General features: G+C 37.7%; 2 protein-coding genes across 2 annotated transcripts; both read left to right on the top strand.

Annotated features, from left to right (window-relative positions):
* The first annotated feature begins 18109 nt into the window (after nt 1-18109).
* On the top strand, nt 18110-19048 carry LOC143384944 (olfactory receptor 2AE1-like). Its single transcript, XM_076840111.1, has one exon. It carries the CDS (start codon nt 18110-18112, stop codon nt 19046-19048), a length of 939 nt encoding a protein of 312 aa, XP_076696226.1.
* Nucleotides 19049-43175: 24127 nt separating this feature from the next.
* Nucleotides 43176-69485, top strand: LOC143384681 (cytochrome P450 3A9-like). The gene is made up of 13 exons (XM_076839750.1): nt 43176-43246; nt 45164-45257; nt 46304-46356; nt 47894-47993; nt 50257-50370; nt 50617-50705; nt 51397-51545; nt 59960-60087; nt 61672-61738; nt 64980-65140; nt 66507-66733; nt 67815-67977; nt 69390-69485. The coding sequence occupies exons 1-13, from the start codon at nt 43176-43178 to the stop codon at nt 69483-69485; spliced, it is 1512 nt and encodes a 503-aa protein (XP_076695865.1).
* Nucleotides 69486-72089: the final 2604 nt, after the last annotated feature.

The raw sequence follows: 72089 nt of genomic DNA, 5'->3' as shown, positions 1-72089 counted from the left end.
TTCCTTTCTCTTCCATTTGTTTAATTATTTATACCAAAATGAGCTCATGGAGATTTATTTTATCATTTGGGTTGTAATCCAGCATCACATTACGTATTTTTTATCAAATTATCTCAGCTTTGTTCATTAGGAATCCTTCATACTAGCTCCCATGTCCTTCCAATTGTATTTCCATTGTGTTAGGTCCATTTGGTGTATTGTGTTCAAGTATTCTGTTTCCATATGGATTTTCTGTCTACATGATTAATCTGTTATGAATTAATGGCTCCTACTGTTATTGTGTTGCTGATGATATCTTCCTTCAGATCTGTCAGTGTTTGCCTTAAATTAGGTAGAGTGATGTTGGTTGCATAGCTTTTTTTTCCTTTGGGTACTGGGGATTGAACTCAGGTACACTTGACCACTGAGCCACATCCCCATCCATATTTTGTATTTTATTTAGAGACAGGGTCTCACTGAAGGATGGGTCCTTTCCATTGCTGAGGCTGGCTTTAAACTGGAGATCCTCCTGTCTCAACCTCCCAAGTGGCTGGGATTACAGGCATGTCCCACTGCAACCAATATGCATACCTATTTTTAATCATTACATTTTCCTATTGAATTTACCCTTTAATCATTATACAATGACTTTTGTCTCTAATGCCAGTTTTGACTTGTCTATTTGTCTTATATAAGTATAACTTCATCATGTTCTCTTTCAGTTACTGTTTGCATGGAATATCTTTTTCTTCCTTTACTTTCAGCCTATGTGTGACCTGAAACCTGAAGAGAATCTCTTGAAGACAGCATATAGTTGGATTTTGCTCTCTTAAATCAATTCAGCCACTCTAGGTCTTTTGATTATTAATTCCATTACATGTAAAGTGATTGTTGATAAGTAAAGAATTACTATTACCATTTTAAAATTGTCCTATGTCATTTTTTAGTTCTTTTTACTCCTCTCTTTGTAGATGTTTTCTAATGTTTTGATGACTTGTCTTTTGTAGTGACATATTTTGATTGTTTTCTCTTCATTTTGGGGTATTTATTTGTTATAGTTTATATCTTCAATGACCCCAAAGGCTCATGTGTTGAAGGCTTGGTCGCCAGCTGATAATGCTATTAGGAGGTGATGGGTACTTAGGAGGTGGAGCCTAGCTGGAGGGAGTAGATCATTGAAGGTAAAGAGGTACATGGGGACACAGGCCACTTCTCTCTCTTTCTGCTTCCTGTCTTCCATGAGGTGAGCAGATTTCCTGTGTCATATACGCACCACCATGATGTTCTTTCTTTGTACAGACCCAAAGCAGTGGATAGTGACCTCTTAAACTGTGAGCCAAAATAAATCTATTCATTTTAAGTTGTTTATCTTGGGTATTTTGTCACAGCAATGAAGCTGACTAACACAGGAAATTAATTTCAATAGTGGGGTCATAGTTGTGATTATACCTGATACTGAGGTTCAGAAGCCTCTGGAATTGGTTTTGGGAGACTTTTCAAAAGATTTGGAATTTTAGATTAGTGTAGCTCTAGAATGCTGGAAGTGAAGCTTAATGGGCAATTCTGGTGAGGTCTCAGAAGATCAGACTTCTATAGAAATGCAGAGAGTAAAGAATTTGCTAATGAGGTTGCAGATGGAAATGAGGACTTGACTGGGAACTGGACTTTAGGCCATTTATGCTATATCCTAGAAAAAGAACTTGTCTACGTTTTTTCCATACCCTGAGACTTTGTATGAGTCTGAGTTTAAAGTTTAAAGGATTAGTTAATCTGGTGGAGGAAATTTCAAGGCAACACAGCATTCAGTCTTTTGCATGGGTATTACTGAATCCTTTTAACCATATTTATATTGAGCACAAAATGCAGAGTGGAAAGATTTGAAGATTTTTCATTTGGCCAGAAAATGGTATGAAAAATTGGGTCAAGGAGGGTGTGGTTGATGAAGAGATTAATACCATTTGAAAGAAGCCAAGTACATTGTACCAGGACAATAATAAGAAAGATAGCTTGAGGGATCTCAGAAGTCAGAAAGAACCCGGCCCCCATAGAAGACTGAAAGGGTATACAAGTGTAAACTCAGATCAAAGACTTTCCTTTGAGAAGAAAGCCTTGGGGCACCCTACTCTCACAGGGCCCCCTAAGAATTTTTTCTCAAAAGATTTCCTTTCCTGTGTTCAGCTATACAGGCATGCAGAGGCCTTTTCAGTCAAGGTTAGAGTGGGCCACAGTAATAAAGTCCAAGCTGGCAGCAGACTTTGGCATTGTTCATGAGGTGCCATTTTTTTTTTTGGCAGCCATGAAGAATGAAAGTGTTCTGGGATTGAGGAGTCTTCCACCATGATCTCAAAGGAAAACCTGGAAGGACAACCAACGTGTGTGACAGAATTGGAGTTCCTTTAAGCAGCCTGTGAGTGAGCAATGTGTGAAGTTGTGAGGATGAATCCAGAGTGGCAGTGGAGACTCCAGGAAATCAGGGATGCAAGAAATATGGAACATCTGCCAAGGAAAGTCACAGGTAATGAGCAGAGAGTGGCAGTGTGGGCTGCAGCAAGCAAGGCTGCAGGGGCAGGCCTGTCAAGTCTGTTGGAGCTCACATCACACCAATGTGTGTCCCAGCTATTAGAAATGGAGCTATAGGTTTTATTACTTGTCCTATTGGGTTTTGGTCCAACCCTTCCTTTGTGTATCCCTATTCCTTACTTTAGAAACTGGAATATTTCTCCTGGGCCATTAAGCTTTGGAATTATGCAACATTTAAAAAATATTTTTTAGATATAGATGGACCTTTATTTCATTCACTTATTTATATATGGTGCTGAGAATTGAACCCAGTGCCTTACACATGCTAGGCAAGCACTCCACCACTGAACAACAACCGCAGCCCACATATAACATTTTTTAAAAAGTTATAGATATATGTATATGTATATATATATATATATATATATATTAATATATATATATATATATATATATATTTATTTATATATACATACATACACACACACACACACACACACACACACACACACATATATATATATATATACCTTTATTTTATTTATTTATACAAGGTATTAAAAATCGAATCCAGTGCAGGCAAGTGGGCTGTGGCCAGGTAAAAGTTTGTCTTGAGTCTCAGAGGAGAATTTGCATGGATATTTCAGCAATGTTGGAACTATTGAATCTTTGGGACTCTTGGAAATGGACTAAATTTATTTTGCATCATAAGATGCATGTGAGCCTTTGGGCCCCAGGAGTAGAATGTTGTAGTTTAGATATGGAATGTCTCACAAAGGCATATATGTTGAAAGTTTAGTCACTAGCTGGTGGTGCTCTTGGGATATGGTGGAAATTTTAGGAGGTATGGCCTAGTTGGAGTTAATAGGTCATTGAGGATGTGACCTTGAAGGATACATTTGGACCCTGGCTGTGTCTACTCTCCTCTCTCTTTCTGTTTCCTGACTGCAATGAGGTGAGCAGTTTGCCTCTGTCAAGTGCTCCCTGCCATTGTGTTCTGCCTTGATACAAGCACACAGCAATGGGATTAAGCATCTCCAAACTGAAACCTCTGAAACTGTGATCCCCCCAAAATCTTTTTTCCTTAAAGTTTATCTCAGGAAGTTTGTCACAGGAACAGAAAGCTGACACACTGATAAGACTAATGCCTTGTGGGTGGAGTGATTGGATTAATGTCATCATCACAGGATTGAGTTGATTACAAAAAGATTTAGTTTGGCTTTCCTTTTTTCCACTTTTCTCTCTTACTCTCACTCTCTTTATCTCTCTTCTTCATTCCACCATGGGGTGTTTGCAGCCAGAAACCATCACCAGATTCTGGTTCCTCGTCTTAGACTTCTCAACATCCAGCACTATGAGTACAATAGATTCCCATATTATTATTAATTTATCCAGTCAGTGGCATTCTCTTATATCAACACAAAATGGACTAAGACAACAGTCGACTTATCTTCAAGAAAATCCCTTAGAAATAAACAGAGAAAAATGTCCTGATATTTGTCTTTGCAGTGAGTTCTTTTTTAAAATATTTTTTTACCTGTTGATGGATCTTTATTTTATTTATTTATATGTGATGCTGAGAATTGAATCTAGTGCCTCACACATGCTAGGCAAGTGCTCCACCACCCCAGTCCCAGCAGTGAGTCCTTGAATATGACATCAACAGCACTGGCAACAAAAGCAAAAGTATCTATAAAACACTAATTAAAAACACTTAAATAGAGGAAAGAAAGGGAAATGGGGGAGAAGGAGAGGAAAGGGGTATGTACTCTCACTCTCAGGCCACTACAGGGAACTAAGGTGGAACAAATTATATTTTATGCTTGATGATTAGGTAAAAATGAACTCCACTATTATGTTTAACTGTAATCCACTAAAAAAGCAAAAACAGATAATTGAGGAGATCTTAAACTAAAGCTCTTCTGCCCAGGAAAAGAAATAATCAACAAAATGGGCAACCTACAGAATGAGAGAAAATATTTGCAAACCTTATCCAAGGTTGATATCTAAAACATATAAGGAACTCCTGTAACTGAACAGAAAAGCAATAATCCTATTAGAAATGGGCAAAGGATCTGTATAGAAATTTCTCCAGAGAAGACGTACAAAGGACCAATAGGTATATTGGTTCTAATTATCACAGAAATGACTATCAAAATCACAGCAAGATATCACCTCACACTTGTTAGGATGATTATATAAAAAAGTAAACCCTGTGTGCTATTGATGGAAATACAAAATGGTGTGCCACTGTAAAAAACATTATGGGAGTTCTCTGAAAAATTAAAAAATACCACTATTCCATGATTCAGTAATGCCAATATTGGGTACACTCTAAGGAAATGCAATCAGGATGTTTAGGAAGTTATCTGCACTCTAATGTTCATTGCAGAGATATTCACAGTGGCTAAAACATGAAAGTAACCTAAATGTACACTGATGGATAAAAGATGAAGGAATTGTGGTATGCATTAACAGTGGAATATTATTCTGCCCTAAAGAAAGAAAGAAATTCTGCCATTTTCAAAAATGTAGAAGAACATGGAAAACAGTATGCAAAATGAAATAAGCCAAAAAAGGACAAATACTACATAACATGTATATGAGGAAGCTAAAATGACAAGCCTTGTAGGAACAGTAGAATGGTGGTTGCCAGGGAGCTGGGGAGGCTTTTGTATAAAGCCGAAGTGTATAGATTTACAGTTATACAAGGTGAATATGTCATAGTGATCTCTACTATACAGTGTATAGATCTGTGGGAGGCTGCCTGCCCATAAGCTGAGCATCCTCTCTCAGCTTTGAGTAAGGGGGTGCTGGTCTAGTATCACACACTTTACTCTATGCAATGGAGTGGCCCCCACCTTCACTCTGCAAAGAAGTTTGCTCTAGCCCTGGACTTGGGCATTACCCAGTGGGATTAGACAACTCCCTTTGAAACTGTATCTCCTGCCTTATTTGGTGAAGAACATTCTATTGAAACTCCTGTGTGTGTCCCTTATAAACATAAAGAGATTCTGGATGCATGCTCTCTTTTCTAGTGCTCTTTCCAGCATGGAAGCTGACCTTTAAGGTCACAGAGCAGTCCACCCTCCATGTGAAAATTTCTTTTGTGTCCTGGGCTTTTTCACCATTTTCTTAGTTTAATGTTGCAGCCAGCTCTTGTGAACCCAGTTCATCTCATCAGTGCAGGTGGCTGGCGAGATATAGCCTATAGTTTTCTATTATACTTTGTATACTTAAAAATTTGTAAGACGGTAGACCTTATATTGTGTTTTTTTACATGCAGAAATTATAATGATAAATAAAGAGAATGGGAGTAAAGTTTGGAGGTGATGAATATGTTTATAGTGTAGTTTATGGTGACTTCATGAGTATATTTATCTCTGAACTCATCAACTTTTATATATTAAATATGTCCAATGTTTTGTATGTTACTCCTTCCTCAGTAAAGTGGTTTTATTTATTTATTATTATCTTCAATATTTTTAATTGTAGATGGTCACAATACCTTTATTTTGTTTATTTATTTTAATGTAGTGCTAGGGATCAAATACCAGTAACGTGCTTTTTTTTTTTTTTTTTTTTTTAAGATAATTATTTGACCACCATTTGACCCAACTATTCCCCTTCTCGGTCTATTCCCTAAAGACCTAAATAGAGCATGCTACAGGGACACTGCTACATCGATGTTCATAGCAGCACAGTTCACAATAGCACGACTGTGGAACCAACCTAGATGCCCTTCAATAGACGAATGGATAAAAAAAATGTGGCATTTATACACAATGGAATATTACTCTGCATTAAGAAATGACAAAATCATAGAATTTGGAGGGAAATGGATGGCATTAGAGCAGATTATGCTGAGTGAAGCCAGCCAATCCCTAAAAAACAAATGCCAAATGTCTTCTTTGATATAAGGAGAGTAACTAAGAACAGAGTAGGGACGAAGAGCATGAGAAGAAGATTAACATTAAACAGGGACGAGAGGTGGGAGGGAAAGGGAGGGAGAAGGGAAATTGCATGGAAATGGAAGGAGACCCTCAGGGTTATACAAAATTACATACAAGAGGTAACGAGGGGAAAGGGAAAAATAATACAAGGGGGAGATATGAACTGCAGTAGAGTGGGTAGAGAGAGAAGAGGGGAGGGGAGGGGAGGGGAGGGGGGTAGTAACGGATAGGAAAGGCAGCAGAATACAACAGACCCTAGTATGGCAATATATAAATCAATGGAAGTGTAACTGATGTGATTCTGCAATTTGTAAACGGAGTAAAAATGGGAGTTCATAACCCACTTGAATCAAAGTGTGAAATATGATATATCAAGAACTATGTAATGTTTTGAACAACCAACAATAAAAAAAAAAAAAAAAAAAAAAAAAGATAATTCCACCACACAACCAGAACTGGCTTCATGAAAGAAGGTTTGATTCATGAGTAAATGCTAGGGAGTTCTAAATTAAAGAGACAAGACTCTAATTACCTTTAATACCAGCCCTGGGTCGGCTTCTCCTAGCTCCCGCCTCCAGCCACCTAAAGCGGTAGCAAGGTTTACTGAGGAGTCGAGAGAGAGAGAGAGAGAGAGAGAGAGAGAGAGAGAGAGAGAGAGAGAGAGAAAGAACACCAGGGAGTGGACTTTTATTATGGAACAAAAAATTCAAGGGAAAATACCATCCAATGAAGATTAAGGAGGGGGAGCAGCATCCCAAGGTCAGGGGCGATAATTGGGTCTTTGGGCAGTGGCCAGGCATGCCTCTGCACTGACAAGCCCTTGAACCTGGAGAAGGGTGGGGAAAAGCTCTAACACAGCTGTGTCTAAGCGCCTATCATCCAGCCAGGAAGGTAACTCAAATCACGTGCAAGGATGGCCTCCCACAGATAATCTATTTTATTTATTTTTTTTCAATGAACTTTTATTTTATTTATATGCAGTGCCAAGAATTGATCCCAGTTCCTCACACATGCTAGGCAAGTACTCTACCACTGAGCTACAACTCCAGCCCAGCAAAGTGGTCTTAATGTACAAAATAAAACATATTTTTTTTTATTTTCCTTTTGATTTCTTTTTTGACCTATGGGTAATTTAGAAGTCTCTCAATATTTGGAGTTTCAGGAGATATTTCCATTATTGATTTTTAATTTTGTACTGGCCTGAGAATATACTTTGAAGACTTAAAGTTTAAATTTACTGCTCCTTTTATTATGGCCTAGAATATAGCTTACATTGATAATATTTTCCACATACATATAAAAATATTTTCTGTTTTTTTAGAGTGGAGTGTTTGGTAAGTTTACCTAGGTCAACCTGGATAATAGTATTATTTTTCATATTTTTTTTCTGTCCCTCCTGTCTCTACTCTTTCAGGGCTCCAATTACTTCAACACACCTCTCTCACTACTAGATAGGTCATCCAGACATAATCTAAGTAAAGATTCCTCAGACCTAAAAAATACTATTAACCAAATGGACCTAATAGACATCTGTAGAATATTTCATCCATCAATTACAGAATTTAACTTCCTCTCAGCAGTGCATGGAACATTTTCTAAAATATGTGACATTTTAGGTCATGAAGCAAATCTTAGCAAATATGAAAAATATATAGATAATACCTTGCATCCTAATGGAACATAATGGAGTGAAATTAGAAATCAATGACCAGATGAACTATGAGGATCTAGAAAACATAAACAGATTAATATCAAGTAATGAAATTGAAGTAACTATCAAAAGCCTTTCAACAAAGAAAAATCCAGGACCAGATGGAGTAATAGCTGAGTTCTATCAAACCTTTAAAGAAGAATTAGTACCAGTCTTCCTCAAATTATTCCATGAAATTGAAAAGGAGGGAATCACTGCCAAATTCATTCTATGAGACCAGTATCACCCTGACTAGACAAACACACATCAAGGAAGGAAAACTTCAGGCTGACATCCTTGATGAACACAGATGCAAAAAATTCTTAAGAAAATATTGGGAATCTGGGTGTGGTGGTGCAGGCCTGTAATCCCAGCGGCTCTGGAGACAGGAGAATAGTGACTTCAAAGCCAGCTTCAGTAACAGTGAGGTGCTTAGCAGCTCAGTGAGACCCTGTCTCTAAATAAAATACAAAATAGGGCTGGACATGTGGCTCAGTGTCCAAGTGTCCCTGAGTTCAATCCCCAGTCCCTCCTGCCCCCCCAAAAAATATTTTGGAAAACTGGATACAAAAACATATTACAAAGAAAGTACACTACAATCAAGGGAGTTTCATTCCAGGGCTGAGAGGTTGTTCAATATATGCAAATCAATAGATGTAATTTACCACATAATAGACTTAAGGATAAGAATCACATGATTATCTCAATAAATGCAGAATAATCATTTGACAAAGTACAATACATATCAATGTTTAAAACATTAGAGAAAGTAGGGATAGAAGGAACTTACCTTGTAAAGGCGATACATGACAAATCCAAAGGCAATATCACACTGAATGGAGAAAAACAGAAAGCATTTCCTCTGAAAACAGGAATAAGACAAAGATGTCCACTATCACCATTCCTATTCAACACAGTTCTTAAAACTCTAGCCAGAGCAATCAGGCAAGAAAAGGAAATTAAAGAAATACAAAAAGGAAAAGGAGCTCAAATGATCTGTGCTAGCTATTGACATGATCATATATTTAGAAGACCCCAAAAACTCCAACATAAGACTTCTAGAGCGGATAAAATTTTAGTAAAGTATCAGGATCCAAAATTAACGTATATAAATCAATCACTTTCCTATACTTCAATATAAATCAATCACTTTCCTATACATCAATAAGGAACCACTATAAAAGAAACAATAACCTGAAAAAAGTGGGACTAAATATCATGAAGGATGTCAGGGACCTTTGCAATGAAAACTATAGAATGCTAAAGAAAGAGATTGAAGAGGACCTTAGAAGATGGAAAGATGTCCCATGGATAGGCAGAATTAATATTATTAAGATGACAATATCACCAAAACCATAATAGAGATTCAATCCAATTTCCATCAAAATACCAATGACATTCTTAACAGATCTAGAAAAAACAATTCTAAAATTCATTTGGAAAAATAAGAGACCCAAAATAGCCAAAGCAATCCTAAGCAAAAAAAAAAAAAAAAAAAAAAAAAAAAAAAGATGCTGGAGACATCACAATACCAGACCTCAAAATATGCTACAGAGCTATAATAACAAAACAGTATGACACTGGCACCAAAACAGACTTAAGAACAATGAAATAGAATAGAAGATAGAGAGGCAAATCCACATTAATACAATTATCTGATACTAGATGAAGGTACCAAATACATTAATTGGAGAGAAGATAGCCTTTTTAACAAATGGTTTTGGAGTTACTGGAAGTCCATATGTAGAAAAATGAAAGCTAACCTCTATCTCTCATCCTGAAAAGGTCAACTCAAAGTGGATCAAAGACCTAGGAATTAGACTGGAAACTCTGCAACTCCTAGAAAATGTAGGCCCAACAGTCGAACATGTTAGCACAGGAACTGACTTCCTTAACAAGACTCCTTAAGCAAAAGACATAAAACCAAAAAATCAATAAATGGGATGGCATAAAAATGAAGAAATTTTTGTATGGCAAAGAAAACAAGTGAGTGAAGAGAAATCTTGCATAATGGGAGATTTTTGCCACCTGTTATTCAGACAGGGCATCAATATCCATAATATATAAAGAACTCAAAAATCTTGACACCCAAACCTCCTCAAATAGCTCAATTAAAAATGAGCAAAATAACTAAAGACACTTCTCAAAAGAAGAAATACAATTGTACAACAAACATGTAAAAAATGTTCAATATCTCTAGCAGTAAGGGAAATGCAAACCAAGACTGCATTGAGATTTTATCTCACCCCAGTCAGAATAGCAATTATCAAGAATACAAATAATAATAAGTGTTGACAAGGATATGGGGAAAAGGTACACTTATACATTGTTGGTAGGACTGAAAATTAATGCAACTACTCTGGAAGGCCATATGGAGATTTCTCACAAAACTAGGAATGGTCTCAGCAAAAGAAGCAATCAATGAGGTGAACAGAGAGCCTACATTTTGGGATCAAGTTTTTGCCACATGCACGTCAGATAGAGTTCTAATCTCCAGGATATATAAAGAACTCAAATACTCAACACCTAAAAACCAAACAACCCAATCAATAAATGGACTAAGGAGCTAAACAGACACTTCTTAGAAGAAGATATATAACTGATCAACAAATATGTGAAAAAATATTCAACATCTCTAGTAGTTAGAGAAGTGCAAATCAAACTATTCTAAGATTTCATCTTATGCTGGTCAGAATGGCAGTTATCAAGAATACAAACAACAATAAGTACTGGTGAGGATGTGGGGGGAAAGGCACACTCATACATTGCTGGTAGGACTGCAAATTGGTGCAACCAATCTGGAAAGCAGTATGGAAATTCCTTAGAAAACTTGGAATGGAACAACCATTTGTGTAGAGGAAAGTGAGGACTGGGGTGGGGCTGTGGGGATGAGAAGGATGGTAGAATGAGACAGACATTATTACCTTATATACATGTGTATACTGAAGTGACTACCATGTACAGTCAGAGGAGTGAGAAGTTGTGCTCCATTTGTGTACAATATGTCAAAATTCATTCTACTGTCCCACTCCTTGGTCAATACCCAAAGGACTTAAAATCAGCATACTATAGTAACACAGCCACATCAATGTTTATAGCAACTCAATTCACCATAGCTAAACTGTGGAACCAACCTAGATGCCCTTCAATAGATGAATGGATAAAGAAACTGTGTTATATATACACAATAGAATATTACCCAGCATTAAAAGAGAATAAAATTATGGCATTTGCAAGTAAAAGCATGGAGTTGGAGAATATAATGCTAAGTGAAGTAAGTCAATCCCCAAAAACCAAAGGCCATATTCTCTCTGATAAGTGGATAATGATCCTTAATGGGGGGACATGGGGAAATTGGAGAAACTTTGGGCAAAGGGGAGGGAGGGAGGGGAGGGGTCAAGGTGGCAGGAAAGATGGTGGAATGAGATAGACATCATTACCCTAGATACCTGTATGACTGCACATGTGGTGCAATGCTATATTGTGTATAATCAGAGAAATGAAAAGTTGTGCTTGCTGTAATTGTGTACAATGAATCAAAATGCATTTTGCTGTCATATATACCTAAGGAGAATAAATAAATAAATAAATAACCCAAAGAAAAAAATTGAAAAGTAAAGCAAAAAACAAAAACAAACAAGCAAAAAAAAAATGTAGGAATGGAACCATCATATGACTCTCACTCTTTGGTATATATCTGAAGGATCTAAAGTCAGCATGCTGTATGGATATAGCCACATCAGTGTTTGGTAGAAACACAATTCATAACAATCAAGCTATGGAACCAACGAAGGTGTCCTTCAAAAGATGAATGGACAAAGAAAATGTGAAAATGTGATATATATCCATCTGTAGCCAATGGAGTATTAGTCATAAAGGAGATTGAAATTATAGTATTTGCTGGTAAATGGATGGAACTGGAGACCTTCATGCTAAGTGAGTTAAGCCAGACTCATAAAGCCAAAGATTGAATGTTTTCTCTGATTTGTGAAAGCTGGCCCAAAATAAGAGGGGAAAAAGAGAAAAAAGATAAAGGGAAAATGATTTCATAAAAATAGAAGAAAGATAGGGGAATAGATAAAGGGGGCTGAGGGGGAGGGAGAAGGAACATGATAAGGGAAGAACAGCAGAGTGAATCTGACCTAACTTTCACATATATGAATATATGTGAAATACATATATGAATATACCACATATGTGAATATACCACAGTGAATCTCATCATAATGTATATCCACAAGACACTAACTATAAAAAAACATAAAATTCAATAGCAGAAAGATCTGTAGAGTAGAGGATAGGGAAGATGGGGAGGGAGGAGGGAAGGGAAAGGGGGAAATACTAGGGACTGAATTAGAACAAATTATATTCCATGCTTTTATAAGTATGTGAAAATGAATCCTAATGTTATATATAACTAAAAGAACAAAAAATTCAAAAAATTTTGTTTCATGTCACTTGCATGGGCATTGATTAATACAAATCCTTAACACAAGCTGACATATTTGTATCTGTAAATCTTAAGGAGGAAAGGACCCCTCATGCTTGTTAATCACTATGTAATCAATTCAGTGCATGGAACACACCAAGTGCTCATACAATATTTGTCAAACAAATGAATGAATCATATAAATGCTATAGCTGCCTTAATTTAAAGCTAATTATATTCTTGCATAAAGGAAGGTACCAGATAAAAGTAATAGTAATAGATAAGAGTAATTGAAGACAATGATAATACATTTCATCTACTTAAACAACAAGCCACAGTATGGAGTCAAGGTAAGCTCAGTGAAGCAAGACATTTTGATATCTGAGTTGAGAAAAGAGAAACAATAGCTCAAATATGTTTATGATGAATACTGGGCTGTGCCTCAGTGGTAGAGTGCTTGCCTAGCATGTGTGGGGCAATGGGTTCAAACCTTAGCACCACATAAAAATGAAATAGATTATGTGTGTCCATCTAAAACTAAGGAAGAAAACTCCAAAATATCCTTATGACAAGAGGAGGGCAGGGAGTGAATGAAACATGGGAGTAAATGCAATGTAGGGAAATGCACTTTTCTTTTTATTTGTCCATGTAAATGACATGTTATTTAATGTACTTTATAAGAATTGGAGTACCAAAAAGACTGAGGGTGGGAATTACCTGCTATCATTTGTATAATATATTACATGGGAAAAGACAGAAAAGTGGCCATTGTGCAAGAAGATACTCAGACTGTCTTCTGAAAAGGGTAGCATGGAAAGAGGCTACAGAGATCTGGATTCTGTAATGAATATATTATTATAAAATATCCTGGCATGTTTTTTTATGATCCTCTGCTATAACTGATTTTTTAAAAATTTGTTCTAATTAGTTATTCATAAAAGTATAATGCATTTTGACATATTGTACACAAATGCAGCACAATTTCTCATCCCTCTGACAGTACATGGTGCAAAGTCACTCCAGTATATACGTGTATATAAGGTAATAATGTCTGTCTCATTCTACCATCCTTCTCATCTTCACAGCCCCACCCCACCCCTCACTGGCCTCTACACAAACACCAAATTTCCTTCATTCTTCCAGACCCACCTGTCCCAGTATGGATCAGCATCCACATATCAGAGAAAATATTTGGCTTTGTTTTTTTTTTTTTTTTTTTGGAGGGGGGATTCACTTATTTCACTTAGCATGATTTTCTCTAGTTACAACTATTTACCTGAAAATCCATAATTTCATTCTTATTTAAGGATGAGTAATATTCCATTGTGTTTATATACCGCATTTTCCTGACATGTTATATTTATGTAGTAATTTTCCTGGAGAATCACCAAGTGTTAGTGTGGGAATTAACTTCCTTCATTTCTTAAATTCTTTTCTGTGTAAAGATATTCAGGAAGACCGTTAAAAGGGCATACCGGGTAAGGGAGACTTGATCTTTCTCAAAAATTGTCTTCTCAAGAGTATAGCATGGAAAGGGGCTACAGAGATCTGGGTTCTGTAATGAATAAAACAAGTCAGGGAGTGTAGGAATAGTTACTCTGCATTGTTAATTGGCCCCTAGAGAGGGTGTTCCCATGCTATCTTCAGAGCCAGAGTCCCAGAATTATCCAGGTCCCCCAACCCTGCAAACAAACTTCAAGTACAGAACTCTGGGATTATCACCTCAGTGCACACAGCACAGAGTAATTGGTATCTTGGGTAACGGTGCCCAGAAGAGATCTGGGGTGTGTTCTGGTGGGAATTCTTGATGCCACCAGGGATTCAGATCTCTATTCACTTCTGCTGACATCATAGGTCCTGAGGACCAGGGGCTATTTCATCTCTCATGGAGTATGCTCCTCTTTTCTCATGAATGACTCATGTCAGGCCAAGTCTGGCCTCTTCTAACCCTTGTGATTACTGTTGAGGAAACATCTGTGCAGTCCAGAAGGAGCTTAGTAACTGCATAACATATATATGTTTGGATGTTACTAAGTAGGGAATGAAGGTAAAGCTAGAAAGAGAGTACCTTAGTGTTTCCAAACCACAGAGACTGCAAAATGGATTTTTGTTGGACTCTGGGAGCATTGAAGATTAAGCTGGTATTATGTTTAGCATCTTACTCAGGTAACATGAATGGCCATTCCTATTTCCCAGGCTCTCAATCTGGTAATGAAAGGTAGTTCAAATATATGTTCAGGGACAGAAGAAACATATATACCATACCAAGTTCCAACCAGGAGGGGCCAAATGCATTCAGTTACTTAATCTGTCCTGCTGTGGGCTCATGTGGCTCAAAATATGAGCACAGATATTGAGAGGGTCACAGAACCCCATATCCTATTGTTTCTGTGATGCTCCATCACTAGGGTAATTAGTTCAAATCATGATGACTGTGCTGGACCAATGTCCTCTCTGGTATTCTACTAGGAGATGGCAATTTCCAGGGTTAGAGGAGGAGTCTGAGGAATACTTCAGCAAGTGCTTGTGTGGAAGACCACTAGCCAAAATGTGACTGGGAGGACTGTTCTTCCTTCTCCATTTCACTTCTGTGCTTATTCTGTCTACATACCTCTGCAGAGGAAATGCCAGGTAAAATAGTGCTGGAGCTTGAGGTTTTATTAGAAACTAGATCATTGTGAGATTATCCTTTAAATCGAGGGAGACATTTGGTTAGCCCATGAGGATGCTTCCCGGGAAGGCACAAAAACAAAACAAAACAAAACATTGAACCAAAAAAATGTAATTTAAGGGCCATAAGTAAGATTGGAAAATTATTAAGCGGGTTACCTAAGGGAGGAAGAGGAATAGAGTCAGATGGTGGAAAACTTGTACTATGGAGGTTTACAGATATGCTTAGAAACTAATGAGGAAAGAGAGATATGTATGGATAATTAGGTAGAAAGGATGTTTGTAGACCATCTTGACTCGGTTGGAGTAATCAGGGGGAGCAGTGTTGAAATTATTCTCTTAGTCCACAGAAGCTGAGTGTGAAATATGACACGACTGCCACAAAAATCCTACAGTGACTCTAGGGCACAGGAAAAATGAATGTGAGCTCTTTATTTCCTGGAAAAAATGGATATTTGATCAGAATGCATTCAGTCCTGTGTTTTTTGTTTTTATTTTTTAAGTTTTTTTTAATACTCACATATTTTTAATTATTTGTGTTCACTCTTATGAGTGTCATGATCCTCACAAGTCTACCTAGAGCATAGGTATTGTTGCTTTGTTTTGTGTCAACACAGCATCCATTCACATTTTTAAAAATTATAATCAATAGTCAAATAAAGACAACATAAAATATCCCTTTACCTGGTCCAATATGACTATTCTATCATCTTCTTTTTCCAAGAAGAGTATATAAAATATACAACCCTTTCCTCATTTAGTGGAAAAAATCCTTTTTTTGTATTTTGTGTGAAATTTATTCTATTCCTACTGATTCATACTCCTCCTTGTATATCTAGTTATTGAAATACTGAAATATGATATTAGGTTTTATTAATTCCTCTTATGTTTGAGAAGAGGATGAAAATGAAATAAACACTTGACTTATATAATATTAATGGATAATATTCTTATCAGAATTAGGAAGAAATGCACAAACTATGGTGGTTTGTGTTCCTGAGATCATTATTGGTGTTTATAACTATCCTATCTCACTTCCCAGTCCATATTTCCTTGGTTCATAGGTAATCATTGTTTCTGGTCTGATAGGGTGACCCAAATCTTCCTTTCTGAAGGATGTGAGCCCTTATCAGCATGATCTGACTTGGGCTTTAGTTTTCTATTGCTCTGCATTACAGGACCTGGGAGTTTGAAGAGGAACTTTAGAAAATGTCCCGATTTCACACTTGCTCTTCCTCCTCCGTATTGAGTAGTTGTAACAACTCAGTTTCCCCTTCCTAGTCAGAATCAATCACTCCATGCCATAGGGTGAACTTCTTCACCTGCTGATTCAGTTATAATGAGGATCCTAAAGTAGCAGCAGGGCAATCTCCACTCTCAGAAAATGGAATCACAAAATAAAAAACAAAAACAAAACAAAACAAAACAAAAACCCACAAGTGTCCATTTTATGTTAAAAGTAGTCCAATACTATCAAGGTGCTATCAACTCAGGTTGGTCTTTGCTGTTGGCAGTGGGTATTCAGCAGTTGCTTCAGGCAGATTTGCCTTGGTGAGTGGAAGTCCATTGTGCTGAATCCAGGAATAATCTTTACCCCTGCTGCCATGCCTGGTTTGTTCATCGTTCTATTGGGCAGATTCCAGAACTGAGTGAGGAAATGGCTGATAGCTAAAGAATGGGTAAATACTTTTTTGGATAAGATGATCTATTCTGTGGGTAGGAGTAATGAGGATTTCTTTCTTGTTTCCACATGAATATTCTGAATATATATTAACCAGATAATTTTGAAGTTCTAGGAGACAAAAGGGTCACATGTTTCAGAAGAATGACTGTCTCCCATAGGCGGAATAAAGAACTGTGGATTTTTGCCTGGAGAAAGGGATAAAATTTGCCTTCATGCTAGATGTATTGTATTTTTTAGGCAGGTAAGTATTGTATTTGGAGATTAACCTGACTGAAGGAGATGTGTATGTGTTTCAAATTGACAGAAGATGGACTGCTGTGAATTTGTGATGTGTGAGGTTGGCTAGGATGAACTACATCTCACCAAATTCCCTCTAATTCATCTTTTCTGTTTAAGGTGGGTCTTAGAGGAGCTTCCTGGGAGATTAGAGGGCAGAAGGGAAGCAGTCATCCTGTAGTACTAATATGTTGTTGCTGGTCAGCTGGCTCACACCTCACTGGCACGGAGCAGTGGCTGGGCCTGCAGTTGCTCTACCTTCTCCAGGATTCTCCTTTAGGCTCTTTGAATTCTGGGCTAGGGGTGTGCATTCAGCTTCATTAGAAGTCTGACCTAAATTTCCCATGTGCCTATATGAACATACCATATGGATCTCATCTGGATGTATAACCACAAGTAACTAATAAAGAAATATAAATCAATAACAGATAGATCAGTAGAGTAGAGGGAAGGGAACAGAGGATGGGAGGAGGAGAGAGAAAGGGGAAGTACTGGGGACTGAATTAAAGCAAATTATATTTCATGCTTTAGAATTATGTCAAAACAAGCCGAAATATTTTGAATAACTAAAAACAGTCAATAAAAAAGAATCCCAGCCACTGATTCCATTGGCAAGCACACCTGACATTTTTTTTTGTCTTCCTTTGTGGGGTTACAGCTCATGCTTTCAGATTTAGTCTGCCTCTTGTCTGCCCTGCTTTATGCTATCTTCCCTTTCTACTGTTTGTTTTGGAAAAAAAAAGATATTTCAATAATTTCAGGTGCTGGATAATTACATATAGGAATAAAAAACTCTCCACAAATGTTTTCTTGGATCAAAGTGCTTATCGTCGTGTATGAAGGATCCCATATTTTGGGCATCAAAATTTGTCTCTACTCCCTGTTTCCCCAGGGGCTGAGAAGGGACCATGTGGCTAAGGAATCAGACGTCTCTGGCAGACTTCTTCCTTGAAGGGCTCTTCGATGACTCCCCAACCCACCTTTTCCTTTTCTGCCTGACCATGATGGTCTTCCTCGTTGCACTGAGTGGCAACACCCTCACCATCCTCCTCATCTGTGTGGATCATGGGCTTCACACCCCCATGTACTTCCTGCTCAGCCAGCTCTCCCTCATGGACCTGATGCACGTCTGCACAACCATCCCCAAGATGGCTACCAACTACCTGTCTGGCAGCAAGTCCATCTCCTTCCTGGGCTGTGCCACCCAGCACTTTCTCTATTTGTCTCTGGGTGGTGCTGAGTGTCTTCTGCTAGCTCTCATGTCCTATGACAGGTATGTTGCCATCTGTCATCCTCTGCGTTACACTGTGCTCATGAGCAGGAAGGTGGGACTAATGATGGCCCTCACCTCATGGTTGGGGGCATCTCTGAACTCCCTAATTCACACGGTCATCTTGATGCACTTTCCCTTCTGTGGATCTCGGAAAATACACCACTTCTACTGTGAATATCCAGCTGTTGTGAAGTTGGTATGTGTTGACGTCACCGTCTATGAGACCACAGCGTACATCAGCACCATAGTGCTTCTCCTCCTCCCCATCATCCTGGTTTCTACATCCTATGGCTTCATCCTGCACAGTGTCATTGAGATGCGTTCAGCTGGGAGTAAGAGAAATGCCTTTGCCACTTGTAGCTCCCACCTCACTGTGGTCTCTCTCTGGTTTGGGGCCTGCATCTTCTCATACATGAGAACCAGGTCCCAGCGCACTCCACTGCAAGACAAAGTTGGTTCTGTGTTCTATAGCATCATTACTCCCACACTGAATCCTCTGATTTATACTCTCCGGAATAAGGATGTAGCTAAGGCTCTGAGGAGAGTGTTGAGGAGAGATTTTATCTCCCAATGACTATACCTGTGTTTGTCCCAAATGCAGATGTTATTCTGAGTAAATCTCTAAGAATTTTCAAGAGTCCAGATACCTGATGTTCTCTGAATACTCCAAGAATAAAGTGGTTTATGACTAACTTCACTATTATAACTTAGTCACAGGAAATCAAACAGCATTGCGTATGTGTCTATAGTCATTCAGATTATTAGAGAAATATCTTTATAAACCCCATTAAAAGAAGACATATAATGGTCAGAGACAATGTAAAAATATTAAGATAAATATGTAAGGACCTTATCTATTATTATTTATTGACAAGACTTATGTAAATTACTCCACCAGAGGGTATTTATAGAGTGTAAAATTAGAATTTGTTGCTTAATATCAGAATCATGGGAAGTAAAGCATGTTTTGAAAGAAAGGATAGATGATACAAAATTTATACTCATAGACCTTTATAGTTCCTTGAATCAGTGTTTATGAATTTATAAGAAAAGGAATAAAGAGGTAAGGGTATGGAGAGGGGTGGAGAGAGTCCCAAGAGAACCAGAGAGGCTAAGTCTTCATGTTTGGCAATGAGGTGGTCACCTGCTTTTCATCACACAGCACAGAGTACTGTGTAGAGACACTTACCAAGCACAGAGAAGGTCCAGCATCACTAGCAACTCAAGAGCAGCATCAATCTATTTTCAATTCAATTTTTTTATTCATAGAGCAAATCAAGATGTCTTTTGTTCTGACATACATCTTTCTTTAAGAACAGAGCATAAATCTTTAGGGAGATTCAGATTCTACTTTACAGGCTTTTCTCTTGACACAATCTTTAGAACATTGGGTTTTCTGGCTGAAGTAATGATTCCCTGCTGAATTTCAGAGGAATCTGAAAACATTAATCTAGCATACTTAAAAGTAGTAAATGAAGCACCCAAACCAGAAGGAATTAGAAAAGGTAAATTTCAGATAATAATGCTGTATAAACAAATGAAAACTATTTTTAACCTTGTATGTCTAGGATTCCTTCCATTTATTTTATAAGCTTTGTCAAGATTGGATAGTGAAAGCATATATACATCTGTCCATTCAACAAAATATTTCATGAGCATCTATTCACTACCATGCCTGGGATAAATCATGTTGGCTTGTATTTTTTAATTTAAATTTTATCAAGAGAATTGGGGATGAGGCTCAGTGGATGAGCACTTGCCTAGCAATGGTGAGTCCCTGAGTTCCCTGGTACCACAAAGAAAACAATTTAAGTAAAATGGATGAATTTTAAAAATTTAAACCATAGTCAAACTCTCTGTAAAGCTAAATAAAATGAACTTCATGGATGTTTGCTCAGGTTCTTTTATGCATGAAACCCTAAGTAGGTTTTATAATTTGAAGTATATGAGTAGTCCTTCCCTTCTAAAAGAGTCCAGTCATGCCTCTTGATTGAACCCATGCAGTTTAAAGACAGACAAAACCTTCTGGGAAATTTTATGCTTTCCCCCTCCAAGGCTCCTTTTTGTCTTTACTTCCAAGAGAAGTGAAAATGGGGAACATTTGAGTCCTACAGAGTTTTGAGGAGCACTTTTGCCTCATTCTGACCAAGGCATTACTTTACTGTCAGGGGTACTTCCAGCAGAGTATTATTCTGATCCCAGGAGAGGGAAGGGAAGACAATTGTCATGGAGATTGAGAAATTCCTGCTGGAAAAGTCTAGGAGCTTGCAGAAAGTACCTACCCTATCCCAGGTGTACTAGAGACTTATTTTCTATCAGATCTAAGTTCCCTATATGTACATACATGAAGCATAGCTACATGGCTGCCCTGAATCCTCAAAGAAAATGATAACCATATCTCTCCTCTCGTTTCCCAAATGGAAAACTAACAGATGGGGGAGGATTTGCATATTAAATTAACAATCCCTATAAATAAGCCATATAAGACCTTGCTTTTTATGACTCAGTGACAACTTTACATTTTTCATAGAAGTGATTCCACATTGATCCATAAATGTAACAAATTACTATTTTTAAATTTCAAATAATTTGCAAATATTTTCTGCATACTGAGAAACGTGTGTGCATGCGTGCATGCGCGCACACACACACACACACAGAGAAAGAACGAGAGAAATATCATTTATAAAATCTTAAAATTAAAAAGAACAAAAAAATGACAGCCATGAAATCTAATTCTAATTCAAGTCACTTCTTAAATATTTACTGAATGCTTTGCATGGGTGAGGTCCACTTACAAGTCACCACTGGGATTTTATGAAAGGCATAAATAAGGTGATGTAGTTAAGATACAGAAAAAATAGGCCTCCAGGGGCTGTGGTTGTGCCTCGGTGGTAGAGTGCTTGCATAGCCTGTTTGAGGCACTGGGTTCAAGTCTCAGCACCACATTTAGAAAACTAAATTTAAACCAGAGTCAAACTGGTTTAAATATAGTCCTACAAATGGGACTATATTTAAATATTACAAAATATTAACTTAGATGATGAAAACAGTTTGCAGTAACCAATAACAAAATGGAGGAGTGAATGAGTCTTGCATTAGATGGGGTGGACTCCTTGGAAGAGTTTGTATATTGAACTAGAATTTGAAGGATGAGAAGAAGTGGGAAATAAGAGTCAGAAATAATTATTACTGAAATGTAAAAGAAGTAGTTTTTCCTGTAACAGGACTCCTGGGAGTCAATCAGGATTACCCTAGACTGTATAAATCCTTCATAATGTTAAGAAATGATTGATATCAGTGATTCTCAATTTTGTCAGAGAATGAGAACTGAAGGATAGAAGATTAGTATACAAAAACAAACTGTGTTTCTATAGACTGTGATAAAAGGGAAATTAAGAAATGAAGAAAATAATTCAATTTATGATATCATTGAAAAGAACAAATACTTAGGAATCAAACTGACAAAAGTGCAATACAGGTTTGGCGCTGTAGCTCAGTTGGTAGAGTGCTAGCCTAGCATGTGTGAAGTACTGGGTCTGATCCTCAGCACTACATAAAAATAAAATATATTGTGTCCATCTACTATAAAATATTTTTTAAAAAACCAAAAAAGTGAGAAAAACAGGTACAATAATAACTAAAAAACATGGTTGAAATAAATTAAAGAGGATCTACATGACTAACAAAAAACATGCCAGGTTCATGGATCAGAAAACTTAATATCAGCAAAATGGCAGTACTCTTGAAATCAATCTGCAGGTTAGAATGACCTTTGTAAGAGAATCTTAGCTGACTTTTTTTTGTAGAAATTGACAAACTGATTTAAAATTTAAATTGAATTTAAAGGGACCCCCAAATAGCCATAACGATCTTGAAAATCAAGAATAAAGTGAAGGATTCACATTTCTTGATTTAAAAACTTAACGCAAAGCAAAAATACATTTTTGGTGATAAAGCAAAATGGTAGAACTATTATAGAAAGGAGTTTTGGTGGTTCTTTATTAAGTGAAACACAGAATTATTGGTCCTGGCAGATGGGTAACATGTAGATAAATGGAATATGATTTGGAGTTCAGAAAGAAACCCACCTGTCTATGACCTGTGGGATTTTGAGAAAGGTGCCATTGCCACTGAATGGGGCAGACACTCTTCAAAAAATGAAACTGGAACAACTGAATAGCTACATGCCAAACAATAAAGTGTAGTCCTTACCTGACCCTGTATGTAGAACTTAACTCAAAATGGTTGAAATACCTAAGTATAAGAGTTAAAACTATGCAATTCTTGACAGGAAATTACAACAACTGTGTAAGTCCATATGACCTCAATGGAGTCTGAGATTTGTTACTTAAAGCACAAACAATAAAAGGAAAACACATAAATCACACATCATTCAAATGTAAGTTACCATGACATGTTGAGTTTTTAACATTTTTATAAATAGCATCATATTACATGCATCTTCTGTCAATTGCTTTTCTTTTATGAACTTTACAGCTTTGAGATTAATACATTTAAGATTTTGAAATCTAGTTCATTCATTTGAATGGTTGAGGGATACAGTAGCTTCCATGAAAGGAATAAATTGCAAAAAAAAAAACCCTAAAAACTTTGTGCTTCAAAGGAAAATATCAAGAAAGCGAAAAGACAACTATAGAATAGGACAAGCCTGTTGTAAATCATAATCTAACAAGGATTTCTGTGAAGACTATATAAAGATTCTTAAGCCTCAAAATGAAAAGACAAATGCTTTGGGTATACATGGGCAAAAGACATGGATAGATATTTTTTTTTTAAAAAAATATTTTTATTAGTTATGTATGGACCTTTATTTATTTGCTTATATGTGGTGCTGAGAATTGAACCCAGTGCCTCACACATGCCAGGCAAGTGCTCTACCACTGAGCCACAATCCAAGCCCATGGATAGATATTTCTTTAAAATAGTGGATCTGTCTTAACATTCCTGTGTACACAGATGAATACACCACAGTGAATCTCCACATCATGTACATCCTCAGGACTGGGATTCTAATTAGAATAAGATGAACTCTATTTTGTATAAATATGTCAAAATATACTCTCCTGTCATGTACACCAAAACAGAACAAATAAAAAAGTAACTAACATTGCTCAGTACTAGTAACCAATAGGAAGATACAAATCAAAACCACACGAGATGCCATCTTACATCCACTATAATGTCTAAAATTAGAGGTGGAAACAAAGTCTTAGAAAAGATGTGAAGTAATTGGAACTCTCATACATTTTTGGTGAGAAAGCAAAATGGTACAACTATTATAGAAAACATTTTTGGTGGTTATTTATTAAGTGAAACACAGAATTATTGCATAAGCAAGAAATTTCACTCCTGAGTATACACCAGAAGAAATTGAAACTAGAGTTCACAACAAGTTTCACAATGCTATTCATAATAGCACTATTCACAATGGCCAAAAGGTGGAAATCACCCAAATGTCCATCAGTGATGGCTGGATAACCAAATTGTGATATAGAAATACAACTAAATATTATTTGGTCATAAAATCTGAGGTACTGATATACATTTCACTTGAAAACAAAATGCTAGCTGATAGCCATTTACATCACAAAAGACTACATATTATATGACTCTATTTTTATAATGTAAATGATATCTTAACAAAGTTGTTATTTAAAAGAGAAAAAGAAATGCTAGTCCACATAGTAATTATAAGAAAAAGTGGATGAAAGACATCTAAATCTCTGATGCTCTTCACTTTTTTTTTTTCACAAAGGAATCTTGTGAATTGTTGAGGGAATCAACATTAACTGTCTCTGGCTGTAGCTGGCCCTGTGGTCATGCCCCTGCCAGCCCCTCTTCCACTCAGTGTGAATGAAGATAGTGTGGCATCCTTCCTCTGTGTACCAGGATGTGCTAGTGATTATGCCTGTGCTGTAGGCCCCAAATATTCTGAGTAGAGAAAACACAGAATATTTAAATCTGTGCCATTTTACCCTCCTTCTGCTACACATGCAGCAAGAAGTAGGACCAGCACAGATCCACACACTATCAGAATTATCTGTTGACCAATGGCTAGTTCTTGCTTGAATCACATGCCATGAGGCAGCTGCCCTTGTGCCAGGGGAGTCAGAGACATTAGTGTGAGTGAGACTCATCTCTCAGATCAAAGAGGAGAGAGAGAGAGAGAGAGAGAGAGAGAGAGAGAGAGAGAGAGAGAGAGAGAGAGAGACCCATAAGCGAACAAATTACACAGCGAATGAAATGTGGATTATTAAGGGGGTTCCAAGATGGCGGGCCAGAGGGAGGCAGAATTCTTCATTGCTCAGTGACCTGGGGTTCAAGTTTTGAGAATATGGCTTCTCTTCCAGCAATATTCCTGCCACATGCAGGAAGCACTTTGCCTTTCCAGGGCTCCAGGCCTCAGCATCAGAGTAGGTCTCCCAACTAGTAGCCCACGCAAGACTACTGGATACCTGAGTGAGACCATCCATGGCAGTGGCAGCAGCACCCACAAAGAACTTTTGACCACCAACTCGAGCACAAATCACAGATGCTGCTTCCATGGAGGACACCTGGATCTTCCCATGAGTAAGAACTCAGTCTGCCACCCCTGTGTGGACCCCCATCTACCAATGTGGGAAATCCCCTGATCACTGCCATCTTGGGACTCTGCAGCAGTTGATATAATCACCTATGCACAGTGCCTGCCAGCACCCAGGAACTTCACACAGGCTCTGAATTCAGCTGACACTGCCAGCCACAGAGGTAGCTGCTGAACTCATCATCCAACACCATCGTCAGGCTTCCTCCACCACAACAGACACCCCACCGCTGAAAGCAGTGGGTCACATTTATCACCATCTTCCTGGCACTCAGTTTCTAACTCCCCACTTTTCCCAGCAGCTGCTAACTCTGCACAATGACACCCTGGTTACTTTCACCAACCTGAGGGCAGAGATACCAGCTAACAACAGAGGACCCCACCTATTGGATGAGAAGAAAAGCAGGAAAGATACTGATAAACAACCAAAACAAGCCCTGTGTCTTTCTTCAATACTTTTTCTCTTTCTCTCTATCTCTCTCTCTCTCCCTCTCTCTCTTTCCTGATCCTTCTCCTTTCTCCTGCCCTCACATCCCCAACATATGTGAAACCAAATACTTTGCATGAATTAGGATTTTGAGGTCTGGGATGTCTGAATAGTATATTACATTATGTTGTACATTCTTTTAATACTATTGTATTTTTTAAATTTTTAAAATCTTTTTTTCTTTCTTCCCACCAGGTTTTGCTATTTTAACATTTTTTTTTTTACTTTTTTGATATATCTGTGTGTTTGTTTTATGTACTCTACTGCCTTCTCACTTAATTGTCTACCCAAAGGTACTTTCATTGCAGGGAGGCAGTGTTGTGCTGAAATGATTTGAGTGTTAGATTCAATTTCACAATTTCTTAGCTTGACTGTGCAAATAAAGAAAGCAATTTTTCAAATGCAAACTAAATTTTTTTTTCTAACTCTGTTCTCAAGAGCCTATACTTCTCAGTAGGGGCAAACTTGATTAGGCCTATTTGGGAAACTAGATGGTATCTGGCTTTGATTGCTGAAGGAGGGGAGCAACCAACCCTTGTGGGCCTCATGGTTGGATGTTGTAAGGAAAGTGGCAGGTCCCATGATATTCTCTCCTGGCATTGGAGGGGGTGTGTTCCTTACCTCAGTGTCACTGTGAATTGGCATGGCTGCATGCCTGCTGTGTTTGGGACATGCACCAGCACTGCATATAAAGGTCAGAATTATTGCTCTCATGGAGTTTAACATGTAACAGGAAAAAGATGCTAATCCTACAAGCACAAACAAATATTGAATTAGAAATAGAACTACGATATGATTCTGCATCCCACTTCTGGATATTTATCTAGATGAAATATAATGTGTCATAGAGGCATGTGTATTCCCATGTTTATTGCAATATTATTCATGATAACCAAGAATAAAAATCAATTTAAGTGTCCATGAAATAGTGAATGCATAAAAGGAAAGGTGGAATGTATACAAGAGATAACACTATTCAGCCTTACAAATGATGAATTTCTATCATTTTGGACAGCATGGATGTGACTGAATGGCATCATTTCTTTACAAAATATCCTGCCTCAAATTCTTCATTTTAGTAATAAAATACAGATTTATAGAGAAATTGGTAGTGAGGCATATGGTCATTACTGTAACTAAACTGAAAAAGTGGAAGCATTTTTAGAATTGAAAAATGCCCATAGGTTGGGAGAGTTTGGAAACAGCCAGATCAAAACATACATGGAATTTCAGGGGGGAAAAAAAGAGTAAATAGTAACAGTGTTGAGGGGAAATCATTTCAGGAATCCAGACACCATAGACACAAATCTATCACACACCTGACCATGGAAATATATCTATAATCTTCTAAGTCTAAACCTTTCAACTACTTGTTCTTAGTCAGAGAAAGTAAGTGAGGTAACTGAGACTGGCAGCCACCTGGAAGATGTCACAATTCCAATAAAGTCAGCAAGGATGACATGTATCCAATAGCTTCTTACAACACTATCTCACTTGCAAAATTATGGTTGAATATTAAACAACAACCTCAGTTGACCACAAGAACCTCAGAAAGTGTAGACAACAACCAGTTCAGGTAGGGTAAGAATGGTAATTTGTGTCACCCAGGAACATGCTGTTAGGGATTGCTTTAGAGCCTGTCACTAAAAGTCAAGATTTCATTTACAATTTGTCACAGATGATATATATCATAGCGAGTCCTAAAAGACAGACCTTGACTGCCACCAATCATGACATGTATCTAATTAATGTTTTTAGATATAATCCTAGTTGACTATTAACTAACAACCTCAACTTACACTTAAACCTTAGGAAGTTCATATTTTGATCACCCTAATCAGGCCCATTGAGATTGTGAAATCATCAGACTGATTAACTGGTCACCTTACAAGATACCAGTTTGGGTCCAAATTCCACTTGTCATGAATAACAGTTGTAACTCAAATCTTATTTGCCATGGAGAAGGCCCTGTAACCCTGCAGGATTATAAATGGTGCACACCCATTAAATTTTCTAGGGATTTAATCAATAAAACCTAATGATGATGAATTATTTTAGCAATAACAAAGTCAGAAAGTTTCAGATACTTTACCAGAAAGAGAGAAGGGCTGCATAGCCTTCTGTGACTACTATAATGAAATAGATACTATTTATTTTGCTAAACATTAACCTGAAACCATACGAAAATATTCAGAATTTTGGAAAAGTAAGTGAGGTGACTGAGACCGGCAGCTAGCTGGAAGATGTCACAATTCCAACAAAGTCTTCAAGGATGACATGTATCCAATAGCTTCTTACAACACTATCTCACTAGCAAAATTGAGGTTAAATATTAAACAACAACCTCAGGTAACCACAAGAACCTCAGAAAGTAAGTATATAAACAACACTAAAAAAGTAAGTATATGAACAACACTAAAATAAATCTATAAAATAGTTATTTTTGTTGGTATGTCTTTGCTCCTTTCAGTTATAGGTTATCAAAGCTAAAGGGTAAAATGAAGATAAGTCATGTTAAGTGAAATAATCCACTCCCAAAACATTAAAGTTCAAAGGTTTTCTCTCCTAAGAGGAAGGTAATCCAAAATAAGGCAAGTGAGGTGGAGATTAAAAAAAAAACTACAAGAAGAAAAAGAGAGAGGAAACAAAAGAAGGGAGAGGTAATTTCATCAAAATAGAGAAAAAGATCAGTAGAGTAAATGGAGGTGGTTGAGGAGGAAGAAGAAGGGACAGGAAAAGGGAGAAAGAGTGGAATGAATCACATTGAAAATGGAATGTGCATGCATGGGTGTGGCACAGTGGGTCGCAGAATCACATGTTTCCACGGATAATAATAAAAAAAAATATAAATGGATTTCTTATGGGATGATTTGAAAATTATGTCAGTCTGACCCAATTTTTCTAAGACAATTCACCCTGAGCAGAATTGGCCCCCATTTCTGCATGAGCCCATTCACACAGAAGCTGAAATCGCCACCCTTACCAACTTGCTCCCTTACAACAATGTCCTTAACTGTAGAACTAATGCAAGCTTTCTTCCTGGCTATGCACAAAAAGGTGCCAATTCTGAGAACCTGGTGCTTTCCACTTTACAAAATGAATATACTTATGATTGTACTTGCCTCTCCTGCCTCCCTACTTTGTGCTTTTTTTGTATGTTTTTAAGCTGCCCCCCACCAGCATTCCATATCATGGACTGCAGAACTCGTGGCTTTGTGCTCCCTTGGCCGTGGCCAGAATAAATCCTTTGTCTTTATTTCAAAAAGACACAGAGTTTTATTTGGGATTTAGAATAGTGCCTTAACATTTGGAGGCCCCAGAGAGATATTGGCTGTAGTTCTAGGCCACCTGAGACCCCAAGGCCACAAATACAGAGACAAGATCTTGGAACAACATATATCAAGTTCTGAAAAAAATGGGTGCCAATCAAGAATCTTGTATCCAGCAAAATTAAACTTTAGATTTGAAGATGAAATAAAAACCTTCCTGGGAGGACCCAACATGGCGGCAGGCGAGGAGGCAGCACTTTCAATGCCTCCGCAGTAAAGGGAGCAGAGAGGCCCATTAATACACCTACATGGGACCTGCTGAGGGATTTCTAGCAAAATTCCGCTGAAAGGAGACCTGCCGGGAATTAGTAAGTCTATTGGAGGGGTCAGTTTGTCCCAGACAAGTGAATCTCAGCAACCCACCGCCGAACTGCCACTGCCCACACATTGCAGCGAACTTATGAACGGCCACAGCCTGCTTGGGCCCCCGCCTGCCCAGCTCAGAGGCGCTGCAAACGACCCCCCCCCCCGGCCCCCCGCCGGTTCGGCACTGTGAATGATGACCCCCATCCCCCCACCCACCCCCACGCTTGTGTGAACAGCTCCTGCGGGCTGCCGCTGCCCACACATTGCAGCAAACGTGCGAACGGCCGCTGCCTGGCTGGGCTCCTCTGGCCCGACTCTGTGAACCACCTCTGGCAGTTCGGCGCTGCAAACGACCACCCCACCACCACACCCCCACCGGTTCGGCGCTGCAAAGGAGGACCCCCACCCCCCCACCCCCCCATCCCCGCATTCGTGTGAACAGCTCCCGCAGGGGCACAGTCCCACCGGCCTCTACCGAACTGCCGCTGCCCACACATTGCAGCGAGCATACGAATGGCTGCTGCCTGGCTGGGCCCTGCTTGCCTGGCTCGGTGAACCGCCTCTGGCGGTTCGGCGCTGCAAACGATCAACCCCCCACACCCTCCCCCGCCGGTTCGGCGCTGCGGATGACGACCCCCACCCCCCCACTCCTGTGGACAGCTCCTGCCCGCTGGGCTCTGCGAAAGGCCCCGCCTGCCCGGCTCTTCGAACAGACCTGCCCGCACGGGGGGAATCAGGAGTGTTGCAGGACCCGCAGAAATCCCAGCTACCGCTACCACCAGTGCTGACAACTGAGGTATCTTGCACCAGCTTCTGGGGGCGTGGCTACCAGAGGGCAAGCAAATTCGCTGGGGGTTCTCAGCCCCAAGCTCTACAAACTTAGGGTCAAAGGGAATGACAGACAGGGAGAATGTGCCCAGGCGTTCATAAAAACAGGGCTCACAGGAACAGTAGACCTGGCGTGTAGCCAATATTGTGGTGAGCGTCACTGGTGCACTCAAGATTGGAGACCCGCCCAGTCCAGGAGAAAGAGCTGTTGCACAGTAACTGGCTCCCGCCTAGTGAGAGGAGAAGCTTGGCTCGGTGGGCACACCTCCACCTACTGGAAGAATAGTGAATCGAACTCTAAGACTGCATTTATTAAAAATTTTTTTTGTTTTGTTTTTGTTGTTGTTGTTGTTGTTGCTTTCTTAAATTTTTTTAAAATTCATTTTATTTTATTTTTTAATATTAATTTTCATTTTTATTAATGCTATTATGATTTCTTTTTAATTCTTTTAAATTTTCTATTTCTTTTCGCTCTTTCTTCTTCTCTTCTGTCTTTTCATTTCTTATCAATTCTCTTATTCCCCCTTCCTTGAATTCTACCTGCTTACTCTCATTCTCTTTGGTGACTTCTTCCCTTCCCTTATAATACCTTTCCTCCCAAGCATCAAATAAATTTATAGGAGTAAACAGTAACTCAGCAGTCAAACAGAACAAGAAGCAATATGAGCAGCATGAAAAAGCAAGGAAGAAAAGGAGTACAAACAATGCAGGACAGCCTAAATATTCAGGAGGATATAGATTCATCAGAAAAATGGTCACATAAAGAACTCAAGGAATACCTTAGACAAATGGAATGGAACCTTAAAGAGGATACGAGACAGCAAATTCAAGCAGTGAAAGAACACATTGAGAATGAATTAGAAAAACAGATAAAAGAAGAAGTTAAGCATCTTTATCAGGAGATAGAGATTATAAAAAAGAATCAAACAATAATCTTAGAAATGAAGAAAATTATAAACCAAATTAAAAACTCAAATGAGAGCATCACTAATAGAGTGGAGCAAGTAGAAGTCAGAACGTCAGATAATGAAGACAAAATATATCATCTTGAAAAGAGTCTAGCCAACTCTGATAGGCTGGTTAAAGATCACGAGAGAAACATCCAAGAGATATGTGATAACATTAAAAAACCAAATTTAAGAGTCATCGGGAAGAGGAAGGTATAGAGATTCAAACCAAGGGAATGAGTAACCTGCTATGTGAAATAATTACAGAAAACTTTCCAGAAATAAAAAAGGAAACAGATATACAAATTGTAGATTCATAAAGGACACTGAGCATACAAAATCAAAGTAGACCAACGCCAAGACACATTGTTATGAAGATATCCAATAAACAGAACAAAGAGAAAATATTAAAAGCTACAAGAGAAAGGAGGCAGATTATTTTCAGGGGTAAACCAATAAGGTTAACAACGGATTTTTTATCACAGACGCTGAAAGCGAGAAGATCCTGGAACAATGTATTTCAAACACTGAAAGACAATGGATGCCAACCAAGAATTCTGTATCCAGCAAAATTAAGCTTCAGGTACGACAACGAAATAAAAATCTTTCATGATAAACAAAAGCTAAAAGAATTTGCAGCCAGAAAACCAGCATTGCAAAGCATCTTGAGCAAAACACTACACGAGGAAGAAATGAAAAACAATAACCAAAGCCAACATTGGGAAGTACCTCAGTAAAGACAGACGGAGGGGGGAAAGCTAATCATGGAGAAACAAACTAAATTTAAAAAAAAAGAGAGAGATACATAATGAAACATGGCTGGAAGTACAAACCATATATCAATAGTAACTCTAAACGTAAATGGTTTAAACTCTCCAATAAAGCGACATAGACTGGTAACATGGATTAAAAAAAACAAATCCAACAATATGCTGCCTCCAGGAGACACATCTGACTGGAAAAGACATACACAGGCTGAAGGTGAAAGGTTGGGAAAAAATATACCACGAACACGGTCCTCGCAAGCAAGCAGGGGTGGCCATCCTCATATCGAATAAAATTGACTTCAAGACTAAGTTAATCCAAAGGGATAAGGAAGGACATTATATACTGTTAAAAGGAACCAATCACCAAAAAGATATAACAATTATCAATATTCATGCACCAAATAATGGTGCTGCGACGTTCATAAAACAAATTCTCCTCAAGTTCAAGAATCAAATAGACCACAACACAATAATTATGGGTGACTTCAACACACCTCTCTCACCGTTGGACAGATCCTCCAAACAAAAGTTGAATAAAGAAACTATAGATCTCAATATCACAATCAATATCCTAGACTTAACTGACATATATAGAATATATCAACCATCATCAAGTGGATATACTTTTTTCTCAGCAGCACATGAATCCTTCTCAAAAATAGACCATATATCATGCCATAGGGCAACCCTCAGTAAATATAAAGGGGTGGAGATAATACCATGCATTTTATCTGATCATAATGGAATGAAACTGAAAATCAATGACAAAAGAAGGATGGAAAATTCTATATCACATGGAAAATGAACAATATGTTACTGAATGATCAAGAGGTTACGGAAGACATAAAGGAGGAAAGCAAAAAATTCTTAGAGATAAATGAAAATACAGACACAACTTATTGGAATCTATGGGACACAATGAAAGCAGTTTTAAGAGGGAAATTCATCGTCTGGAGGTCATTCCTCAAAAAAAGGAAAAACCAACAAATAAATGAGCTCACACTTCATCTCAAAGCCCTAGAAAAGGAAGAACAAATCAACAGCAAATGCAGAAGAAGGCAAGAAATAATTAAAATCAGAGCGGAAATCAAAGAAATTGAAACAAATGAAACTATCAAAACAATTAACAAAACTGAAAGTTGGTTCTTCGAAAAAATAAATAAGATTGACAGACCCTTAGCCATGCTAATGAAGAGAAGAGAGAGAACTCAAATTACTAACATACCGGATGAAAAAGGCAATATCACAACAGATGCTACAGAAATACAGAAGACAATTAGAAATTATTTTGAAAACTTATATTCCAATAAAATAGAAGATAGTGAAGACATCGATAAATTTCTTAAGACATATGATTTGCCCAGACTGAGTCAGGAGGATACATACAATTTGAACAGATCAATATCAATGGATGAAATAGAAGAAGCAATCAAAAGACTACCAACCAAGAAAAGCCCAGGACCAGATGGGTATACAGCGGAGTTTTACAAAGCCTTTAAAGAAGAATTAATACCAATACTTTCAGGAAATAGAAAAAGAGGGAGCTCTTCCAAATTCATTCTATGAGGCCAACATCACAATGATTCCGAAACCAGACAAAGACACTTCAAAGAAAGAAAACTACAGACCAATAACTCTGATGAATCTAGATGCAAAAATCCTCAATAAAATTCTGGTGAATCGGATACAAAGGCACATCAAAAAAATTGTGCACCATGATCAAGTAGGATTCATCCCTGGGATGCAAGGATGGTTCAATATACGGAAATCAATAAATGTTATTCACCACATCAATAGACTTAAAGATAAGAACCATATGATCATCTCAATAGATGCAGAAAAAGCATTCAACAAAGTACAGCATCCCTTTATGCTCAAAACATTAGAAAAACTAGGGATAACAGGAAATTGCCTTGACATTGTAAAAGCTATCTATGCTAAGCCTCAGGCAAGCATCATTCTGAATTGAGAAAAATTGAAGGCATTTCCTCTAAACTCTGGAACAAGACAGGGATGCCCTCTATCACCACTTCTATTCAATATAGTTCTCGAAACACTGGCCAGAGCAATTAGACAGATGAAAGAAATTAAAGGCATAAAAATTGGAAAAGAAGAACTTAAATTATCACTGTTTGCGGATGACATGATTCTATACCTAGAAGACCCAAAAGGGTCTACAAAAAAACTACTAGAACTAATAAATGAATTCAGCAAAGTGGCAGGATATAAAATCAACACGCATAAATCAAAGGCATTTCTGTATATCAGCGACAAAACTTCTGAAACGGAAATGAGGAAAAACACTCCATTCACAATATCCTCAAAAAAAAAAAAATACTTGGGAATCAACCTAACAAAAGAGGTGAAAGATTTATACAATGAAAACTACTAAACCCTAAAGAGAGAAGTAGAAGAAGATCTTAGAAGATGGAAAAATATACCCTGTTCACGGATAGGCAGAACTAACATCATCAAAATGGCGATATTACCAAAAGTTCTCTATAGGTTCAATGCAATGCCAATCAAAATTCCAAAGGAATTGCTTGTAGAAATAGATAAAGCAATCATGAAATTCATATGGAAAAATAAAAGACCCAGAATAGCAAAAGCAATTCTAAGCAGGAAGTGTGAATCAGGCGGTATAGCGATACCAGATTTCAAACTATATTACAGAGCAATAGTAACAAAAACAGCATGCTACTGGTACCAAAACAGGCGGGTGGACCAATGGTACAGAATAGAGGACACAGAGACTAATCCACAAAGTTACAACTATCTTATATTTGATAAAGGGGCTAAAAGCATGCAATGGAGGAAAGATAGCATCTTCAACAAATGATGTTGGGAAAACTGGAAATCCATATGCAACAAAATGAAACTGAACCCCCTCCTCTCACCATTCACAAAAGTTAACTCAAAATGGATCAAGGACCTTGATATCAAATCAGAGACTCTGAATCTGATAGAAGAAAAAGTTGGCTCCGATCTACATATAGTGGGGTCGGGCTCAAAATTCCTTAATAGGACACCCATAGCACAAGAGTTAATAGCAAGAATCAACAAATGGGACTTACTTAAACTAAAAAGTTTTTTCACAGCAACAAAAACATTAAGAGAGGTAAATAGGGAGCTTACATCATGGGAACAAATTTTTACTCCTCACACTTCAGATAAAGCCCTAATATCCAGAATATACAAAGAACTCAAAAAATTAGACAATAAGATAACAAATAACCCAATCAACAAATGGGCCAAGGACCTGAACAGACACTTCTCAGAGGAGGACATACAATCAATCAACAAGTACATGAAAAAATGCTCACCATCTCTATCAGTCAGAGAAATGCAAATCAAAACCACCCTAAGATACCATCTCACTCCAGTAAGATTGGCAGCCATTATGAAGTCAAACAACAACAAGTGCTGGCGAGGATGTGGGCAAAAGGGTACTCTTGTACATTGCTGGTGGGACTGCAAATTGGTTTGGCCAATTTGGAAAGCAGTATGGAGATTCCTGGGAAAGCTGGGAATGGAACCACCATTTGACCCAGCTATTGCCCTTCTCTGACTATTCCCTGAAGACCTTAAAAGAGCATACTACAGGGATACTGCCCCGTCGATGTTCATAGCAGCACAATTCACAATAGCTAGATTGTGGAACCAACCCAGAGGCCCTTCAATGGATGAATGGATTAAAAATGTGGCATCTATACACCATGGAGTATTATGCAGCACTAAGAAATGACAAAATCATGAAATTTGCAGGGAAATGGATGGCACTAGAGCAGATTATGCTTAGTTAAGCTAGCCAATCCCTAAAAATCAAATACCAAAAGTCTTCTTTGATATAATGAGAGCAACTAAGAATAGAGCAGGGAGGAAGAGCAGGAAGAAAAGATTAACATTAAACAGAGACATGAGGTGGGAGGGAAAGGGAGAGAAAAGGGGAATTGCATGGAAATGGAGGGAGACCCTCATTGTTATACTAAATTACATAGAAGAGGTTGTGAGGGGAATGGGAAAATAAACAAGGTGAGAAATGAATTACAGTAGATGGAGTAGAGAGAGAAGATGGGAGGGGAGGGGAGGGGGGATGGTAGAGGATAGGAAAGGTAGCAGAATACAACAGTTACTAGTATGGCATTTTGTAAAAATGTGGATGTGTAACCGATGTGATTCTGCAATGTGTATTTGGGGTAAAAATGGGAGTTCATAACTCACTTGAAGCTAATGTATGCTAATGTATGAAATATGATATGTCAAGAGCTTTGTAAGGTTTTGAACAACCAATAAAAAAAAAAGAAATAAAAACCTTCCTTGATAAACAAAAGTTAAAAGAATTTATAGCTAGAAAATTGGCTCTACAAAACATCCTTGGCAAAATATCCCATGAAGAGGAAATCAAAAACAACAATGAAAATCAGCAGAGGGAAGTAGTACCCTAAAGGAAAAATTAATCAAAGAAGAAAACCAAGTCAAGTTAAATAACCAAAATAAACAAACATGGCTGGGAATACCATGTCTCAATAATAACCCTGAATTTTAATGGCTTGAACTCACGAATCAAAAGACATAGGCTAGCACACTGTATTAAAAAAAAGAACAATATGCTGCCTACAGGAAAACATCTGATAGGAGAACACATACACAGACTGAAGGTGAAAGGTTGGGAAAAATCATACCACTCGCATGGGCTGCAGAAGCAAGCAGGGGTGTCCATTCTCATGTTAAATAAAGTAAACTTCAAGCCAAAGTTAATCAAAAGGGATAAAGATGGACATTACCTTCTGGTAAAGGGAACCATACATCAACAAGACATAACAATCATAAATATATGTGCCCCAAACAATGGTGCATCTATGTTCATCAAACAAACTCTTGTCAAGTTCAAATTGAACACAACACAATAATTTTGGGTGATTTTATCACACCTCTCTCAGCACTGGATATATCTTCCAAACAAAAACTGAATAAGGAAACTCTAGAACTCAATAATGTGATCAATAACTTAGACTTAACTGAAATAAATAGAATATTTCAACCTGCATCAAACAGGTACACTTTCTTCTCAGCAACACAAGGATCCTTCTCCAAAATAGACCATGTAATATGTCACAAAGCAACTCTTAGCAAATACAAAAAAGTAGAGATACAATCATGCATTTTATCAGATTATAATGAAATGAAAATAGAAATCAACAACAAAATAAAAAATAAAAATTTTTCCATCATTTTGAGACTAAACAATATGCTACTGAATGAACAATGGGTTGCAGAAGACATCAAGGAGGAGATTAAAAAATTCTTAGAGGTAAATGAGAACACAGACAAAATATCAAAATCCAGGACAGTATGAAAGCAGTACTAAGAGGAAGGTTCATTGCATAAAGTTCATTCCTTAAAAGAAGAAAAAACTAACAATAAATGACCTCACATTACATCTCAAATCCCTAGAAAAACAGGAACAAATCAGTAGCAAAACAGTAGAAGGCAAGAAATAATTAAAATTAGAGCTGAAACCAATGAAATCAAAACAAAAGAAACAACTGAAAAAATGGACAAAACAAAAAGTTTGTTCTTTGAAAAAATAAATAAACTTGACAAGCCCTTAGCTATGCTAATGAAGAGAAGTAGAGAGAAAACTCAAATTACCAGCATTCATGATGAAAAAGATAATATCACAACAGACACTACAGAAATACAGAGGATAATTAGAAATTATTTTGAAAACTTATACTCCATTAAAATAGAAGACATTGAAGGCATTAATAAATTCCTTTTTTAAAAATTGTTTTTAGTTGTCAATGGATCTTTTTATTTATTTGTATGTGGTGCTGATAATCGAACCCTGTGCTTCAGGCATGCTAGGCAAGCACTCTACCACTGAGCTACAACCCCAATCCTGATAAATTTCTTAAGTCATACAATTTGCCCAATTGAATCAGGAAGATATACACAATTTAAACAGATCAATATCAAGTGATGAAATGGAAGAAGCCATCAGTAGTTTATCAACCAAGAAAAGCCCAGGACCAGATGGATACACAGCTGAGTTTTACAAGACCTTTAAAGAAGAACTAATACTCTTCAATTTATTTCAGGAAATAGAAGAAAAGTTAAAATTTTTTAGACAAAAATTTCACCTATTGTATCAGTCATCCACCTCATGCTTTGAATACAGTCTTTGGCTGCTTTGCCACTGAGGTTTATTTTAAAATGGACAGGATTTTATTTTCCTCATCTCCCTTTGTCTCTTCATAACTTGGGGGTGAGGAACAAGATTATCTTTTCCCATCCTAGGCTGAGTAATCCATCTGTCTTTGAGCATACACCCACCATAGGAACAAAGTAATTCAGACATCAGGACTGGTGCCATAAGAATGGCTATCTCCCAAATTAACAGGTGAATTGAACCTGTCACAGGTAACACCTGGAATGGATTATGTCTTTAAAATCCCTCTATTGTTGGGTTGAGTTAGAGCACTTGCCTAGCATATATGAGGCACTGCATTCAGTTCTTAGCACCACATAAAAATAAACACATAAAATAAAGGTATTCTATCCATCTACCACTACAAAAAACCAAAAAACAAAAGCAAACAAACAAAAAACCCGCCAAACCCTCTTTTCTCCCTGATGGGCAGAATCACAGCCTCTGGGAGAGGAGTCCCCTGTGCTTCTCCTTCCCCAGTAGAATAATAAAACTTTCTCCTTTTCTCAAAACCGTTCTTTTTATTGAATTGACACCAGGGACAAGACTGAGCTTTCAGTAACACTGTTGTTGCTTGAGGTACATTCTCTGTGTGTGTTGGGCACAGTGATGCACATCTGTAATCCCAGGGGCTCTGGAAGATAAGGCAGGAGGATCATGTGTTTGAAGGTTTAAAGGCAGATTCAGCAACTTAGCAAGGCTGTAAGCAACATAGTGAGAGCTTGTCTCAATATAAAAGAAATAAAATGTGCTCAGGATGTGGCTGGATGTTTAATCAACCTTAGGTTCAATCACTGCTAGTAAAAAAAAAAAAAACAAAATTGGTGTGTGTGTGTGTGTGTGTGTGTGTGTGTGTGTGTGTGTGTATGCATTTGTATTTGTGGGCAAATAAGTGTTATTGTGCATGTGTATGATGCCCTTTACTCTGTACTCCTAGTTGAGAAACCACTTTAGAATTTTAAAGCTAGGACCTCCTTGGCAGATGTCTTCTTCGAGGTCCAGTCTATTCTGCTGTCTTTGTGTTTCATCCTGTCCTCAGGAGTTCTTGGTTGCTGGCTGGACTGGAGGGTCTGGGGGACTCTCAGTGATATGCAAGATAAAGAGAATAATGTGGAGGTGGCATGTTTTTGAAAATACAAGAGAATCATAGAGGTAGGGAGAGGCAGGTGATCCTTGGGGTCCTGTGATTTGAAGGATATTTTCTGAGCCCCTTCTACAGTCAGATGAGGAATTAGAGCTAAGCATACCAAGTTCTCACAAACCAACCCCTCAAGTCCTGTGGATTCTGCTTTCATAACTTACAAAGTAGGAGGGAGTTAAGAGATAAAGAAAAAATCATGATATGGTTTGACTCTGGAATGTTCCCAAAGGCTCAAGGGTTAACAGCTTGGTTCCCAGTGCAGCAATGTGCGGAGGTGCAGATTTGGGGGAGGTGATTTGATCATGAGCTTCCCTAATCTCATCTGTGAATGATCCATAGATGGATTCACAATTTTATGGCATTATCAGCAGGTGGTAGGGAGGACAGGGCCTAGGGCCTAGTTGGAGTTAGGTCACTGGGTGCAGATCCTGGAAGAGCTTATCAAATCCCTGGCCCCTACCTTGCCCTCCTTATGCTTCCTAGTCATCATGAGGGGAGCAACTTTGTGCCATGGTGCACTTCTGCCATGGCAACTTGCCTCACCACAGCCCAGAATCAATGGATCCAAGTGATTATGGACTGAAGTCTCTCAAACTGTGAGTCCAAATATATCTTTCCTTCTTTATTTAATATTTGTCAGTTATTTTTTTCTCTTGTGGCTTTAAATTTTTATTTGTGAATTATAATTAGATAGATGAGTGATTTTTATTGTGTTTTATTTACATATGCACATAGCATACACTGTCTATTTCATTCTCAAATCCCTCCCTTTGCTCCCCCTTTTCATCCACCATTTCCATTTCTCTACTGGTCCCTCTTCTGTTTACCTGAGTTCCCCCTTTTTCCTGTTTTCTCTCTAGCTTCCACATATTATAAAATACATAAAACCCTTGGCTTTCTGAATCTGGCTTATCTTACTTTGTATGATGTTCTCTGTTATGGTTTGGGTGTGTAGTGTTCCCCAAAGGTTGAGGTGTGAGACAATGCAAGAGGGTATGGAGGAGAAATGATTGGGTTATGTAGCATCGCCTTAACCTAATCAGTGAAATTAGTCCCTGATTAGATTAACTGAGTGGGAACTGTAGGAAGGTGGAGTGGGACTGGAGGAAGTGATTCATTGGGGGCATGGCTTTGGGTATATATTTGTATCTGGCAAGTGAAGACCTCTCTCTCTCTTTCTTCTTCTTCTTCTTCTTCTTCTTCTTCTTCTTCTTCTTCTTCTTCTTCTTCTTCTTCTTTTCTCTCTCTCTCTCTCTCTCTCTCTCTCTCTCTCTCTCTCTCTCTCTCTCATGACTTTTCCATATGTTGCCTGGCCTTCCTTGAGTTTCTGGGCTCAAGGAATCCTTGAAAAGCTGGGACTACAGATGTCTGCCACCCTGCCTGGCTAGGGCATGGCTTCTTTGATTGCCCTTTGCAGAACAAGAACCTTTGCATAGGTTGGGGCCCAGCACTGGATGCGTTTTTCATCTCAAGGAATGACTAACCCATTCTTGTTGGTACAAATCCCAACCAGTCCAACCAGGATCAGAGCTATGAAAGACAGGGGGAAAATCACAATAGTCCTGGTTATTTCATCATAATAGCCAAATACATTATTTGAAGAAAGTTGAAATTATATTAGTTCCATGGAGGTTTTATATACAGAAAATATAAAAAAAAGATTTTGTGTTATGGTAAAATTGTTACTGAAAGCCTTACCCTGGGAACTGCCTTGATCCTAGCTGGCTGGATTTAGCTGCCTGCCCACATGATAAATAGACAAAAGATGGTAAAATGAGTATTGAACTTGATGCAGTTTGATCAGCCCAAGAGGAAGTAGTTAGATTGCTTCTCCTTACCTATCCCACAGACACAATTATAATTTACAGAAACAAAACCCAGGTGATATACATGTGTATATTTGGTTGATCTGAAGAGGGAGCAATCTGGAAAAAAAGGCAGGAAATACACAGATGCAGATTTAGTTAGTCTGTGTTATCCCAGAAGGAAGGAAATCCTCATTTCCATTTTCTTTGGTGCCTGTCAGGGTGGGAGGTGGAAGCCCCATGGCCCTCCAACTTCTACTCTCAGCATGAGGAAGTCATTCCCAATTTCAGATGGGGTGCCTCCAAATTCAGTCTGCTTCAAGGCTGTTAATTGTCAGTAGTTATCAAATGACACTGTAATCTCTCCTTGTTTGAATGCATGCCAGAAATGTTGGAAGGGTTTGGTGAAGGGTGAATATCAGTTGGTGCAGAGTAAGAAGAAAGAGAGAAGGAAGCACACAAGACTTGAATGTCTTCTCATTCTGTTATGTTTTGAGAACTTGGAGACTTTGTTACCTAATTCTCCATTTCTCAGGATAATCAGACAAAGAATTTGACTCAGACTTGAGATAATGAACTGGTATAATTTCCAAACACTCAGACATGGTATCACTCACATCAGGAATCTGTTGAGTCTCACAAGTGACAATTGTTCTTACAAGACTCCTCCTACACCAGCTCTCAGGGTCTGCTCTCCACCCACAACCACCCATTTACTAAAAAGCAGGAAGCTGCCTGCTCAGACACCTCTTGGCCTAATGAAAAATCTGGGATCATCTTTTTGGAGTTCTGGGTGCTTTATGTGCTCTCTGTGGTGATATCTGCAATGAGATTGGTGGGTAGAGATTTGTGGTTCATCTGGCCATGCAGGATGCTGTTTTCTTCCTTTCACACCCATTGGTCATGGACATGCATTATTTTCAGAGACAGAGGCTATTTTTTGCTCTAAAATCTACGTGCTGGCTACTGCAGGGATCTCTTACTGGCTGTACAGGAAGTAGCCTGGATTGACATTACTCAGTGCATCCATCAGTGTCATCTTGTTCATCCCCATTTTTTTAGGGGACTTCTCCCCATCAGGGTACTGGCACACAGCCTGAATGTGCTGGAAAGGTGGTTGTGGCCCAAACAAGCCAAATCATCTTTCTGTATTAATAAACCAGGAAGATGAAGTGGTCACCAGAGACTCCCAGGGAAAGAACTTGCAGAGACTCAGCAATCTTATCTAACTCAATGACCAAACGTCCCAGATACCAGCTCTTTGTAAAGAACTCTGCTAGGGACTAGGGGATTAATAGTGGATAGTACACAGATCCTGCTCCAGAGAAGTTCACAATCTGGAGAGTTAAAGAAAAGTGGAATCCAATAATGTTGTAGGACATTTAAGAGAACAACAATAAGAGAAATGTGTTCCAGGGATACTAGAAGTTGTTCAGGGGAGGAAGTGGCTCCATGTGAAGAGGTGGTGTTGAAAGCTTTACCAGATGAAATTCTGACTGAGCTGCATTTTAAAGGATGATTAAGAGTCTTCTGGGCTGGGGCTGTGACTCAGTTGTAGAGGGCTTGCCTAGCAAGTGTGAGGCCCTGGGTTTGATTCTCAGCACTGCATAGAAATAAGTAAATGTCATCAACAACTAAAAAATATTTCTTAAAAAGTCTTTTATGGGGCATGAGGCATTGAAAGCAGAGGAAAATGCATGAGAAGTTATTTAGATATAAACTTTTTGGGTGGAATTCAAGAATTTTGTAATGAAAACACCCATGGAGACAAAAACTGAGTAGAGAACATTTAATTCTAATGTTTCACTTGAGTTTCTGATAAGAAGCAATAACCTTTGGGCATAATGATTGCACTGATCGAAGTTTTTAAAAAAATATTTATTTTTTAATTGTAGGTGGACATAATATCTTTATTTCATTTTTATGTGGTGCTGAAGTTTGAACCCAGTGCCTCACATATGCTAGGTGAGCACTCTACCAGTGAGCCACAACCCTAGCCCCATCGAAGTTTTTATAGATTTTTTTTATAAAATCTGAGCTCAAAGATCAACATAGGCATGTCCCCATATCGCACTGCCAACTGCCAAGGTGGAGGGGGCACCTGGCTTCTGCAATAATGGGTGGAGCACAGACAGTTTTTTCTATTGGTTGAACACCCAGCCCCACCTCCTTTCCCAGCATATAAATATGCCAGTTTGACTTCATTGAATCACAGCTGCTCACAGAAGGCAAGTGTGGCACTTCTAGATCATATATATGAAAGGAAAGTAGTGATGGACCTGATCCCAAACTTTTCCATGGAAACCTGGGTTCTCCTGGGAATCAGCCTGGTGCTCCTCTACCTGTGAGTAACTGTCCCAGTTTCTCTACTCTTGAAAACTCCCATTTCTGTGACTAGGAGGTTTAGTGATATGATTTGATTTGGAGGATGAACTTCGGAGTGAGTCTCAGTTTGAACCCAGATTAATCAACCAGAAGAGTTCAGTAGATGCAGATTACAAACAACTGGACACCTTTGGAAAAGTGATGCACCCTTTGCAAACTTTCAGAATTCTGGGGATAAAGAGGAGTCTTCACAACTTTCTGTGTTATTGTTTGTATTTTGTGTTCTGTGTGCACTAGAAGAGACGTGTAGGAGGCTTGTCTCCTGTGGAACAGGTGGTTCCTGCTCCTCCTCCCACATCCCAGCACCATTTGTAAAATGCACAAAGTGCAGCCCAGGTGCTACCACATGCTCAGACTCAGTTGTTCCCTCTGTTCTCTTCCCTTTCTCTGGAATAGCTCTTCTCCCAAAACTCAAATGCTCCATCCTGCAATATGCAACTACTGCTGAATGATGAAAGTACTAAGCAAAGACCTGGGAGAAATTTGGAACTTTTATTCCTTAAGTTAGCATCAGTGTAGAGATTTGTTTCTCCACTGATTTGAAATCTAATGGCAGCCTCAAGAGACAGAATTTTCCAAGCCCTTTTTGTATTTTAAATATTTGCTTATGAAATTCCAGAACAGGAGCATGAATAAAACCACCTAGTAGAAGAATTCTTTTAAATAGTGGGATTTCTGGGCTGTGGTTGTTGCTCAGTTGTAGAGAGCTCATCTGGCATGTGAGAGGCACTGGGTTCAATCCTCAACACCACATAAAAATAAATAAATAAAATAAAGGTATTGTGTCCACCTACAACTATAAAAATATTTTTTAAAATAGTGGGATTCCTGGTTTCATGGAGCATGGGAAGAGAGCAGTTATTTCTAACTGAGGGTAGAAGACATTGCCCCAAGGAGACCTTTGACTTCTATCTTAAATACACTTTTACAAGAGTAAGTATTCATAATGATGTGAAAATAGAAAATATAAACCTGGTTGTAACAATTGAAGTAAAGGGTAGTATTCAGACTTTTGTTGCATCTATTTTCCCTCCAGTGGCATTGTAAAATTAATGAAAATGTTTTAATTTTATTCTGTTCAATAGTAGAATTTCTTGGAAGTAAGTTCCTCATGTTCCTTCTGAAGGTCAAAATAGGACCCTTGGATTTTGTATTTGTGAAAACCAATCTGTTTAAAAATGGCCTCATCTTTTTTGAAGAATTGAAGGAATATTAATCTAATACATACAACCATGATGTAGATTGCACATGTCTTTAAATATAGCTGCCCAGCAGGTTATTCTTACTCAATAGTTTCCCATATGCCAGTGTTCTTAATCTCTTACAGCAGATGAGTAAGGGACAATGTGGACCAGGGATGCAATAAAAGGCATCCAGATAGGAGTTATGAAAAAGTGGGAGAATACTCCTGTCTGCTCAGTTAAGAAGTCCCAGAGTGGGGACGGCCCCACTGGAGGCCACTAGAGGGGCCAACATGGTGGCATCAAGTCAACTTCCTAAATTGACACCAGTGAGTGAAGTGACCTGGAAGAAATCTAGTCTGAATGACTCAGGAATTTTCAAACTCATGTTTGGGAACTTATATCAGATATTCACTATAGCATTCGGAGCCTAATGATGGAACTCAACAATAATCAGCTGATTTGAGCTAATTATTATGACTTTTGTGGTCTCTCAGGGAATGTGAGAGAGGAGATGATGAGCAGATGTAATTAGAGCCATTGGAGTTTTTTTTTTTGTTGTTGTTGTTGTTGTTATTTAGGGCCTACATGTTACCTGCCTGGCTTCACTGTTCCCATTCTTGATCAGTGACTCATGAGCCACTATATACACACAGTCACAATCCCTTGACCTGGATTTCTCTTCCACTTTATAGATATGGGACCTATTCACATGGATATTTTAAGAAGCTGGGAATTCCAGGGCCAACACCTCTGCCTTTTTTTGGAACTCTTCTTAATTATCGCCAGGTGAGTGTCATTTGAGCTCCCTGTTTTGCCTCTTTTGGTTGCAAACACCTTCTTAGTTACATCAGTAGAAATTTAGCTCCGTGAGAGAAGTTTTGAGATTTCAAGCTTCAGAAACTGTGTGAGGGCCCCATCCAAAGCACAGTCTGGTTTACCCTGGGGCTCTGTTTACAACTCCTCATAGTGTCAGGTTCACTTCTGTTGATGAGCTCAGGACTCTGGGTCATCAACAATGTAAGCTGTGGACTTTATGTTCAGACTATGAGCATTCTCACAGAGTTTTCTGTTTTTCTCAGTGCAGATTCTAGGAAGATACACTCATATCTCTGGGATGCTTTATTTGCACAGTTAAACTATTACAAATGAAACTTAGCATGAGGAAGATTAATTGCTTAGTTTTTATGATGAAAACTCACAGCCAGTGTCTAACTATCTGTGTCTCATGTGCAGAGAGGTAGCATCTCCCCTTTTCTAAGTTGAGCTCCAGCACAGGAAGGCAAGTCCACTTTTATTTGCTCACTATGTCACTTACTTACTCAACAACATGATTGTGACATAAATCTCCTAGGCTAGAAGAGGTTTCTGACATCTTTACTCCCTAATTCTAACAGAATTCTACCACAAAACATGAGATAAATTAAAATTATACTTGATGAGGAGATAAAAGATCATGCATGGCCCTGGGAAACACTCATTTTCTCTCACTCTGGGTTTCCTCATGTGCCTATGGAGGTGATAATTCAGAAGGTCCAGTATTTCTGAGAAAACACAAGCAGACGAAGAAATACTGCAGAAGAGAAGCATGTTGTATTCATAGACAAGGGGAATTGTTGATTATGTATAATAGCTATAGAAAAATATAGTGACTTTACATATTTTATTTCAAATATTGCATATTTTCTCTTTTCTCCTCAGAAGCCTCTGAATGAGAGCTTCTCTCTAACCACCTGTGAGGAACAGCAAGCCTGATTTCATGGGATTTGGGTAATTTGATGGAATGTCAGTACATTTGCAACAATAATGTAATTTCATTTTGTTCTTCTTCCTAGGGTTTGTCTAATTTTGACACAGAATGTTATAAAAAGTATGGGAAAACATGGGGGTGAGTATTCTGGAAATTTCTCTTTGGTAGACTTATTATGATGTGGCTCCCCAACTCGTGAGAACAACCTCAGCCCAGAACATTTGGGATGCAACCTTCTGTGCTGCAAAATCCTTGGAGGCTTTTCCTACCAAAGGTTCTGCATGTCACCAGGAGTCTGGGTCTACGGTCTGACTTAGGTTGAGAATGTTGCATGTTTTCACTTTTCTCCTGCTTTTGATGACCCAGAGTCTCCAGCCTTACTTTGTTTCCAATGTCTGGCTATTCCTATCTTCCCCATTTTTCTTTCTTTTTGACACCTTTAGATGAATAAAATGTATTATTTGAGAACATTTTTTTAAAAAAAAATCATGGGCATCATCTCTTTCCTCCACTGATTTACTTTTGATTTAAAGACAAAATTCCCTTATTTAAATTTTAGATTCAATGTATGCTTTTGAACAAAAGGTTGGGAGGTACTGGGAAGCAGATGGGAAGCCATTTCTGCTCAGCTTCTCATTTCCTTTACTTTCTTTCTTCTTTTTAATTGTCATAATTATTGTTGCTCATATGCCACTTTTAAGTTTTCAGTGTTGACTTTTCAATGAAGCATTTCTTTCTCTCCTTCATCTATTTGATATTAAGACCATACATAGGATGTAGTTCCACCAGTGAGTTCCCTGGTGGATTGATGGGGTTTGTATTGGAAAGTGGTCTCAGCTAACTGTAGCAACTAATCCCTTTCAGAGCTGGTGGGTGTTTGGTGGGAGCCATAGAAGAGGTGTAATCATTTTGCTCTACAGTAAAAATAGTGATAGAAGACATTGACTCTTCTTCTCTATCTTCTCTCATCAGTCCACAGAAGGCCACAGGGCTGGCCAGAGTGTTCTACTCAGTTGACATGGCCCATAGATACCATGTGATCCAAGGACACAACATGCCCCACTGGATCTCCAAAGCCCCCATTTCAGCTACCACTTGCAAAACTTAGTAATTGTGAGGAGTTAGTCAATTATGTGCCTTCAATTTTTCACAAACCTATATTTTTACATGTAAAAAGTTGTGGAGACTTGGGCTAAGTCTGTAGCTCAGTGGTAGAGCGCTTGACTAGCACATGTGAGGCACTGGGTTTGATCCTTAGCACCATATGAAAATAAACAAATAAAGGCTTCTGTCCACCTGTAATTGCAAAAAATTAGTAAATAAGTAAATAAATAAGTAAATAAAAAAATAAATAAATATGTTATGGAAAGTAGTATAGGCAATACTATTGTATTCACCATCTAGATTTAACAAGTGTTCCAATGCTATTTCTAATTATGATCTCTTAGAAGGTTATTTTGTCTCTAAGTTTCTCTTCCTACCTACTTCACGTACATTACCCTTTATGCTATGAAGACTCCAGTGGTTTCTGTGGTCAGAATCCCCAACCAGAACTTCATGTTCCTACGCATTATAGGAGTAGCCAGGTAGAATAGATAACATCAGGATCAAAGTCTGGATTCCTGCTGCAGAATCTGGCCTGTTAGATTCAATCAGCTTTGCTTTCCCAACACAGCCTGTTTGATGGTTCACAACCTGTTTTGGCTACTACAGAGCCCAGCATTATCAAAACAGTGCTGATCAAAGAATGTTATTCTGTCTTCACCAACCGGCGGGTAAGTACTCACTTTTCAACATTATAACATTTATTTAGTTATTTTTAAGTTTTTATTTGTTCTTTTTAGTTATACATGACTCTAGAATGTATTTCGACATATTATACATACATGAAGTACAACTTCCATCCTTGTTTTTGTGCAAAATGTGGAGTTTCACTAGTTGTGTATTCATTTATGAACATAGGAAAGTTATGTCTGATTAATTCTACATTATTTCCTATTCCCATCCCATCATCCTTCCTTTTGTTCCCCTTGTCTAATCCAAAGTAACATTTATTTATTTAATTTATTAACTCAATTTTTATCCTGAGATATTTACAAATTCAGAGGGCATTCCTTGCCAAAAAATTACCAGGCAGTTTCATGTATAATTTATTCTGCTTTACCCAGTGATAATTTCTTACATGACTATAAATTTATTAAGTTCTTGTTCCTATAGTAACAGGAAATTGATACAATCTAGGCTTTTTATTTTCATTTTCCCATCTTGTGTGCCTATATAAATGAGTGTGCAGCTCTGTCCAAATGTATCACATGCCTACATTTGTGTAGATTTAGATTATGTTTTTAATGTGTTTTCACCAATTCTTCATTATCCTTAGAAATGTGCCTGACTTCTTGTGTGGTGACCACATTGGACAAAGATTGCACCTATAAATAGGGAAAATCCTATCTGTATTTCTTTTATTTATTTGTTTTTCTTTTCCTCTGACATCAGCTGGGAGTTCCAGTGTGAAGTTGAATAAGAGCCAGGAGAGTGAACATTTGAAGGATATAGACTTTAATCTTCCAAAGTTTACCCCAGTTTTAGATGAGGCTAATGTGTGTGTGTGTGTGTGTGTGTGTGTGTGTGTGTGTGTGTGTGTGTGTGTATTCCCATACAATTTCTATCTTCACTTTTTAAAAACTTTGGGGGCTAGGGATATAGCTCAGTTGGTAGAATTCTTGCCTCACAGGCACAGGGCTTGGGGTTCAATGCAAAATTTAAAAACTTTGATTAATATATGATAATTATCCAATCATTGGATTGGATAATTGGATTTGCTGTGATCTTTAATGCATGCATATATTGCACACTGCTCAAATCCAGCCTCTATTTACTTGCCTTCCACGTACCCCTTTCCAGCAGGTACAAATCACTAATCTACACTCAGATGAATGTTTTTACTTGTCTTTCTGTGTATGACTGAGCAGACATTGTTGAATTATTCCTGATGCTTGGGAGAAAGCATTCAGTTTGCCACCAGTAAGTATATTGTTAGCTAAAAATTGGTTTTTGTAGAATCTCTGTCAAGTTGAAGAAGCTTCCCTCTGCTCCTAATCCCCTAAAAGTTTATAGTGAATGAGTGCTGGAAGCATACATTTTTTGGAGGTGGTGGGGTAATGGGCATTGAACTCAGGGACACTAGATCACTGAGCCAAATTCCTGGTCCTATGTTGTACTTTATTTAGAGACAGGGTCTCACTGAGTTGCTTAGCACCTCACCATTGCTGAGGCTGGCTTTGAACTTGTGATCCTCCTGTCTCAGACTCCTGAGCTGCTGGGATTACAGGCATGCACCACTGTGCCTGGATGGAAGCATACATTTTAACACAATAGTATATTTTAGATGATGGAACTAAATTTCAAGGGTTTTACTTTGGTAGTCTAGCACCCAGGTGAAAAATAGAATTATCTTTCTTTTCTCCTCTGCCCTTTTAGAAAATACTGAAAGAACTTCCATTAATAACTTGTGGTTTTTCTTCCTTTTTTACACTTATATTCCAAATCCTTTCAGTTTCAAATATTATTATTTTAAAAATTATCATACCTAGGCACCCCTTTATCAAGATGCTTATGCTATAAATGCATGTAAAGACAGAACTGATCATAGGTAACATACAGTTGACAAAGAACATCTAGTATCTGTCACCAATCGATTTCTGCTCTGCATAGCCCTGGAGGTTGTGCTAGGTCCTCTTAGGTCTTCTTCCTGTCTATTCCCCTGGAAAAAGTTTCCAACCATGTGGAAATTTTTCATCTAAACAAAGGTTGGAAGATAAAATCTAAAAACGATGTGAGGTCCCTGGGTGTCTCTTCCAAACTCTCAGGAGGTTAGGCACTTGGAATAGATATTATTGAGTGTCTGACATAGGCCCAGATACCTAGTATGCAGTCATTAAACATTTTTTTAAATAAATGATACTTATTTAACAACTTTTGCAACTGTGGAGACCTCCACGTTTATGTAGGACAAAATCTCTTTTCTCTGGGCTCTAGGATCTTGGTCCAATGGGATTTATGAAAAAAGCCATTTCCTTGTCAGAGGATGAAGAGTGGAAGAGATTGAGAACACTGCTGTCTCCAACCTTCAGCAGTGGAAAACTCAAGGAGGTAAGGAGGGATTTTCATTAAAAACATAGAGAGTAAATCTGGGGATGGGTAGAAAATGAGATAGATAGTAGTCCTTTTTAAATGGATAGTTCTCTGAACTTGAACTTCCTAAAAGTGTTCTTTTATGTTTTAGAAGAGATGTAAGATTCATTATAAATGTCCCATACTTCTTCATCCTGGGAAATCCATAGCCTTGGGGACCGAGTCTCTCAGTTAACTATGGGTGATCTTGTGTTTTTTGCGTAGATGTTCCCCATCATTAACCAGTATGGAGATGTGTTGGTGAAAAACATGAGACTGGAATCAGAGAAGGGCAAGTTTATCAACTTGAAAGAGTAAGTAGCAGGGCAGCTCTGGCATTCCAAGCTCCAGCAGGAGCCCCTCCAACTGCCTGCCACAGAAGGGAATCTCAAATGTTGAGCTAGTGCAATGAGCAGACAAAAGCAAGTTTGAAGTCACAACTCCAACTTTTCATCTAAGAAAGGGCTGCTCCAACCGGGAGACAGGGCAGCTGGGGAGAAAGGATCTCTCCTGTATCCACCAAGGTTTGTTTGGCTATTGTTTATGACTTTGGATACACTAGGAGACAAAATACTGTCAAGGTCAAGGTCACCTTTTTGAGCCCTCTAGGAAGACTCAGTTATTCCCCCCTTGTCCTGTTGAAGCTCAGTTTGTACACAACTGTCATCATCTACATTCTATTTGTGCTACTGTAGTGTGTCTGATTAGGGATCTTATCCCTGTGTGGGTGAACTTCTTGAGTTCAGAGGGGAGTCTAACTCACCTCATTGTCCCTATCACTTCTGGAACAAGGGCAGTACCTCATTTGAAATGCATAAAGACCTCATGGTCAGTGTGAAGGGATCATAGACTCATCTGATGGTCCAGCAGATAACTGTTGACAATGTGGGGCTCTCTGCTTGTCTTCCTTGGGAACATGAACTTACTCCTACTTCTTGTTGCATGTGTAGTGGAAGGATTGGGAAGAGGCACTGGTTTTAACTTTCCATGTCTTTCTCTATTCAGCATCTTTGGGGCCTACAGCATGGATGTGATCACTGCTACATCATTTGGAGTGAACATTGATTCCCTCAACAACCCACAAGATCCCTTTGTGGAGAAAGTCAAAAAGCTCTTAAGATTTGATTTCTTTGACCCTTTGCTCTTCTCAATAAGTATGTGGAATACCATGTTATTTATTCATTCTCTCTTTTTAAATAAGAGTGTTATTGATACATAATTAATATACCTTTGGATTACCCCACTTAACTTATACAATTAAATGGTTTTCAGTACAAAGATATGTGCAGCCATCACTAGTGACCATTTGTCAACTCAGAAGCAAGCCATCATTTCATTATTAACTCTCTATTCCCCAAGCCTAAGCAACCATGAATCTATTTTCTGACTCTATAGATTTGCTGATACTGCGGATTTTCTCTTAATGGAATCCTAAAAGTCATGTCTGACTTCTTTCATTTATCATTGTGTTTTCAAATTCTTCTATCCTAAAGCATGTGTGAGAACTTCATTCCTTTTTTTAAAGAAATTATTTATTTGTTCTAATTAGTTATGCATGACATCAGAATGCATTTCTATACATAATACACAAATGGAGTGCAAGTTTCCATTTCTGTACTTGTACTTAATGTAGATTCACATCATTTGTGTCATCATACATGTACCTAGGGTAATGATGTCCATCTTATTGCATCATCATTCCTATACTCATAACCCTTCCCTTTCCTTTCCTTTCCTTTGCCCTATCCGAAGTTCCTCCATTCCTCCAGTGACCAGCCCCCTTTATGGATCAGCATTCAATCATGAGAGAAAATATTTGGCCTTAGGTTTTTTTGGGATTGGGTTACTTCACTGAGCATTGTTTTCTCCAAATCCATCCATTTATCTGAAAATTTCATGATTTTATTCTGTTTTAATGTTGAATAATATGCCATTGTGTTTATGCACCATAGTTTCTTTATTCATTCATCTACTGAAGGGAATCCAGGTTGGTTCCACAGTTTAGCTAATGTGAATGCAGTTGCTATAAACATTGATGTGACTGTGTCCCTTAAAATCAGTATGCTGATTTTAAGTCCTTTGGATATAAACTGAAGAGTGGGATATCTGGGTCAAATGGTGGTTCCATTCCAACTTTTCTGAGGAATCTCCACACTGCTTTCCATAATGGTTGCATCAATTTGAATTCCCACCAGCAATGTAAGAGTATGCCTTTTCTCCCACATACTCACCAACATACATTTTTCCTTATATTCTTCATAAATGCCATTCTGAGAGAAGTGAGATGAAATCTTAAGAGGAGTTTTGATTTGCATTTCTGTATTTACTAGAGAAGTTAAACTTTTCTTCATATATTTATTGACCAATTGTATAGCTTCTTCTGAGAAGTGTTTGTTCAGTTACATATACTATTTATTGATTGTGTTATTTGTTTCCTTGGTGTTAAGTTTTTTGAGTTCTTATATATCCTGGAGATTAGTGCTCTATATGATGTGTATGCTGTAAAAATTTGCTCCCATTCTTTAGGCTCTCTCTTCACCTTATTGTTTCTTTTGTTGAGAAGAAGCTTTTTAGTTTGAATCCATTTGATTCTTGATTTTATTTCTTGCACTTTAGGAGTCTTGTTAAGGAAGTCAGAATCTAATCCAAGATATGAAAAATTTGGCCTACTTTTTCTTCTATTAAGTGCAGGGTCTCTGGCCTAATTCCTAGGTCCTTTATTCATAATGAATTAAGTTTTGTGCGTGATGAGAGATAGGGGCTTAATTTCATTTTGCTACATATGGATTTCCAGTTTTCCCTGCATCATTTGTTGAAATGGCCATCTTTTTTTCCAATGAATGTTTTTGGCACCTTTGTCTAGCATGAAATAACTGTATTCGAGTAGGTTTGTCTCTATGTCTTTTGTTCTGTAGCATTGGTCTACGAATCTGTTTTGGTGCCAATATGGATTTCCAGTTTTGCCAGCACCATTTATTGAATAGGCTCTTTTCTCCAGTGAATGCTTTTGTCACCTTTATCTGTTATGATATAACCATATTCATGTGGGTTTGTCTCTGTGTCCTCTATTCTGTACCATTGGTATACAAGTCTATTTTGGTGCAGAAACCATGCCTTTTTATTACTACATCTCTGTAGTATAGTTTAAGGTCTGGTATTGTGATGCCTCCTGCTTCACTTTTCTTGCTAAGATTTCCTTTAGCTATTCTGGGTCTCTTATTTTTTGAAACACATTTTAAAATTGCTTTTTCTATTTCTATGAAGAATGTAACTGGGATTTTAATAGGGATTGCATTAAATGTGTAAACACTTCTGGTAGTATGGATTTTGCCAGAATTTAATTGAGAATATTTACATCTATGTTCATTAGAGATAATGGTCTGAAATTTTCTTTTGTTGATGTGTCTTTGGCTGTTTTTGGAATCAGGGTGATACTGGCCTCATAGAAAGAGTTTGGAAATGTTCCCTCTTTTGCTATTTCATGGAATAATTTGAGGAGTATTGGTATTAGGTCTGCTTTGAAGGTCTTGTAAGAATCTGTCTGGCTGGGGCTCTTCTTTGTATGTAGGCTTTTGGTGGTGTCTTTTATTTCCTTGCTTGAAATGATCTTTTTGACTTGTGTATATAATCTTGATTCAATTTGGGTAGATCATGACTCTAGGAATTTATTGATGTATTATATTTTCTACTTGATTGGAGTATAAATTTTCAAAATAGCTTTTAATTATGTTCTGTATTTCAGAAGTGTCCATCATGATATTTCCTTTTTCATCACAGATTTTAGTAATTTAATATCTCTCTCTCTCTCTCTCTCTCTCTCTCTCTCTCTCTCTCTCTCTCTCTCTCTTAGTGTGGCTAAGCATTTATTAATTTTATTTATTTTTTTTCAAAGAACCAATTTTTAATTTTGTCAATTTTTTCAGTTGTTTGTTTCAATTTCATTGATTTCACCTCCAATTTTAATTATTTCCTGTCTTCTACTACTTTGGGTTTTGATTTGCTCTTGTTTTGGGGGGGCTTTGAGATGTAATGTTAGGTCATTTATTTGTTGACTTTTCTTCTTTTAAGGAATGAACTCCATGCAATAAATTTTCCTCTTAGTACTGCTTTCATAGTGTCTCAGAGATTTCTATATGGTTTGTATCAGTGTTGTATCAGTGTTCTCCTATACCTTTAAGAATTTTTAAATCTCCTCTCTGATATCTTCCTCTATCTCTTGGTCATTCAATAGCATTATTTTTTAGCCTCCAGGTGTTGGAGTACCTCCTATTTTTCATTTTATCATTGATTTCTAATTTTACTCCATTGTCTGATAGAATGCAGGGTACTCTCTCTGTTTGTTTGTATTTGCTAAGATTTGCTTTGTGGCATTATATATGGTATATTTTAGAGAAGAATCCATGTGCTCTTGAGAAGAAAGTGCATTTACTCATTAATGGATGAAATATTCTGTATATGTCTATTAAGTTCAAGTTATTGATTATATTATTGAGTTCTATAGTTTCTTTGTTTAGCCTTTGTTTGGAAGATCTATTAGATCTATACTGGTTAAAGTCATCCAGTATTATTGATTGTGGTCTATTTTACTCTTGAAATTGAGAAGAGTTTGATGAATGTAGATGCTCCATTGTTTATGGGTATATGTATTTACTAGGGATTGCTGCCTTGTATAGCAATTTAATGTTTACCTAATAAAGTAAGGGTCAGTATGTTTTCCAGAAAAGCCACAACCATCTCAAGTTCCCACCTGGAATGCACAAGGGCTGCTGTTTCTCTCTATCCTGTTCAACACTTACTTTTTCCCATTGTTTTGTTTATAGCCATTCTTCCAGGTGTATCGTGGCATCTCATTGTGGGTTTGATTTTAATTTCTATAAACTAATATGTTGAATAAGTTGAGATATTTTTATGTCTTCTTTCTATAAAGGTCTTTTCAAGTCACAATTGTATTTCTGTTTGTAGGCGAGTTGTATGATTTCTATATTCTGGATACAGATTCCTGATGTGATGTGTTTTGCAATTTTTTTCTCCTCATCTACAGGTCTGGTTTGCCTTTTTTAATTGTATATTTGGAAGTACCATCTTTTTATATTTATAATAAATAACTTTTGTTTTTATTGCCTTTCTTTGACTTCAAATCTTAGACTCCAGATCTAAAATTTTAAAGGTTTACTTTCTTGCTTTTTTCCTAAGAGTTGGTTTAATTTTATGTTTACATCTTCGGTCCATTTTTAGTTGGATGTTTTTTACCATATAAATCCAGGCCCCAACTTTAATCTTTTGCATGTCTCTGTCCAGATGAACCAACAGCATTTATTGAAAATAATGGTTTTTCCATATTTCACTTTCATGGCACCTTTCTCAAAAATTCTTTGAACCATAGACACGTGGTATTATTTCTTATCAACACTACAATTCATCTGTCAGTTTTTTTGTCTTTGAATTTTAAGATAACAACATTTGTAAAGAATAATAATTTGACTTCTCTTTTTCCTATTCCTTTTATTTCATTCTTTGGCCTCATTGCTCAAAGATTTCAGTTGATACATTGACTAAAAGTGGGGACAGTGGACATCTTTGTCTTATTCCTTATTTTAAAGAAAATGCTTTTAGTTTTTTCTTGTCCATATGCTGTTTGGGATTTTTCATATATAACATTTATGATGTTGAAGTAATTTTCTTCTATCCTTTGCTACTTCAGTATTTTTAATTTTTGATCAGTGCATTATAATTACACATAATATTGAGCTTCATTCTGACATAAATACACAAGCATGGAATATAATTTGCTCTAATTCAGTCTCTAGTACTTCCCCTGTCCCTCTCCTCTCCCTCTAACCTGTTCCCTTTTCTTTAGTCTACTGGTCTTTATTCTATTTATTTATCGTTCTTTTTAATCAATGCATTATGGATATGCAAAAAGGTGAAATTCAACTGTGGTGAATTATATGCCCCCTTTATGTCATCCCAGAGCTATTGGATATTCTCATCATGGTTTCTTTTTTTCCCCTTTATTGCTGACTGAGGTTTATATGTCTTCTTTCAAGTGTGAAGTTTTATCTTCCAGGTGATCTAATCTATTTGCAAGAATTCAGCTAAATTTTTATTTGATTTATTGAGATTTTTATTTCTAGGATTGGTTTGGTCTTTTCAGAATATCTTTCACATCCTGTGTTCTCAAACAGTGTTCATTCCTTAGATCATGCTTTAGGTTATTGATAATGTTAATAATCAACTTTCCTAATTATTCACTTGGGATTTCATCAACTGTAATATTTGTGAATTTAGTATTGGAGGATAATAAGCTTTTGGAGACAGGCTGTCATCCTGTCTCCACATGTTTGCTGAGATTCTGTATTTGTGTATATGTTGAGATGGATTCCTTTTGCTCACATATCTGGGGGCTTTTAATGAATATTTATTTCATCATTTTAAGCTCTGATATGAAGACATATCTTAACTTTAATACATATAATCAATGTAATCAGTCTTGGGCTCAAGAACAAGTACCACTTTCAGAGAATAAGTGCCAATAACAGTAATAACTTAATATCAAATCATATATCAACATATACTATAGCATTTATAACTAATGAGCTCTGCAACTCTATGAACCAAAGAGAAATGTAAGTGAGGATTAACATAGAGTAGGTTGAAAAGATTTAGCATTACCAATATATTATGGCAAACTGTATTAGAAGGGATAAAGCATAAAGAAAATAAAAAATAAAATAAAGAAAATGTGGGAGAGAGAGAAGTGAAAAAACAATGAAGCAGGAGAGTATGGAACAGAGGCAAAAGAGAAGCAGAATTGACATGGCATCCATTTCATTCAAAAAGTAAATTATATGAATTCTAAAAAATACATAAAGAGAAGAAACTGGGAATTTATCTCCAATAGTGAATGCCAGAAAACTCATAGAGCTTCAGTTTTCTTCCTGTTGAAGCTTTAAATTTGCAGACATTGCTTTGTGGGGGTTTGATTTTAGAATCTCCCAGTTATGAAGGATTTTGTGTGACACCAATGTCATGCTGTTTGTCTGTTTTCAGCTCTGGCCCAAGCTGGCCAAACTTGCTGGAGGAGTCTGTGTGCAGAGCTCGGACCCCTCTGCCTGGCAGCATCTGCTGTGGGAGTATTGTCTGATTCAGAGCAGACTTCACTTTAAAAATGGCTTTGTTCTTGTGACTGGGGTGGAAATGTCAGTGTGGTAGGGTTGTTGGTCAACTTCTAGAAAACAAAGAGAATCAGTATAGGGTCTGGGTGTCTCACACCCCTCCTTCAGAAAGCCTGAGTCCCTGTGCTGGGGGTGTGTGTGGAATGTTTCCCTCCATCCTTCAGACCCTCTGGAGCTTGGGGAGGTGGCACAGGTGCTGTGGGATGCTGTCACAGGCCCAGAGTTTTCAACCTGACCCTGATCTGAACTATTTCCATCCCCTGCCAGCCAAGGTCAGACTGCCAATTTCAAATGAAAGTGCCCTTCACTCTTCACCCTGCAGACTGTCAGACAGCTGCAGGTTGCCCCACAAAGCTTCTCCTTTTCTGTGTTGTAGTCCCACTCCTGTGTCCAGATTGATGCATGATATGGACACCTGCCAATACGGTAAAAGGTAAGGATTAGGTGGCCATTTTTCTTGGAATTCAAAAAGAAAATATACCAGAAACAATACAAAAAGGAGAAAAAAGTGAAAAATGAGTGAAACATGAAAAACAAGGGTAAATTGCAGGGATTCCCAGTCTCCCTCCCAGGAAGTACTAACAGAGAATGTCTTTAGCTGATGCCACTTCCCCACTTTTACTCTCTGCTGGAGAGTGCCTAGTCTTTCTGTTGAGCTAGCTCTGATGAGCTGATTTTCTTCTCAGATGACGATTTTGTTGGACAGCAGCACCATTCATCTTAAACTGGGTGGGAGTAATTTGGGCCCATCGGGGAGGAGCTTCCTGTCCCCTAGTGGAACCACTGCACACCCAGAACTGCTGCTATCTATCCCATGAATTAATTCTCTTTATATTCTAGAAGTTGATATTTTTGAATTTCGCCTGATTGCTAGTTTTCTAGATAGATTGCTTGCTATCATTTCCCCACAGTCTTCCCATCTCCTCACAGAACTGTTGTTTTAATTCAATCTCCAGGGACTTCTGGGATATTGTGAGTTCTGCTGATACACCATTTTTTCCTGATCTCCAAATCTGAATTTTCTTGTATATAATTCTTTTTATATGATGCTGGGTTTAATTTTCTAATACTAGTTGATATTTTGCATCCATAATTATAAGATATATCAGTTTGTATTTGCCCTGTGGGATCTTTGTGTTAAGTCTTATGATTAGGTTAACACGGGCATTTTAGGATCTTTTACAAGTGTTCACTGTATTCTATATTAGAAAATACTAGATATTTCTATGAATATTTGTGAAGAAGTAGAGAATTGGTATTAGTTCTTTGAATGTTTGGTGGAATTGTCCATGGAACATCTGGACCTGAGCTGCTCTTTGTAGAAATGTTCTTAATTTCTATTTTAATCTCATCATGTGATGTATGTCTATGTAAATTGTCTATTATTTTTTGCGTCAGTTTCTATTGTTTGTGTTTTTCTAGGAATTTGTCCATTTCATTTAAGTATGTAATTGTTGTGATAATCTGATTGTTACAATATCTTGATATTTCTTCCTATGTTTATAATGTCAGTATTTCCCATTTTTCATTTTGAATGCTAGTAACTATTGTCTTTCTATTTCTGGGTCAGTCTAGCTACTTTCTTGGCAACATTGATGCTATTTTTCAAATAATTGCATGTGTTTTTATTAATTTCTTCTATTGACATTATTTTTTTTTTATTAGATTCCACTTTGGTCCTTAATATTTTCTTCCTTCTGTTTTCTTTAGGTTTAATTTGTTCTTCTTTTTTCATGATTTACTGTGTGAAGTTTGATTGTTCATTTGTGATCTTAGTTTTTATTTAATAGATAACAATTTTCCGCTACACAATAATGGCTTTTTCTTCATTCCACAAGTGTAATGTATTATGCCTTCTTTTTTTTTTCTTTCAGTACTTTATCTGTTTTCCATTTATATTGCTTCTTTCATCCAGTGTTTATTTAGGTGAATATTGATTAATTTTCCCATACTTTGAGTTTCCCAATTTTCTTTCTAATAATGCCTTCTGGATTCCTCCTGTGGTGCTTGAGGAACACATGCTCTGTTGGTCCCATCCTGACTGCTCTTTCTTGAAGAGCATGATTAACTGCCACCTCAGACTGAAGCCTAGTTTTATCCAAAGACACTCTATTCCAGTACATGAAGGGGAAAGGAGTCAGGGTTTTCATCTTGTTCCTTTGGTCACTCCACAGAAGCACAAGGGGCCACTGATCTCATTGCTATGATGGTGGCCCTATATATGACATCCTCAGCCAGTTGCCTGGAGCCCAATCAGCAGTCTCAGAAGGAACAGTTCCTCTTTAGGAACCCTTGTGACTTCCACTTTTCTGATTGGTAGAAAAGATGTAATTGCTCCAGGTAAATTTTACAATTTTCACTGAAGTGTCCTTTGTTTTTTCTTTTCCCTGCAGCAATCTTTCCATTTCTTACTCCAATTTATGAGGCAATGAATATCTCTATGTTTTCAAAGGATGTCACAAATTTTTTAAAGAAAGCTGTAGAGAGAATGAAAGAAAGTCGCCTTCAAGAGAAACAACAGGTAAAATCCGGTGGTGGATACAGAGGAGGTCCGTGTTTTGATAACTTATTTGCCTATGGGTGTATGACTTCCATACTTCTTTGTATATTTTTAAAAGGTAGATGAAGAACTCTTGTTTGAGAGTAGTAGAGGGTTTTCATTTGGGGAGAATAAAGAATTTAACATCTTGTAATTGAGATACAAGAATGAATCAGAGAGGGAACTGAATTAGAGTAAGATGTATTCCAAGCTTTTATAATTATGTCAAAATGGACTCCACTCTCATATAACTAAAAAGAACTAATAAAAACATTAAAATAAATAAAATTATATATTTCAAATATTGAAAAAATAGTGAACAAAAGAGAAAACATTTACAATTAAATAATGGGCATGGAATTTAGTTTGTCAAGGCATAAATATTGCTGATAGAAAAAGTCCCAAATACTCTAAAAAGGAGTCCTTGTACATTGTTTAGTAGAATGTAAATTAGGACAGCCTTTATGGAAAATTGTCTGGAGGGCCTGAAGAAATCAAATACAGACCCACCATATGATCCAGCAATCTCACTACTGGGTATCTATCCACAGGAAGTGAAATCAGAATGTCAAAGAGAAATATGTGCACCCATGTTTATTGCTGCACTAGTTTAAAATTGTTCCTATTAATTGATCCAAATAGATTTTGAAAATATCCATCATCAGGAAATGATAAATGCAATTAAAGATGTGTCTAAACTGACATAAACATCAAATAGCATATACATTTATCAAAGTAATCAGGTACCTTGTTAATATGTGTATAGCTTAATGTTTTTATATATCAGTTGAAATGATTTTTTTAAATAGAGGAATTTTTTTATCATGTCCCTTCTCTTCAATAGATAAAATTTCAACATAAATTTTTTTTCCTGGTGGTTTAATTTTATCAGATTTTATATTGGCAAAGAATCATTGCATTTACAAACCTCTCACTTTACCAAAACTCCACAGAAGGCATCTTCAGGGTAACTTTTACTGTCTGGCCCCCTCATGGAGCTGGCCTGGGTTCTTTAGTGAATGTTTTATTTCATGTCTGAAGGCCAGCACAAGGATGTGTGCAGGCCAGGGAGCCAGTATGGGCCCTCCAGGTGTCAGTATAAAGTTCATAGCTTCAATCATGGTGGGATCTTTCAAGAAGCTTGCCCAAAATCTAATGATGAGTACTATAAATGGCAGGAGATTAATCTGTGGCATCTTTGGTGAAGAATTAAGGCAGTAAAACAAAATATTGCAGTCCAGAACTTCTCCCTGAGCAAACAAATGTAACAGGACACAAAGCCAGCCACTCTCTGGCCAGGAGGCTGTGTTCAGAATCCACAGAAGCTCACAAGCAGGGAGAGCAAAGACCAGTAGCTGTTGGACACCAGCCAGTTTTCACTTAGGGAACTGTCCTACTCTCCAAAGTTTGTAGATGGATACTTTTCTTCCCTGATGACTTAGGAAACTCCAGCTGGACTTCTTCATTAAAGAAATCATAGTCTCAGAAGGGTAGATAAGTTCTGAATTCTTAATTTTTTCTGACTTCATAGTTAATATTCTATCTTTGAAATCACTCTGTTTCTAGCATCGGGTGGATTTGCTTCAGCTTATGATAAATTCTCAGAATTCCAAAGATGTGAAATCTCATAAAGGTAACCAAGGTTGCTACCTTATCTACTAATGGGGAAACTCAGTGGGAAGGTTTGTTCTTGAAATGTTCAGCAGGTTTTCCAGGAAGAAGAGCATTTCTACCAAGTTGCAGAAAGGCCATGCTTGGATATTATATACATTAGCCTGAGGAACTTTCTAGAAGCACACCTAGAGCCATGTTCAATGTTGAAGCTGATATAAACAAGTATTTCTTTCACTAGCATGGTATTTTTATTCAACTTATTTTCTTAATATTTTTATTTGATGCTCAATTTCTCCCTTATTTGTCCACTGGAACCCCTTTCATGTAGGCTCTTGAGTCCTCTATTATTCTTGTCACCTTTCTTTGTGATTGCTTAAAAAGTAGCTTCTGTTTATTCTGAGAAATTATACATCCATATCCATATTGAGCTGAAAACATAGAGGTTCTCCAGGTAGTCTTGAATACACCAATTCACTGTTAATATCCACCACCAGAGAGTTATATTTGTCACAGTTCAGGAACCTGTATTGACACACTTCTATCATTGAAAGTCCACAGATTTCCTTAGAGTTTGTTCTTGGTCTTGTACATTCTCTGACATGTATCCACATTATAGGAACATACAGTGTATTCTGTGCCCTTTTCATTTATTTTCCAAGTATTTTCTTCTTTCTGATTTAAGATATTCTAGGTTTCTACTCTGTTTCTCCTGACAACTTTGGAATTGGTGATTTTTCCATGGATCTTAGGGTTTTATTTATTTATTATTTAGTAATTAATGAAATTTAGAAATCAAAATCTGTGATCATCTTGTGGATTTTTGCTTTTAGATACTCTCAGCAGACAAGATTATTAAAATGAAATACTTCTACATGAAGCAGAGGAAAGAAATACTTCTGTATCTACTCATATCCAGAGATATAAACTATTTTTCTCTCTCCTTCAAAGGAATTTTCCTAATTTAGAGCTTATTTTTGTGACACAAATACTCCCATTGCAGTTCTAACTTGGGGTACCTAGTGTCTTGAGAATCATGAAAAATTCCTGAATGTTGAACATTTAATTGTAGAATGAGGGTTTGGCTTATTACAGCCTGCCAGTGTACATATTTTTTTTTTAAAAAATTATTTTTTAGTTGTAGGTGTACACAATACTTTTATTTTATTTTTATGTGGTGCTGAGGAACAAACCCAGTGCCTCACATGAGCTAGGTGAGTGCTTTACCACTGAGCCACAAACCCAGCCCCAGTGTACATATATTTTTTAAAATATTCATTTTTTGGTTGTAGACAGACACAATATGTTCATTTTATTTATTTATTTTTATGTGGTGCTGAGGATTGAACCTAGGGCCTCACACATGTGAGGCAAGCACTCTACCGCTGAGCCATAAGTCCAGCCCCTCCCCCCGCCCAGTGTACATATTTTTGTCTTCAGTGTGCATATACATACATACATACATACATACATACATCTGTCCTATATTTATCTACCCATTTCTATTCAGCTCTCTGTGATGATGGAAACGGTCTATAGTTTAACTGTTTCAAAATAATAACCACCAAACACATGTGCCTACTGACCTTTTGACATGTGGCTAGTGCCACTGAGGAACTGAAGTGTACTGACTTTTAATTAATTAAAATTTAGACATTCATATATGGGTGGTAGCTATGAATGCAAACATCCGAGCTTCAAAACTTGACTTTATTATTATTATTTTTTTTTTGGCATTTGGGAATGGGGTACCAGGGATTGAACTCAGGGGTACTCAAACACTGGGCCACATCTTCAGCCCTACTTTGTATTTTATTTAGAGATAGGGCCTCATTGAGTTGTGTAGCACCTTGCTGTTCCTGAGGTTGGCTTTGGACTCGTGATCCTGTTGCCTCTGCCTCCCACTGGGATTACAGGTGTGTGCCATTGCATCTGGCCCAAACCTTGACTTTATAGTCCTATTTCATGGGGTTCTAACTCACTGGGATAAAAGATTTCATAATTAGATGTTCTTATGACAGCATCATAGAAAATCATCATAGAAAAATATATCAGTAAAACTGAACTCTCTAGACCTTTCAAACACTTGTTTTGTGTATTCTTTTTTTTATCTTGAATTTCATGTTTGGCATAGGGACCATGTTTATTTCAGGGCCCCAGATATCTAAACGTCCTAATGAATTTCAAGATACATGAGTTAATTTCATGATTGTGCTTAGCTCCTGTCAAGAGAAAAATCAAGATGGAGGTCAGCTTCCATCAGAAGAGCTGTTTGGTGTGTATGAATTAGAGCAGAGAGAGGGTATGTACTAAGGAAGGTGACATTCAGTCGTAACTGAATAAGTGTTGTGTTTTACTAAAATAGACCCTACTTTTTTCACCACATGTCATGCCCACTGTCACTCTATTGACAGTTTTCTTTTGTGACTTTAATGACATTCATTAGATCAGTGTCAGTCACTACTCTTCCAACATTGTGTGTTACTGTGTAGTTTCTGTGTATTCTGAGATGATCCATTTTGAAGACAAGTACCCCAGGTCTTCTATTACCTGATGCCTCTCACTGCCATGAGCCCTACTTCTCAAGGGAAGATATGCACAAGAATCACCACATTTTATGGAAGTTCACATTTCGACTTGGTAGTTCTAGGGTGGGTTTGAGATTCTGTGTTTCTAATAATTTCCCAAATGCTGTTGATGCTGCTTGTCCATGGACCAGGCTTTGAGTAGCAACAGTCTCTTTGCTGCCCAATATTTCCTTACATTTCTTCCAACATGTTTAGATGAAAGATTCCTCAATTTCCCACACACTGAAACCTTAGTATAACAAACAATCAAATCAGTATTTCAAGCTATATGTTACCTAGAATAATTTAAATTTGTCCTGGACGAGAATATCATCTGCTTTTTTACTTTCACAAAGTAGATTTATGATAATCTAAGGGACATATTGATCATACTGTGTATCTTAGATAGAAATGGTGTTTCTTGAAATTACCTATCTTTGGTGGTGTTGAGAATGGTACAGTTAGTAGCCAAGTCCAAGAGTGGTGTAGACTTCAGGAAAACTGGATTAAAAAAAGTTTTCCTTTTTCTCCCCTATCAGATAGACACGACAGTGAAAACCACTCTGAGAATGAACCTGTATTGCTTTTCCATGGTCCTGCTTAGTGATCTGTGGGTTTTAATGGAATTTCACTTCATCCAAACTCTGATGTTGTGATTTGCTGGATTTACCTAAGTTGTGTTTCCTCTTCCATTAGCCCTGTCTGATCTGGAGCTTGTGGCCCAATCAATTATCTTCATTTTTGCTGGCTATGAGACCACTAGCAGTGCTCTTTCCTTCATTTTGTATGAACTGGCCACCCATCCTGATGTCCAGACCAAACTACAGCAGGAGATTGATGCAGCTTTGCCCAATAAGGTGAGAAGATAGTACCTGGAGAGGGAGGAGAGAGGTGGAGCCTCAACAAGACTGCCGCCTCATCCCTTCCTAGGAGGCTTTGTCCAAAATAGTCACTGATTCTTTTTACCAGCTCTATTTGGAAAGGATATAAAGAGACAAATGAAGGAGAAAACAGCATTTTGGGGAAAATGTTATTCCCAAAACTACAAGGAATTTTGAAAAGAGTGAAATTTCAGTTGTACCCATTACCAGTTACCATGATGATACCTAGGAAGTGTAATCATGTGTCACTCAAGTGTCCAGATCATTGTCTCTGCTGTTTTGTGGCATGAGCTCCTGCCTGGCTGTCTGCTGAGTGATCCTGGGCTTGGTGGGCAGGCCGACTCTGCTCTGCTCCACATATCTTCACACTCTAGTCATGTATTAGAGAGAAGCAGCCAGGGGATGAGTCAGGTTTTCTGGCTCCTGAGCCAAACTCTTTACTTCTACCTTGTGTTCTCTCCAGTGACACACAGGCATTAGTCACATGTAGTGCCTGCTGTCCTCACACCTCTGCCTAAACAGGAAGTCTTTTGGATATGAAGACACCTGGTCTCTGGGGCTGGCATGGCTGGTTTGGCAGTGAAGTGGGCACAAAGCCTCTTCTTCAGAACTCACAATGAAGCCAGAAGAACAACCAGGAGACTGGTCCAGCAACAGAGGGTGGGGATGAGAGTGGCTTCCTGTCCTCCTTAGAATGTTCTCTGGAACTGAAATTGTGTGACATGGTGCCATCCAATCTTAGCCCTTTTTTTGGTGGTATTAGGGTGGAAGTTACCAGTTTCTCCCAACATTTTTACATGATGTAGTGTTATCTCTATGATATATATATATATATATATATATATATATATATATATATATATATATATATTCTCCAAAGCAGGATTATTCAACTATAAACTGATGTAGAAAGGTTATTTCCTTTTTAATATGTTCTATTTACTTGAAATAGATACATGAGTTTTCTAGTGAAAGGTGACAGTGACTTTCACATATTTTGCCTGAGTGTAATTGTCATATTCTGTTTTTGGTGCTATTAGTCACTTTTTCTTACATGAGAAAAAATAGTACATTTTGCTGCTGAGGATATTACACACTGAATTTGGGATTGTCCCAAAGGTAACTTATGGACCTAACTACCCTGCACTTCTCAATTGGCCATGGATATTGTTGTCAAATGGGCATGATTGTTATTAGAATGCTGAGTCAATTGTAAGCACTACTCTCCTTCACCATTCTGAGTATATTTTGGGATCTTCTATCACTTTAATAATACAGCATATATTGAGTTTAACGTTAGTTTCAAACCTTAATTCCCCCAAATTTCTTTCATTCCCTTCAGGCACCTGTTACCTATGATGCCCTGATGCAGATGGAGTACCTGGACATGGTGGTAAATGAAACTCTCAGGATGTACCCAATTGGTGCCAGACTTGACAGAATCTGTAAGAAAGATATTGAAATCAATGGAGTATTCATTAGGAAGGGGACACTGGTGATGATACCAATCTTTGTTCTTCATCGAGACCCAAAGTATTGGCCAGAGCCTGAGGAGTTCCGCCCTGAAAGGTACAGGGACCCCGGGAAAGGGAAAAACTGGGCTAGGCTGATTCAAACATATCCTTGTATCTATTAGCATAGGTGACATACAGGTAACTGTGAAATCATTTTCATGTATGTCTTTATTTTAAGCTGTTTTCATGTTACAAATATGACATCTACTTGCAAAATGGTATAAATTTGTGACAAAGAACAAAAAGGATGCTATATCCATCCAGTATCTCAAATTCTTTAAATAATCTCAGGTTTATAATGTGATTATGTTCTCATAAACATAATTCTGTATAAATATAGATTTTTTGGCAAAACTAGGTTGAATCATATTTATTTGATTTTTTAAAATTGTTTAACCATAAGCTGTAAATTCTCCATTATCACTTGATGACACTCTGTATGTACAGGTTTTGCATCTATGATTTCAACTAAATATAAACATTTTTTCTTGTCATTTCCCTATAAAATGTCTAATATAATAAGTGTTTATAGAGTGGGTACATTTTATTAGTTATTATATACAATCCAGAGATGATTTAAAATATATTTCAGTATGTGCTTAGGGTAAACAAATATTTCCCCTTTGTTTTTATAAGAGACATCATCACCCAAGATTTTGTAGTGGCCAGATGCTGAAACTAATCCTCCTCAGATATGGCACCATGACTGTGTTTGTGTGTATGCATGTGTGTGTGTGTGTGTGAGTGTGTGTGTGTGTTTCAAATTTTATAGCATGTGCCATAACAGACAAAACCACTATCTCATTTCATTTTATGTGTTTATGCTTTATATGTCTTATATTTTGTGTGTGTGTGAGTTGTTTCCTTTACTGTCTCAATTTACCATGATTCCTTTTAAACTGCATTAATCTCATCTCAAAAAGACTCAAAGATTTAATAAGTTAAGGGAGCAGGGTGGTTGGAAACATTCCATAGCTTAAAAATTCTCACAGAAAAACCACAGCTGGATTTCAATAAAAATCAGCCCCCCAAAGCCTCTTTTACACCATTGCTTGGGGATGTCTAAGGGACACTTTGAAACAAGTAACTGTTGTCGTTTTAATGTTTTGTTGATTTGTCATCTATTGTGGAACCAGGTTCAGTAAGAAGAACAAGGACAGCATCGATCCTTATGTGTACATGCCCTTTGGAAATGGCCCCCGAAACTGCATTGGCATGAGGTTTGCTCTCATGAACATAAAACTTGCTCTTGCCAGAGTAATGCAGAACTTCTCCTTCCAACCTTGTAAGGAAACACAGGTCAGTAGATTTTCATATACATGTTTTACTTGAAGATGTTTTTACAAACATAGGGACCTAGTCACAGAAAAAAATACGCTCATTCATCATTTAATTCTTAGATCTATAGTCCAATGAGTCTCTTTTGCACCATCTTTGAGATTTTAGAGTTCTTCATTGTAGGGGCTCTATGTCTATGGCTTTATGAAGGCCAAAGTATAAAAAACATATGGACTCAATGCAGATTGGTGTGACATGTGTATGTGTGGACTGTGAACTTGAGCACAGTGTAGATTCAGCTCCAAGTCTCCTGGAGAGACCCTGTGCACAGTCATGAGGTGTGGTGACCACAGGATTATGATGTTTGAGTGAAGCTGTCCTCACTGGGACTTACACAACCTCCCTATTGATAGTGGTTTACTTCCAGGACTTGTGGGTATAATGTGCAACTTTTCCTTCTCAGTGGCCATCTGCATGGGAGAGGAGGATGGAGATGATTTCAGGGACTATTAGGAAGGGGTCCTGACACACCAGGAATGCGTCAGATACTTTCTGCAAGCTCTGTCTTCTCCAGGCTGGTATTCTCAATCTAAACAATAATTTGCTTCTTACTGAGAGCAAAAGACTATAGTACTCTGTTGGAGATCCCCCCGCCCTGTGGAGTGATTCTGGAAATGGCATGAGGATTTAGTCAAAACACTGAAGGGCTCAGAAGTTCCCCATTTGCACTGTGATTAGAAGCCAAGAGGAGATTCCCAAAGAGCAAAGCAAAGAATAAAGGTCTTAAGGAATTAAGACCACTTCCATCATTCTACAGGTTGAGTTCAACTGGGATAAGTGAACAGACCCTTGGAAGTTGAAGACTGCTCATGACATTGAGTGTATAAAATCTCATCAGGGCTCCTTGTTAAGTTTCAGCAGGCACAAATTAACTTTCTACAGTTCTCTAAAAGTTTGTCTTAATGTGTAGGAATCTATTTTAAATTTTGAAACTTGTTTTTTTTTAATTTACAAGTTTCTTAAAATTATTTTTTGTTTAGTTGATGGACCTTTATTTTATTTATTTATATGTGGTGCTGAGAATCAAACCCAGTGCCTCACACATGCCAGGGAAATGCTCTACCACTAAACCAATTCTCCAGTCCTTTATTTACAATTTTATCAATAAAGTGAATAAGTCAATCTCATTTTGTCTCAGGCCTAGTATAAGAGATATTCATTAAATAATTTTTCACATAAATGAATAATTTTACTATCCCATCATGACACAGATAGAGAAGGAGTAGGAGGAATTCAAGATACATGATAGTAAAAGTAGTTTTCATGTTTGTAAAGCATGACTGTGCTTAATGTATCTTCTCGACTTTGCTTCTGGGTTACTGTTGCTTCATTCATTGTGCTTCATTCTCCATGTGCTTGGCTATATGTTACAGATTCCTTTGAAATTAGGCAACCTAGGACTTCTTCAACCTGAAAAGCCCATTATTCTGAAGGTTTTGTGCAGAGGTGGGACAATTCGTGGAGCCTGAACTTCCCTAAGGATTTTTTGCATGGTTCTTCTTGGAGACTGGGACACAGAACATCAAAGAACAAAAATTTATTTTGTGAAGAAAACTCAGAATGAAGGTAGACTCTATATTCCTCAATTGGTTAATGATAAAAGAAGCTGGAGACATTTTCTGAGCTTTCTCAGGGTCTGTGCAGAGTATTATCTATTTTATGATGGAAAGTAGGTGCCCACCTCCGTGCCAGATGTGAAGATTCACCCTTTCTGGGTCTAATGGGCTCTCTCCTCTCACTACCAGTTAGTCCTGGCAGCTCTTCCTGAACTCTGATCAGAGAATCAACAATTATCACCAAATTTGTCAACAATTTTTAATGAAAATGAGGGTGGTTGTGGTGGCTTTTGTAGTGACTTTGATATATGATGTGTTCTTTGAAATATGTTGTGATAAGTTTTATAATGAGAAAGTCAATAAACATATCCTTATAAAATTTATCTGAAGCCTCTAGGCCCATTTAAGGGGATATATAGTACTGAATCAGTGAGAGTCAAAACTCAACCTTTTGAACATCACAATCACTGAATATATGGAGCTTTTTCAGAAATTCAAATTAAATAGTAAGATAGATACAGTTAACCCATTGTGAATTTTTGCTTTGCTGGAAAAGATATTCATAGTGTCCTTCTGCAATTTTTGAAGCACATAATTTGAAACACTCTACTGAGGTAGTTATTACTGTATCTTTAGTTTAGATTTCATATTTCCTTCCTATCTCCCTTATTGATTCTGGAAAGCAAGAAACATATTTGTAGTCCATCTTCAATAACCAACTTGATAACAAGCACAATGAGGGTTGAATTAGAAAATGGTTGATAGTCAATCATTTTTACAGCAGTGCTCCTCAGATTCAACTGGTATCTGGAGCTACACAGGATTTTTCCATCTTATTCCAGTCCCATATCTTCCTTCCCTTTACTTCCCTTTCCTCTGCTGAATAATTCACTCCTAATGCCATTAGATGTGGTCCAGCAATGTGAGGGCACACTTTGTAGTGGTGGAGGGAATAATGGTGGCTTCAAGTCAGGTATGAGATACAATTGGGAAGGTGTCCTCAGAAGGGGCAGTCTGCATGATTATGGGAGCCCAATCAACCTGAGATGGGCTCCACAGACAGAGGTACCCTGACATAAACACTCGTTGACAAAATAGGGTAAAAAAGACCTAGGTGAGCTAAGGAGGGCTTGTGGTTTTAGAATAGGATGAATGGAATTTAGCTGTATAAAGAGAGATTGTTTTAAAAAGTAAATACATCAAGGACACTGAAATCCAGTTTTCATAGGAAATGTTAGTGAAGTGACTCTCTGGTTCAGGAAAGAAAATTGGAATGAGACCTGTGAAGTAGGACTGAAATGGAATGTATCACTAGTGAACTCATGCTTTTCCAGGTAGAAAAATAGAGAAACAAGTTTGTGTGTGTATGTGAGTGTGTGTGTTTGTTTGAGTGTTTGAATGCAGAAATTTAAATTCATACTTGTCTGCACTAATGGGACTGGGTAACAGTGACATTTTAATAGTAAGGACCAGTGGATCAGTCTGGGTGACCAGATCCTTGAATAAAAATACCATATTTAACTATAGGAAGCAGGGCTAGTTAGATAAAAGGTTGATTCCAGGTTAAAAATTTGGAAAGTCCAAAGTGAACCTTTAACACCTTTTTGTGCAAAATGCAAGAACACATTCAAAAAAGGGAGGAAGGTGTCCCGGGTCTACCCAGGCCTATCCAACTTCCATCTTGGTCCCCTGTAAGCATTGCCATAGCCCTCCCCATGCAATAGCCTCCACCTTAGGACAATAGGTAGGGCTTGGAGGGCTATGCTTGGATGCAGCTGCATCTCAGAACAGGCATCCCAAAGCCACTGTAAGGCCCACTTTTTAGCCCCATCTCTGAAAGTAGTTGCATTCATTTTGACACAACTTCACAGCTATCTTGAGTTATCTCCACTATTGCCACCACCACATTTATTTGCAGTAGCATTTATCATGGGACATTGGCTGGGGGCTAGAAGTCCAAAACAAAGGTGAGGTACAAGTAATCTTCAGGGTCACTATAAGATCATAGGGTAGAAACTATAGTAACTCAGATTTGCACTGCAAGAAAAGAAGACACATAGACAACATAAAAAAAAACACACCAAGATACTACAATAATAGAATCCATTTAAAGTGCTGTGGATGAAATTTCAGAGAAGGAATTAAGAATATACATAATTAAAATGACCTACAAAGTAAAGAATGACCTAATTGAGAAAATACAGGCAAGCATTGATCACACCAACAAAGAGATAAGGGGGCAAATACAGGTAGCAAAACAGTACTTCAAGAAAGAGAGATTTGGAAATAAAATCAGAAATCAAGGAAACAATCAACAAACAAACAAACAAACAAAAACTCAATAGAAAGCATAAACAACAGATTAGATCACTTAGAAGACAAAATGTCAGATAATGAAGACAATGTATACAATCTTGAAAGTTGAGCACACAGTGAAGATGTTAAGAAAGCATAAACCGAACACCCAATAATTATTGTATAACATAAAAAGACCAAATATAAGATTTATTGGGATAG

Source organism: Callospermophilus lateralis, chromosome 19 (genome assembly GCF_048772815.1).
Source record: "Callospermophilus lateralis isolate mCalLat2 chromosome 19, mCalLat2.hap1, whole genome shotgun sequence".
In the NCBI taxonomy this organism is placed as follows: Eukaryota; Metazoa; Chordata; class Mammalia; order Rodentia; family Sciuridae; genus Callospermophilus; species Callospermophilus lateralis.
This window is presented reverse-complemented; position numbering and strand designations above follow the sequence as displayed.

Bases quoted from the DNA above. Each gene is read 5' to 3' on its own strand.
- LOC143384944 (XM_076840111.1), top strand. From the start codon at position 18,110: ATGTGGCTAAGGAATCAGACGTCTCTGGCAGACTTCTTCCTTGAAGGG.
- LOC143384681 (XM_076839750.1), top strand. From the start codon at position 43,176: ATGGACCTGATCCCAAACTTTTCCATGGAAACCTGGGTTCTCCTGGGA. The intron at 45,258-46,303 runs GTGAGTGTCATT...TCTTCTTCCTAG, and splicing joins CTCTTCTTAATTATCGCCAG to GGTTTGTCTAATTTTGACAC. The intron at 65,141-66,506 runs GTGAGAAGATAG...CATTCCCTTCAG, and splicing joins ATGCAGCTTTGCCCAATAAG to GCACCTGTTACCTATGATGC.